Genomic DNA, 71,702 nt, shown 5'->3' with positions numbered 1-71,702 from the left:
CACTGGGTGTGGTGGTGCACGCTTGTAATCGCAGCATTGAGGAGGCAGAGAACAGAGGATCGCAGTTCACAGACAGCCTCAGTTACTTAGCGAGACCCTTTGCAACTCAGTGAGACCCTGTTTCAAAAATTTTAAATTTTTTTTTTTGGGCGGTACTGGGGGTGGAACCCAGAGGCTTTCTACCTCCAGGCTATACTCCAGACCTATGTTATATTTTTATTTGGAAACAGGGTCTCACTAAGTTGCTGAGAGCCTCACTAAGTAGCTGAGGCTGCCTTCGAACCTGCGCGATCCTCCTGTCTCAGCCTCCCAAGCGCGGGGATTGCAAGTGTGCGCCACCACGCCCAGCAAAAATTTTAAATATTTCTAAAAAATAGGGCTGGGGGTGTAGCCCAAAGGTACAACGCCCCTGGGTTCCATCCCCAGTACTGCAAAAAAAAAAAAAATAAATAAATAAATAAAATAATTAAAATGATTGTGAGCAAACATTTGTAGATTGCTATGAGAAACTTGAGCACGAATTTTTCAAATTAAAGTTATATTTTTCTCATCCTTCCTCTGATCTCCTTGTCTCCTTTCTACCTATTATTTTTATTTCTTCCATCCTACCCAGTGTCTCCTTTTTTTTTCTTCTTAACGGCTTCCTCAAGGTATACTTTCATACCATAAGACTCACACACTTAAACTGTGTCCTTTACCGGCTCCCACTGTCTTCAGAGCAGCACGCCCACCTCCGCTATTTTTTTTTTTTTTTTTGCGCTCCCAGTCTTGAGCTAGGAAAATGTTGTTCGTGGTATACCGCTGAGGTTTTGTGGCTGTTATCCAGCATTATTGAGGCAGTAAATAACAATCATCTCATTTGTTTGGGTTTTCTTTTTTTAGCACGGTAGAATAGAAAAGAAATCTAAAATTTAGAGCTAAAATGAAAGGATGGGGAAAAATGAGCATATATTAAATATCTACTGTGAGCCAAATCCTAAGCTTGGAATTTTTCTTTTTTCTTTTGAGGTACCGGGGATGGAACCCAGGAGCATTCTACCTTCAAGCTCCACCCCAGCCCTATTTTGTATTCTTTTATTTTGAAACGGGGTCTCACTGAGTTGCAAAGGACCTCACTAAGTAGCTGAAGCTGGCCATGAACCGTAAACCTCCTGTCTCAGCCTCCCAAATGCTGGAATTACAAACCCCTGGGTTCCATTCCCAACTCTGTAAATAGATAAATAAACAAACAAACAAATAAAATGGAAATCCTCAGTACTGCAAAAACAAACAAACAAAACCCCATAAGCACACATAGGTTGCACAATGACAGTTTTACAAAATGGAGCCTAAGGCAAGCTGTTCCTTTGCCAGCAAAGGTCTAATCATCTTCTCACAACAGCAGGATGATAGGAGCAGGACTTCTTGGCCTATCAGGGAGAAACATTCTTTCCAGAAGTCCTGCAATAGCCTTCCCTTTGTATCTCATTGGCTAAAACGGAGTCACATGTCCACCTCTGAGCCACCAATAGCAGAGAGAATGGCATGACCACGCTTGAAGCCACAGGAGGGCCCTCCTTTCCTGAGCACGCTCCGCCCACCTAAAGTCGAAGAGGAAAGGATGATCGGCTTGTGGATAGAAGGGACCTCCGTAGGTATTGTTATTCCCACCTTACAGAGAAGGAAACTGAGACTGGGAAATTTTCAAATAAATTGCCTAAGGTCACCCGTAGAGTGGGTAGAGCTCGGGTGTAGACTCAGCCCTGGTTGCTGAGCCCTTTCCATGCCGCTGGTAGGGCCTTTGGCCAAATTTACAAAGCCAAGAGCCAGAGCAGGGCTCCAGCTGGGGCCCCAGTGGGGCCTTGGTCCTCACCCCTGCCACCAGGGCCCTCCCTTTACACAGTGCTGTGGCCCAGCTCCTGTCCTCCCTGCTCCCTGTGGACATTTCCGGTGCCTTTGAAGTGACCCTGCGGTGCATCTGTGGAGGCGTCCCCACCCCAGGTGCATTCCCCCTGAGAAGCCTCTGGTCAGGGCTTTGGGGTCCACAAAATGATGAGTCCTGCCTCTGCCTCACCCCAAACCCCTGTACATCACATTTTCCAGAATAAGGAGGTAGGTCCCTGGTAAATTGAGCTCCAAAGAGACAGAGCTTGGGGAGGAAATGGGAATGGGGTTGGGAGCTGGGGTGAGACTAGCAAGCAGAGGCCTGCGCCTGTGGCCAGTACCTTGGACAGAGCCCAGCAGACAGCGCTGGGGCCTGGACGAAAGGCCCTCTGCTCCAGAGGGGAGGCCCAGTCTTGGGTGCTCCCACATGGGGCCTTGGGAAGATATTTCTAGGGTAATCCTTTACCACCTTGGTCAGCTTCTGTCAGCCATTTGACACGCTGAATAAAATACCAATCCCTCACTAAAAGCAGCTTCCAGGGAAAGTCGATTGAAGCGGATCCAGGGCTAAACAGGGGCTTTAATTCCTGTGACACTGTTGGCCTCAGCAAAGACCCTGATTTCTTTACAGAGACCAATTAGGGAACTTACATTCCCTTTCTGGATGGAGCAGGACTGAAGGGCTGAGGGGCTGGAAGCTGAGGAAGAGGAGGAGCCCCTGCCTTCTCACGACCCACCCTCTCCCCGTCCTAATGAGATCTGGAGTCAACAGCATGCATGGAAGGAAAGAACAGGCAGGGATGCCCTCCCAGGACTAAATGTGGGCACACGAGGTGTATGCACACAGTGGGGTGTTATTCACTGCAAAAATGAATGATATTCTGCCACATGGACCAATGTGGGTGAGACATTATGTTAAGGGAAATAACCCAGACACCAGGTACAAACACCATCATGTGACTCCACTTACACAAGGTCCTGGGAACAGGCACATTCATAGACAGAAAGTAGACCCGAGGTTACCCAGAGGCTGAGGGGTGAAGGGGATCAGGAGATTTTAATCAAAGGGTACAGTTTCTGTTGGAATAAGGAAAACACTTTAGAAATAGACAGTGGTGATGATAGTAAAATATCACGAATGTAAATGATGCCATTAAAGAAAAAATGGTTAAAATGGTAAGCTTTATGTTATGTATACACGCACGCACACACACACACACACACACACACACACACACACACACATATATTTGGGGGTACTAAGGATTGAAATCAGGGGCATTCTATCTCTGAGATACACCCTCAGCCCTTTTAAATTTTGAAACAAGCTGGGCGTGGTTGTGCACGCTTGCAATCCCAGCATTCAGGAGGCTGAGACAGGAGGATCGAGGTTCTTGAACGGCCTCAGCTACTTAGTGAGACCCTCTGCAACTCAGTGAGACCCTGTTTCAAAATAAAGAATAAAAAATAGAGCATGAGGTGCAGCTTGGAGGTAGAATGCCCTGGGTTCTGTCCCTAGTACTGCAAAAAAAAAATAAAAATAAAAATAAATGAAACAAGGTCTCACTAAGTTGCTGGGGATCTAAGTTACTGGAGCTGGCTGTCTCGGCCTCCCAAGGACTGGGATTACAGGTTTACGCCACCATGCCCAGCTGTAAGAATCCTTTTTTTCTGGCAGAAGATAAAGGCAGGGCCCCAGAGGAGCAGGTGCTTCTCCCTGGGGCCCTAGAGATGTCAAGAGCTGAGGCTCAGCCTGGCAGGGGACAGGGCGGTGACAGAGCTGAGGAGTGGGGTTGGAGCTTGACCCCAGGGGACACCAGGTAACTGGGTTACTGAGGGAAATGACCATCCAAAAGGAGAATGGAGTGGCCATGAATCCTGGGGAGCATGTGGGCACACCCAGCTTATCACCAGCCCAACCTTTCCCCTAAAAACCCACCCAAGATTACTAGGGAGTGAATGCAGGGTACCCAGGTCTCCTGAATGGCTTTATTGAGCGCCTAGCAGGGTGATCAGGGCTCCTCCATTCCTTTCCTAGAGATCAAACCCAGAGGTGCTCTAGCCCTGAGCTGTACCTCCAGACCTTTTCATTTTTTATTTTGAAACAGAGTCTCACCAAGTTGTCCAAGCTGGCCTCCTCCTGCCTCGGCTTCCCTGGTAGCTGTGATTACAGCCAGGTGCTACCACACCAGGCAGGGCCCTTTTCTATAGTCTAGAAAAGCAAGTCCCTCCAGTTTTATGGGCTTTAGTTTCCTCCCCTATAAAATGAGGAGCAGAGCTGGGAGGTCACCAAGGTCACTTCTGTCTCTGACCTCCTAGGACTCTGAGGAGATACTGTGGATTATGAGGGGGAGGAGGGGAGGCCCAAGTAAGAGGAGAGAGGGACAGAATTAACTGGAACCCAGGTCAACAGGTGGTGCTGTGGCAGGGGATTGGGAAAAATCTCTTTCATGAGACTAGTCCTCAGACTCAGAGTCCAACCGCAAACATGGTGTGGGGCCTGGTATACTATTAAGCTCTTGGTCTTTTTTTTTTTTTTTTTTTTTTGGTGGTACTGGGGTTCCTGGAAGCACTTCTACCTCTGGGCTACACTCCCAGACCTATTTTTTATTATTATATTTATTTGGAAACAGGGTCTCTTAAGCCAGCACGGCTGGCTTCGAACCAGCGCGATCCTCCAGTCTCCGCCTCCCAAGCGCGGGGATTACAAGGGTGCGCCACCATGCCCAGCTCTCGGTCATTTTTAACAATGATTATTATTGTGATTGGCAGCCCTGATCTTGCAAACACCCCGCTTACGTCCTCGCCAGTGGCCACAAATCCTCAAGTTGCTGCTGCATCAGATCCAGAGCTGCTGAGTCACTGAGCCTGAAGGCTACCTAGCCAGCCATCCGGAGGGAGTCCCTCCAAGCCGGCCCTGCTGCGCGCCTCTGCCTGCTGTCCTTGACGCTTTCTGGGCCCTTCTAGGACTTTCAAAAGCCAAATCCCACTTTTGTTACCAGGTGGGAGACTTTTTAAATTATTGTGCCCAACCTCTTGCTTATCTGCTTGGCAAGCATTCAAACCAAAATCACAAGTGGGGCACTCGGGAGGCGGAGACACGGGAAGTTTATCTGGAGAAATGCAGGCGCCCTGTGAGGGAGACTGAAGGGGGAGGGGTACATCCCAGAGGAAAGAAAGCGGCTCCAGAGATGGGTCTGAAGCAGTCTCTTTTCAGGAATGGAAAGCGGTGCGGGGTTTCCCACGTGCCGAGTTTTATAGTCCCTCTGGACGGCTTCTTCATATATTACATTTTGGGGTGCCCGCTGCCCTTGCATGTGGCAACATAGTGACCCTGTGTTGTTTCTCTGCCCCCCACACACAGGAGAAAGGGTCTAGATGGTGACACTCTGCAGATGAACGTCCCGCCTGTCCCAGCGGCCCCGTCCGCTGACGTCTGGCTGGCTGTGAACACTGAGGTCCAACCATAGGCGCCCGTGCGGACTGACTTCATTTGACTCTCAACAGGTCATTGAATGGCGACTAGCTTATCAACCTATCAACTGATAGGAAGCTAAGGTTCGCCTGAGTCGGTCAGCATGGATTCACATTCTGGTGTTTGAATCTCAGCCCACGTCACCCCCTCCTGCGTGGCCTTCGCTTCCTGACGGAGCAGAGCTAGCCTGTTCTGGCTCCACGTTACCCAGCTTTTCTTTCTTCTTGTATTGTAGTATCTCTGGGCACCTGTCTGTTCCCCCAGTTCCCTAGACAACCGCACGGACAGCCAAGGACTGTGTCTGAGCTTCCTCTGACTCCCCTGCCAGCACCGGACCAGGCTCGCTGTGGATGCCAAACACGGGGGCTTGAATGGGGCCGTCCAAAGAGGGCTCTTGACTTCTTGGTGGGGGGCGTGGCTTCCACAGGGACAGACCTTGTGAGAGACACTGCAGATAGAGATTCCAGTTTCCATCTCCCTTCGGGCACCCAGCCTAGCCTGCTCTGAAGCCTAGAGTGGCCACGCCCCTCTTGCACCCCTGCCATCCTCTTCCTACCCCCAGCAAGGTCTACACTGAGGGTTTCTGTTCTGGGTCTTGAACCCACTGGAGAATCAGGTTAAGTCTCAGGTTCCTCTTGACAAAACACAAATTCTAAGCCCAGGCATATAATTTTTATTTTTTATTTTTTTGGTACTGGGGGTTGTACCTAGGAGCTTTCTACCTCTGAGCTATACAAGCTAGTCCCTTTTTATTTTTTATTTTGAAACAGAATCTTGCTAAATTTCTGAGCCTGAGGCTGGCCTCAAACCTGCAATCCTCCTGTTTCAGCCTTCTAAGCACTGGGATTATAAGCATGTACCGCCATATCCAGCATCATTTGTTTACACGCTTAAAATTTTACATAAGAGTATCAATGGATTTTGAAATTTGTTAATGAAGCCCCAAAAGACATTGGACTTAAAATTAGAGGAGGACCCAGGAAATTTAGAAAGCCACTAGGGTAACCGGTAGCGATATCTACAATAGGTGCTGGATTCCTGGCACCTACACAGATCACGGTGAACGCTGGAGGGGAGCCAGACACCCCCTTCTGAACCTCCTTAGCCCTTCCTCCCGTCTCCCCGCCACTCCCGTCTTTTCTCTGGCTGAACAAGCCTCTGCTCTCCCTCAGATCTGCTCCTCAGGCCGGCCGTGGTGGCGCACGCCTGTCATCCCCGCGCTTGGGAGGCTGAGACAGGAGGATCGCATGGGTTCGAAGCCAGCCTCAGCTACTTAGTGAGACCCTGTTTCCAAATACAATATAAAATGGGTCTGGGAGTGTAGCCCGGAAGTAGAAATGTAAGATTGTAGAATGCGGTGTGCCCCATTAGCATAGAAACACGCCGAGATCCATAATAAGTTATGAGAGGCTTTATTCATGGGGGATCGGCCTCCAGCCCCCGCGTGGCCGCAGGGGCCGGTGGCGGGCGGGAGAATGCCTCCCTCCCTCTCTGGGTCCTCTCTGAACTCTGCTCCTCTTCTTCCGGGGCAGGAGGCCTGGTCCCTGGAATCGCAGGGCTCCACCTCCTAGCTCCCGGCCCTGCCCCAACCTTACATTCCGACCTCTTTGACTCAGGGGTGCAGAAGGGCTTTGACTAAGGGGTGCAGAAGGACGGAGTTTTTGCTCATCTAGCAGCTTCATGCTGAGACTGGGCGACGTCAGTCAAGGGCCCCAGTCAAAGGCCCCAGGTCGGGAGAAGTCGGAATTTGAGCCGCCGGAAGGGAGCAGGTGGCTGTGGTCGCAGCGAGAGTTGGAGGTTACCCTGGAGAGCTCGGTGGCCGGTTTGCTTTGAGGAGACTAACAGGCAAGGTGCTATTAAAGAAAAAGAAAATTGTGAGAGCGGAACCCAGGCTGGGCAGAAGCCCTTTTAGACGCAAGGCAGTCACTAGATCTACTAACTTAAATAGCAACATTTTCCTGAGGAGAGCGTCTATCGCCCCTTTAGCAGTTTTTCATTAGACCAGAGTTATTAATAGCAGCAACTCCCGAAGCAGACCCCACACCACTCTTTTTAGCATTGAGTGAGTATGGATTTGTCTGGTTAAACACCTGTCACTGCCTTGGGAGCATCAGTTACCCATTTTAGAAGTTTAATACTTAGGCAATTTGGCATCCGAGGAGGGAGAGCACCATAGTATGTAAACAAGTGGACCTGCTAAAATATAAACATCAAAGAGAGTTATGTCGAAAGAAACAAAGTTTAGTGGATCCCAACACCGTGTAAGAGGATTTGTCCCTGGAGCTGTTGTAACAGAGCCCTTTTAGATATGGCCTAAGCTGTGGGCAGAGGCTGGAGGGCTTGTAACCCAGCTGGGTTAGACCCCGGCCCCCACGTTTCATTGCAAGATGGCGACTGTGGGTCCGCAGAATTGTAAGCCTGTGACCCAGAATGGCCACCAGGTGGCGCCTGTGAGTTGCCACGTGGTGTCCAAGATGGCGGCTGTGGCTGGCGGGATACTCCAGCCAGCATGCCCTGGGCAGCAGTAGAGCTGGTAGAGGGAGAAAACAGAAAATGCAGCCGCCAGAAGGGCTGTAAATACTCGAGGTCACACCATTTTGCTGAACGCGTGCAATATTCACTGAGAGCCATCAGCGTCCTAGAGTCTAGCGTGCCCATGGCAGGCCATCGATTATCATTGGCTAAATCATATGTCGGCCAGACCTTAGTGCAAAGAGATATGAGGTTTTGAGGAGACAGTTCTCCAGAGAATCCCAGAGCCTGCAGATTAGATAATACACGGCCCAGCGGGGATTGAGAATCAATCTCAATCTTAGATGGCTGACTCCCTCCCATGAGTTGTAAGTGGGCGAGAACAAAGGCAGGAAACTCCAGCGTCCCAGGGCCCTGCCTAGTTCGGTATAGAGTAGGTGTGACCGAGAAAAGACGTCTCTTTGTCTCTTTTACACATCTCGCAATCGTCCTGGATGATCGGAGAACTGGAGGATACCGGTATACCGGGTTTAACAGCAATCAGTCAGTCAGAACCCTCCGAGTTAGGCGGAACCCACTTAATTTTTTAAGAGGAAGCTTACCGCTGAGAGATGGTACTGTGGAGATCTGGCCTGGAGATGGCTGCGAAAAGTTTTTTTAAAATGGCCGCCGACTCCTAGGATTAGTTAGGAATGGAAAGTGGGAGGGATTAAAGTTGGCGGGGCCTCCAGTGAGGCCATGAGGTGGGAGGGGTTAAAGAAACATGACGAACCTCCAGCGAGGCCATGAGGTGGGAGGGGTTAAAGAAACATGGCGGCTCCCCAGTGATTACACGTGGGCCAAAGATGGCAGGCCAAAGCTTGCGGCCTTACCCCCCACAGTGATCCCATGTGGGTGCTTACCGAAATGGCCGGGTCTGGGCAGCGGGGGTGGGCGGGCATAGGGTGAAGGAATCGGCAGGAGCACGGGATATCAGCAGAGAGCGGGCGCAGGGGCCTGCGCCATCTGGCGCCAGGCGCATAGAAAGCATGTGCAGCACAGGCTGGAGTTGGCGGGTCGGGGGAGAGAGGTCCGCGGGGCCGCGGGCCTGCCCCGGTGATGAGAGCGGCGCGCGCCGGCAGCTCAGGCCCATCCTGGGTCCACAGTCACGGCGGCGCGGTCCTCGGGCGCGCGCACGGCAGTGCAGGCGCCCAGAGTGGCGTGGGCGCGGCGCCATACAAGCGGCGGGCTGGCGGCTGGCGGCTCGGGGCCGCGGGCATGCTCGCGGCGCGGCTTGGACCGGGGCGCAGCCGGGGCGCGGCTCGGGCCGCAGGCGCGGGGCGGGCGGGCGGAGCGGGCGCCCATTACAGCAGAAGGGGCTCAAGCCGCGGGCGGGCGGGCGCCGCAGCCCATCCCAGCAGAGGCGGCGCCGCGTACCTTTTTTCAGCAGTTTGCAGAAGTCCGCAGGCGGGCGGGCGGGCGCGCAGAGGCCGCGCATGTAGTTAAATAAGCTGAGAGTCCAGTAAGCGCAGATCCAAGCCAGGTCCCATAAGTCCGGTACGAGTTTCGACACCAAAATGTAAGATTGTAGAATGCGGTGTGCCCCATTAGCATAGAAACATGCCGAGATCCATAATAAGTTATGAGAGGCTTTATTCGTGGGGGATCGGCCTCCAGCCCCCGCGTGGCCGCGGGGGCCGGTGGCAGGCGGGAGAATGCCTCCCTCCCTCTCTGGGTCCTCTCTGAACTCTGCTCCTCTTCTTCCGGGGCAGGAGGCCTGGTCCCTGGAATCGCAGGGCTCCACCTCCTAGCTCCCGGCCCTGCCCCAACCTTACAAGAAAGCCTCTGGGTTCCACCCCAGTACCACACACACACACACAAAAGGGGACTTCAATCTGCTCCCCTGTTGCCGTTTATCTAGTGCAAGCTGTTTTGCATCCGCGTCATTAGGCAGCCTTTAAAATGTGTTTTCAGCTCTGTGTTCAGTACAGTGTGTCTCCACGTGAAATTTTCAGGCAAGTCACTGATAAGTTGGGGCCTGCACTCATGTGACTTTGTGTCACATGACCTCTGCAGGGCAAGGGAGGGGCTGAAACCCCCGTGAGAATTGGGCGTTCCCGCGAGTAAACCCCCATCTCGCGAGATGCATACCTTGAAAAGGAGAGCCCACATCCTCAAGCTTCAGACAGGCGCACAGGCCCCACGGTGCCTCGCCCTGATCCCCGGGAGAGCCGTGCCATTAAAACTTTACATGCCATATGTACCGGACCTCTCTCGTGTTTTTCACACTCCGCCGTACTCACATTATTTTTACTTTACTCGCATTAATTTTTTATTTTACTTATCATTTGGTGCCGAACCGGGAGAACTCTTGGGTTCCTCCCCCCTTTTTTTTTCTTTTTTTTTTTTCTCTTTTTATTTTTACTCTCTTTTTGAGCCCCAGACTCTCCGACCTGCCAGCAGCTCGACTGTGAGGTCCCACACCAGCGCTCCGCTTGCAGGCGTTGCTCCCACCACTGCCGCCGCTACTGCCCCATGCCTGCCCGGACCGTAAGCCTTCTTCCCCAGCCCCGCGCTCTCCGGGAGAGCCGGTGGCCTTCTTCCCACCCCAGGCTCTGCTGAGAGTCCGCGGCCATCTTTCCGGCCCTGAGCTCTGCTGAGAGCTCACGGCCATCTTTTCGGCCCCGCGCTCTGCTGAGAGCCGGCGGCCTTCTTCCCACCCCGGGATCTGCTGAGAGTCCGCAGCCATCTTTCCAGCCCCGAGCTCTGCTGAGAGCTCGCGGCCATCTTTTCGGCCCTGCGCTCTGCTGAGAGCCGGTGGCCATCTTTCTGGCCCTGCGCTCTGCTGAAAGCCGGTGGCCATCTTTTCCTGCCCACGTGCTCTCTTCTGGAGTGCTGATGGCCATCTTCCACTGCCACCGCGGCCGCGGCCACCACCGCCGGGGCGTGCAGGCTCCGCCGGCTGCCAGGCTGCCAGTTCCACCCACCCGGAGCCAGGCTCCTTGGGTGATGCTGGCACCTGCTCTGCCTGCCGACCTCCTGCACGAGCCAGGACCTCTGCCTGCTGCTTGGACCTCCTAAAACCACTGTTCCAGCTCGGCGCTCCGGTCACCGCTGGGACCTCTGGCCGGTTTGCCCCTCCCGCCCCGAGCCAGGCTCATTGGGCGGCGCACAGCCAGCTTCGGTGTCCGCCACAGTCACCCGCGCCAGGCGTAGCTCTACTCGCTGCTGCTGCTCCATTTCGCCCGCCCAAGCCAGGCTCACTGGCGGTGCTTCTCGGGGCCCAGCCTCAGCGACTGCCGCATGCCTGGAAGCCATTTTGTCTCCACGCCGCAAACCCGGCAAGCCATGCTGCCTGCGTGCCACTGTTTGATCCCGCCTGCGCCAGCCATCAGTGCCGTCCACACCAGCCACCGGCATCCGCGCGCCCCAGCTCCACCACACCCCCAGCAGCTTCTCAGCGCTTCTGTCGCAGCCAGCGCTGGCTGGCAACACTTCACTCCGGTAAACTGCCTCCTTCCCTTGGTTAGCGGGTTCCGGACTTGGGTCTTCCGGTCCACTGGGACCCCAAAATCCAAGCGCTTGGTGACCCATTGTCCCCTGGTCCACTGGGACCACCCTCCGGATGACCAGGTCATCCTCCGGTTTTGAGAAGGAATGAAGACGTTCTTCCCTATCTCTTAACCTCTGTTTCTGAACAATTGAGCAGGGAAATCGGGGACGCCCATTTCCTGTTCTTCGTTTCCGCCCGCGAACCAATTATGGGAAGTCAAATCTTTATACTAGCAGATGCCCTGAGAGCCTGTCTGCCTTGATATGAGTTGGGAAATGGGTTGTGGTGGCCCAGGAATAGTTAGGAACTTTTATAAGCAGTCTGGTATCCCTCCAAATGCTCTCCCCTATCAGCTGCCATTTATTTTCCCGCCAGCTGCCATTTTGTGATGGCGCATAGTCCCTGCCTGGTGATGTCACAGTCGCCATCTTGGCCCGCGCCAGACTGCAATTTTGCTGGGCGGCCCGCGTGGGTGCGCCCTAGGTGCTGTGGGAAACGCCGGGGCTGGGGCGACACCCTCTGCCCATGGGGAGTCTGTGTTGCCATTCTTGCCGGACACCAGCCCCGGGACGCGCTCTTTGTGAGTATAGGTCCGTCGCAGCTGACAGAACCTTAACATGGCATCTAAGTTTTAATTCCAGAGAGAAACAGGCGGAAATGGAGCGTACACTCTGACTTTGCCAAAAAGCAGATCCCTGGTAGCTGCCCTTCAGCTGGCGGTGGCGGCTCAGCCCTCTGGAGCGCCACCTAGGTGTGGAGGACTGCAACAACAACTACCTCCAGGAGCCTGCCTGAAGTGGGGTAAAGCCACGCCTACCAATCAGACTGCTCGGCGTGTGGCCAGGAGGGCCACTGGAACAGTGCCCTTGGAAAAGGCCCTTGCCTGTTCAAGCCTCCTCAAGCGCACATCACTAAGCTGTCCAGGGTAACCTCCAATTCGCACTGCAGCTATGCACCCACCTGCACCCCCTTCTGGGGGACTGGACTCCCGACTCCTCCCGGCCTGGGGCCCCTGACGACGCCCCTTGACAGCAGGAAGAAGCTAGAGGGTCCAATCGTCATCCGTTATCCCTACCATCAAAAGGCCGGGATGATAAGTTGGGTCCTGCACTCATGTGACTTTGTGTCACATGACCTCTGCAGGGCAAGGGAGGGGCTGAAACCCCCGTGAGAATTGGGCGTTCCCGCGAGTAAACCCACATCTCACAAGATGCATACCTTGAAAAGGAGAGCCCGCGTCCTCAAGCTTCGGACAGGCGCGCGGGCCCCACGGTGCCTCGCCCTGATCCCCGGGAGAGCCGTGCCATTAAAACTTTACATGCCATGTGTACCGGACCTCTCTCGTGTTTTTCACACTCCGCCGTACTCACATTATTTTTACTTTACTCGCATTAATTTTTTATTTTACTTATCAGTCACCTTAAGGGGGTTGGCTGTTTTGATTCTCCCCTCTTTCCCCAGCTCAGAACACACCACGAGAGGACTTTATCAACCATAAAGTAAATAGGGGGCTTCCGAGGGCCGAGACCTGCCTGGTTATCTCCACCACACCCACTGGGTTGGGCCCCTGACCGGCCCCTGCCTGGCTCAGGGGACAGAGATGTCCATCGCCCTTCCCCAGCCCCAGGCTGCAGTGACCTTGACCACTGGAATAAAAACAGCCCTTCCAGGCCTGATTTTCTCAGTTTTGCAGATGAGGATAAAGAGCTCAGAGTGAGGGAGAGTCCTGCAAGGTCACCGGGCAGGTCCGCAGCAGGCCAGGTCATCTGAGCAGAGGAGCAGGGCCCAGACACCACCGCAGGTCTGTTACTGTCTGCTGGCTAAAATATCTCTTCTTTCTTTTTTTCTTTCTTTCTTTTTCTCTCTCTCTCTTCTCTCTCTCTCTCTCTCTCTCTCTCTCTCTCTCTCTTTCTCTCTTTCTTTCTTCCTTTCTTCCTTTCTTTCTTCCTAGAATTAAACCCCAAGGGCATTCTACCTCTGAGCTACAGCCGCAGTCCCTGTTATTTTTTGTTTGGAGGCAGGATCTTGCTAGGTTGCTAAGGGTCTTGCTAAGTGGCTAAGGCCGGCCTTAAGCCTGCAGTCCTCCTGTCTCAGCCTCCCAAGTCCTGGGATTACAGGCATGTGCCACCACACCTGGCCTGGCTAAAAATTCAAAGAGAAAGGAAAACACTTGGAGGTTGTATACAGGACCCGGGATTGATCTGAAAATTTCCGGACAGTGTATCAGCTTAAAAAGCCCAGACAGTGCCCAGACAACTGCAGGGACAGGGCTGGCGGCTGGGCTCCAGACCAAGTGTCCCTGTGCAGAGCTGCCATCTGCGTGGTGACATCTGACTCGGATCTCACGAGATGGGTGTTGTGTCTGACAGAGGAAGACAGGAAACAGCTGAAGCCTCTCTTCCAGGCAGGCTGCTTAGGTCTACAGAGTTCTGAGAGGACTCTCCCTTCCAGAAGGGATGCCTCCTGTGCACGTAGGTGCCTGACGTCTGCAGTGGACGCTGGTGCCCTCAGATCATGCGTGGCCCTGCTCTCCCCCTGGCCTCTGTGCCCACCCCCTCCTCCCTGCCAACCCCCTCCTCCCCTGCCCACCCCTCCTTCCCTGCCTCGAGACTACTTGTGTGGACCGGAAGCTCCCCAAGTCAAGACCAGATGCCCAACGCCAGTGCCCACCTCGGTCCTGCATCAGAGAAAGGTAAGGAAGGGGCCCTGCCCAGTGCCCCGCACATGGTGGGCATTCAGCAGTTTTGGCTGAGTGAAAGATTTGGAGGGAGGAGTAAAAAGCTCAGAAGATAATTTAAAAGCTGGAAGAGCAAGTCTTTTGGAAGATGCTGCAGAGTCTAGAGGCCCCCAAGGAGTTACGGGCCCGTCCTGGCCAGAGGAGGGTTTAGAGGAGAGCCGGCACGTATATCCTCGAGGTCTTCTGCTTGGCAAGAGCCCCTGCCTAGGCCCTGTACGTAATTTTGTGTCCATAATTTTGTATTATTCTTCTTACAGAAAGCGCTCAAAATATCATAAAGCTTAGGCTTTACAAGAACTAGATCTATCCCTGTTCCCGACACTCCACCTTTGCAAACTTTGAGCCCCTGTATTTGAGGGAAGAATTCTACCCAGCTGTAGGTAGGATCTCCAGAGATTATCTGGGCCAGGTGAGGTGCCATACACCTGTAACGGCAGGACTTGGGTGGTGCGACTTAGTAAGATCCCGCTTCAAAAGAAAAAAATACAATAGGGCTGGGGCTGTAGCTCAGAGGTAGAATGCCCCTGGGCTCAATTCCAAGTAACACACACACACACACACACACACACACACACACACACACACACACGATTATCTGGTGAATCCTTCATGTAAGCAGTTTCGTAAAATCTCAGAAACACTGCTTAGTGACCTGCCAGGATAGACGGCTCCTCTTCTCAGTTGCCCATTCAAATGTATGAATCCCTAAAGTTCAGCCTCCCCTTAGTCTGCGTGCTGTCTCTCCTCCTTCACCTGGATATCATTTCCTCTTGTTTAGGCCTCAGGGACTCAGAGGTCATATCTGAGATGTTAGCATGTCTCTCCAAAAAACTGTCAGAGGCCATGTAACCTGTGGGCCACGCTGTACCCTCCTCCAGAGCACATGGGATGACCACATCCCCACCCTCCCCTGGAGGTTATTTAAGACCACGTGACAGAGTTCTAACCAATGGGGTGTGGTGAAAGTGATACAAACTATTTCTAATCTTGGCTCTTGAAAGCATCTTGCATGATCTTTCAGCTCTCTGGCCTCTTCTGCAGAGCCCTGGTAAGCCATTTGTTCCAGGAAGCCCACATCTGTAGACAGATAAAGCCTGTGTCCCTGGCTCATGCCCTGGAGGGAGCTGCTGTGCAGCTACAGGGTGATAAAATAAGGAAGGAATTAACCTTTGCTGTGCTGAGCCACAGAGATATGGTGTGTATTTGTTACTGCAGCATAGCCTAACCCACCCTGATTAATGTAACCTTAGTCTCTCTACCCACCCCTGCTCTACCCTCAAGTTCACCATCTTCTGTGGTAGTTTAGAAGTCCACGCTAGCACAAAATAGGACAGTGGAGGATGTACCAGAACAGAGACAACTTTAAGATTCTAAACTCAAATGAACAATTCCTGAGCCTCCTTCTCCCAGTTAAATAACAACTTCCAACTCCCTGAGTCAAAGGGCCATCCCTTTGACCATCTAGATCTCTTTCCTGGGATTTCTTTCAGTTTTCCACAGCTTTTTTTTTTTAAGAATCAGTGACCCAGAGGGACTTCCGGGAAGATGGCGACCGAGAAAAGCCGGGCTTAAGAGCCCCGCTAACAACAAACCTCCATTACCACAAAATCAGCGCCTTTCATAGCCAGAAAACACCATCACCAGTGAAACAAAAAATCACCAGGCTCCAGAGAGAAAGCGGTCTGAGAACAGAGCCACAGAGGAGATAACCGGCCTATCGCCCGAGGACGCGGCAGACGCGGCGGCAGCAGCGCCATACTGCCGGCGAATTCACGGGACGGCTACAGCAAGCCGAGGTGAGCCACTGCGGAACAGCCAGGCGGGATTTCTCCGCGCAGAGAGCATCTAAAGTTCCCAGTGGCCGAGCTCAGCACACGCTGCAGGGATTCAGAGTGGAAACCAAAACCAAGAAGAAAAACACCAGCCCCACAGCCGAGGGCGTAGCAGCGGCGCCATATTGCCACCGGCGGCAGCAGCAGAGAATTCAACAAGTTCAGTACAGCTACATCTGCGTACTCAAGAACAGTGAGTCAAATTGCGGGCCACAGAGGAGAAATCCCAGTACTGTACTCCCTGGGACTTGACCCAGTGGGGGAGGGGCGGTGGCAGAGATATCACACCATAGGAGAACGTGCAACCTGGCACCCCCCACAGTCTAAAGCAGCCTCTATCGACTCTCTGGGTCGGAGACTCTGTGATACAACCCAGTAAAGGTGTAGTGGGGTCTGAGATACTACTGACTCGAGATCCAGAGCACCTTAAGTGAAGTCATAGTGACCCAAGGGAAGAACCCAGAGAAGGCACAAACATCCAAAATCATGGGAAAGAGGAATAATACTGGAGCAATAAATGCCCACAACCCCACAACATCAGAACCCGATAAAACTGAAAATCAGAGATTTCTAGAAGATCAAATCAGGAAAATAACTGTAGAAATAATAGAGGTGCTTCGAAAAGAACTCAGAGAGAGCCAAAAAGAGATAAAGGATGCAATTAATGAAGTAAAGGCCTCAATTCAAAGCACAAACAACCGATTAGAACACATGGAGAACAGAATCTTGCTCTTAGAAGATGATCATTCCAAAAATGAACGCATAGTTTCTAATCTAGAAAAAAATATCCGACAGCAGGAATCTGATATTGAAGAAATATGGGCCCATTTTAAGAGAGCTAACCTAAGAATAATTGGAATAGAGGAGGGAAAAGAAAGTGAAACCAAAGGGATCAACAATCTCTTCAAGGAAGTAATAGCAGAAAATTTTCCAGACATAGAGCAAGAGGTCGATACACAGGTCCAGGAAACTTATAGAACTCCCTTTAGACAGGATCGGAAAAGAGGATCCCCACGCCACATAATTGTCAAAATGACCAATGTGGAAGCCAAGCAGAGAATCTTAAAGGCAACAAAAGCAAAGGGCCAAGTGACATTCAGAGGCAAACCAATTAGAATCACTCCAGACTTCCCAAACCAAGTTATGAGAGCCAGAAGGGCTTGGAGTAACATATTCCAAACTCTGAAAGAAAACAACTTCCAGCCAAAAATTTCCTACCCAGCAAAACTTTCTATCAAATTAGATGGAGAAATAAGAAGCTTCCATGACAAACAGAAACTGAAGGAATTTATGTCTTCAAAACCAGCACTAGAGAAAATACTCAAAGAGATTAACTACAAAGAAGAAATAGGTAACACACTCCAGAACTAGAGAAACAAGATTTTCCATCCAACAAACAACTAAGAATGGTTATCTGTGGAGATTCATTATTTATGTTAGTCTTTTACCTATCTCTAAAGGGTATTGTTTGCCTTTATTGTTGTTAATTTTTAGGATTCCTAGTTGGAATATTAATACACCTTCAGATATAGCATTTGGAAATATTTTATCCCATTCTATTAGTAACTGTTAACTCTGTGTACATTGTCTTTGGATATATAATTTTTTTTTAGGGAGTTTGTATACTCCTCTGTTGCCTGTGCCTTTGAAATCATAACCAAGAAATCACTGCCAATTTCAATGTTGTGAGGTTTTATGACCCAGATTTTCTCCTAAAAGTTTATAGTCTTAAGATTTATATTTAGGTCTATTATCTATTTTGAGTTAATATTTGTATATGGGATTAGGTAAGGGTCCAATTTTATTCTTTTCCATGTAATTATTATTTTTTAACAATATTTAGTTAAAAGATTAATATTTCCACCACCAAATGTTCATGGAAACCTTGTCAAAAATAACTTGACAATATAGGGAAGAATTTAGCTCTAGGCTTTTATTTAACTTCCATGGTTTATATATCTGCCTTTAGAATAGTACTACACTGTTTCAATTATTGTAGCTTTATATGGTTTGAAATCAGAAAATATATATCTCCTAGCTTTGTTCTTTTTCAAGATCATTTTGGGTACCTAGAGTCCATATTCCATATTAGGATAGATTTTTTTCTGAAAAATAAATATATAAATATATGATAGTTTCACCTAAAAAATAGAAAAAAATATTCTCTGGTAAGAAAGAAAGCAAAAAGAAATATTGAAATGTTATCTTTAAGTCATCAAAAGCTTGGTATCAGACAAATGAAACTGTTATGTGAGATTATCATTTTTAATTTTAGATAAATTGCCATAATGCTAGATGTCAACTACTAAGCCAAGCATGGGAGGGAGGGATAGGGAGAGAATGGGGTGGGGATTGGGTGGGGGCTGACTGGGAAAAGTGTGCATGTATGTCTACAAAAGTATGTATCCTACTATGATGTATGAATACAGTGCACCAATAAAAATAAATAAATTTAAAAAAATTAAAAAAATTAAAAAAAATTAAAAAAATAAAATAAAATAAAATAAAAAAGAATCAGTGACCCAGACTAGATGACTCTGGTCACAACGACATCCATAATATATCTAGCATACAATATAAGTAGGCCTCCTCTAGTGTCTCCTTATGTCTATATTGACAAACACACAATGTATCTTTAGTAGTCTTTAATCTTTCAAAACCACAATGAGATAATCACCTCATTCCAAGTAAGAATGGCTATTATAAAAAAAAGACAAAGGAGTCAGGTACGGTGGTATAACCTATATTTCCAGTATTTGGGAGGCTGAGACAGGAGAATCAAAAGTTTGAGGCCAGCCTCAGCAACTTATCAAGACCCTCAGCAACTTAGCAAGATTCTGTTTCAAAAATAAAATAGTAGCCAGGCATGGTGGCGCACGCTTATAATCCCAGCACTTGGGAGGCTGAGACAGGAGGATCGCACTGGTTCGAAGCCAGCCTCAGCTACTTAGTGAGGCTCTCAGCAACTTAGTGAAACCCTGTTTCCAAATAAAATATAAAAAAAATGCTTTGGGAGTATAGCCCGGAGATAGAATGCCCCTGGGTTCAATCCCCAGTACACAAGGAAGGAAAAAAAGGAAGAAAAGGAGAGAAGGAGAGAAGAAGGGAGGAGGAAGGAAAGTAACAAATGTTTCAGGGACCGTGGAGGAAAAAGAATCCTTGTACATGGTTGCTGGGAATGCAAATTAGTACAGCCATTATGGAAAACAGTATGGAGGGTCCTCAAAAAACATAAAAATAGAACTGCCATATGATGCACCAATCCCACTACCGGGTGGATAGCCAAAGGAAAGAAAATGGGTCCCCTGCAGAGACAGCCGCATTCCCCTGTCGATTGCAGCATTAGCCACAATAGCAAGAAATGCAAACAACCGAGTCGATCAGCCGGTGAGTGGATAAGGAGAACGAGGTTCAGACACACCACGGACTGACTGTTCGTCCCCAAGGAAAGAATGGAATCCCGCCACACGGATGGAACTGGAGATCATTATGTTACGTGAAGCCAGAAACAGAATCCAAGTACCATGTGCTCTCAGAATCTAAAAAGTTGATCTCATGGAAGTCGGGAGTAAAATGGAGGCCCCTAGAAACTGTACTGCATACTTCTAAAACCTAGAAGGGAAAATGTGAGTGAATGTTTTTACCATAAAGGAATGATAAATGGCTGGGTATGGTGGAGAAAACCTGTAATCTCAGTATTTGAGGGAGGCTGAGACAGCGGAGGATCACAGATCTGAGGCCAACTTCAGCAACTTAGTGAGACTTAGTGAGTGTATCTTGGAGGTAAAATGTCCCCGGTTCAATCCCCAGAGGTAAATGTTTGAGGAGATAGGTTTAAACATCACACAATACACACATATCAAAACATCACAAGGGGCCCCATAAATGTGCGTGATTTTATGCTTAGACGCATATTTTAAGAAGTTTTATTTAAATTTTTAAAAATTAAGTCTTGCATCCCATATCTCAAAGGTGGCAAACAGAGCCCATGGATGTATTGTTTCTTTGTGAACCCACTAAAATGCCAGTTAAAGAATAAAAGCGGGGTAAGCCAACAAGAACAAAAAGATGGAGAGGGAAATAAGCTGAGCAGAAGATAAAACTGTCGACAGATTTTTGGAAGCCGGCAGCAGGGGAGGCGGCTGGCGAGGCGTCTGAGGGCCTCGTGCCGGCGCAGGGGGTGCCGGTGAGAGCCCGGCCAAGTCAAGCCGACGAATTTTGGCAACGATGGGGCCGTCGGCGCTGCGACCGCCAGGGAGAAGGACTGTAGACCGGAAACTGGGCAGTTGGTTCAGAGTTGGTAAGAGAAGCAGCGGGGGCACCCCGAGTCCCCGCTCCCGCCCGCCACCCCGTACGGCCAGGGGACCACCTTTCCTCATCCCACCAGAAAGTTCATTTTCAGGAGAAAGTGGGAATCCACATGGAGGGACGATCAGAAAGGAGAGGCGTCCTACTGGAAACAAGAGGATTAAATGGCCGCCTGTCTCCTGAATGTCACAGCCTCTGCCGCTGCAGGGGCACAGGCCCCTCACCATGTCAGCACCTGAGCCGCACCATCCCGCCCTCCCACACCCCTCACACAAGTGGAGAAAATGAAAGCAGACTGGTAGGCCTTATACAAAATACTTCTATTTATTTATTGGTACTTTGGATGGAACCCAGGGGCATTCTACCTCTGAGCTACACCCTCCGCCCTATTGTTTATTCTTTATTTTGAAACAGGGTCTCACTGAGTTGCAGAGGGCCTCACTAAGTAGCTGAGGCTGTCCGGGAACTGCTATCCTCCTGTCTCAGCCTCCCGAATGCTGGGATGACAAGTGTGCGCCACCACGTCTGGCTTAAATTTTTATTTATTTGTATCGGGGCTTGAACCCAGAAGCATTCTACCTCTGAGCTACCTCCCCAACCCTTTTTAAATTTTATTTTATTTTGAAACAGAGTCTCTCTTGCTAAATTGCTGAGGCTGGCCTCAAATCCACAATCCCTCTGTCTCAGCCTCCTAAGTATTAGAATTACAGGCATGAGTAGCCGGGCGTGGTGGCGCACCCTTGTAATCCCCGCGCTTGGGAGACGGAGACAGGAGGATCGCGCTGGTTCGGAGCCAGCTGTGCTGGCTTAAGAGACCCTGTTTCCAAATAAAAAGTATAAAATGGGTCTGGGAGTGTAGCCCGGAGGTAGAAGGGCTTCCAGGAACCCCAGTACCACCAAAAAAAAAAAAAAAAAATGAATTACAGGCATGAGTCACCACACCTGGCTTAAATTTTTTAGTTGATACACAATAATTGTACCTATTTATGGGCTACAATGTAGTATTTTGATAGAAAATGTGTAGAATGTTTAATAGTTAAATCAGGTCAGTTAGCATAGCCAGCACCTCTAAAGTTTATCATTTCTTTGAGTTGGAAACAATCAAAAAATCCTTTCTTCTAGCTAGTTTCAAACACACCATATATTACTGCTAAATAATATCATAATTTATTTTTCTTAACTTTTTTTTTTCAGTACTGGGGATTGAACCCAGGGGAATTCTACCTCCAAGCTATACCCTCAGCCCTATTTTTTATTCTTTATTTTGAAACAGAGTCTCACTGAGTTGCAAAGGGCCTCACTAGGTAGCTGAGGCTGTCTGCAAACTATGATCCTCCTGTCTCAGCCTCCCAAATGCTGGGATTACAAGGTTGCACCACCACACCCAACTTTATACTTTATTTTGAAACAGGGTCTCAGTAAGTGGCAGAGGGCCTCACTAACTAGCTGAGACTGGCGACCCTCCTGTCTCAGCCTCCCAAGTACCAGGATTACATGCATGTGCCTCCACTCCTGGCTCTTACCTAACTGTATTTTGTGCCTCATGGCATCTGGCGGCACCTAAGAAAAAACTTGCTGCAGCCTGCATGTGGGGGCGCACACCTGTAATCCTAGTATTGGGGAGGCTGAGATAGGAGGATCTTGGGTTCGAGGACGGCCTCAGCAAGTAGTGAGATTCTCATCAACCTCGTGAGACCCTGTTTCAAAATAAAAAATAAAATAGGACTGGAAGTGTAGTTCAGAGGTAGAACACCCCTGGGTTCAATCCCCAGTAACACACACACACACACACACACACACACACACACACACAAATTAAAAAGAAAAGACTCACTGCTACTGACATTTAGAAATTCCTAAAGAAACAGCCAGGACTTCTGAGGCCGGGAGTGGGGCTCATCAACTGACAAGCGGCCGCACCCACACAGAGTCCAGCTGGCCCTTCAACGCGTTGCTCTTAAATACTAATGGACTGCAAAGAATAAGCAAGAATTTGAGGAATGTGCCCAACCGGAAAGAAACTAAAAACAGCAGACTAACAAGCACAGAGAGGAACTTGGAAGAAGACAAAATGTCAAAGAATTGGTCATTAATAGCCACAGGAGAGCAGAACGCAAAAAGATGGCTCCCGGTGAAGCCAGAACAAAGACGATACACAGAAAAGGGGATAACAGATTGGATCGTGGTGAGGGTTAAATGGCTCTACAGATTTACTAAAAATCTCTGAATTTTACATTTAAAATGGGTGAATTTTATGGCATTAATGGCATGAAAAAAAATTTTTTTTTGGTGGTACTGGGGTTCCTGGAAGCCCTTCTACTTCCGGGCTACACTCCCAGACCTATTTTATATTTTTTTATTTGGAAACAGGGTCTCTTAAGCCAGCGCGGCTGGCTTCGAACCTGCGCGATCCTCCTGTCTCCGCCTCCCAAGCGCGGGGATTACAAGCGTGCGCCACCACGCCCGGCTATGGTATGAAAATTTTAACAAACTCTCTTTGAAAAAAGAATAATTATGACAGGCGCAGTGGTGCACGCCTATAATCCCAGTACTTGGGAGGCTGAGACAGGAGGATCGCAGGTTCAAGACCCAATTCAGCAACTTAGCATGACCCTCAACAACGTAGTGAGTTCATATTTCAAAATATTTATTTATTTATTTATTTATATTTATTTACTTTTGTGTGGTACTAGGGGTGGAACCCAGAGGCTTTCTACCTCCGGACTATACTCCCAGACCTATTTTATATTTTATTTGGAAACAGGGTCTCACTAAGTAGCCGAGGCTGGCTTCGAACCTGTGCAATCCTCCTGTCTCAGCCTCCCAAGCGCGGGGATTAGAAGCGTGCTGGAGGTGTAGCTCAGAGGTAGAATGCCTCTGGGTCAATTCTCAGTACCAAAAAAGGAAAAGAAAAAAGAATAATCAGAAAAAAAGGGAACAAGCCCTTGGATATTGACAACAAACATTAGAGCAGAAAATTTGAAAAAATCAATAGAAATGTTTGGAAAATATGATCAAGGGATTCTTTCAAAGTGGAGAAGTTATGTAAAAGTATGAAGGATAAAAAAGAAAAATATAGCACCGGGCGTGGTGGCGCACACCTACAACCCCAGAACTTGGGAAGCCGACACAGGAGGATCACGGAGTCAGGCCAACCCAGGCAACTTAGTGATACACTCAGCAACTTAGCAAAACCCTGCTTCAAAATAGAGAAATAAACCCAAGTGTGGTGGCACATGCTGATCACCCCAGTGTTGGGGAGGCTAAGACGAAGGGCTGCAGGCTTGAAACCAGCCTTAACAATTTAGGGAGACGTCTGCAACTCAGCGAGACTCTGTTTCCAAATGAAAAATAAAAAAGGCCAGTGTGTAGCTTATAGGTTGAATGCCCCTGGGTTCAATCCCCAATACCAAAAAATAATGAGGAAAAGCAGAAAAGCTACTAAGAAGACCCAGCAAAATAAACAGAGAAAAACGGAAGGGAGCCCATTGTTGACAAAATAATATGAAAAATATTACCCACAACTAAACGGCCTTAATTTTCAGAGTTAAAAAGCCCATTGAGCTGGGCCATAGCTCCACGAGAGAGCTTGTATTTAGGGTTTGCAAGGCTCTGGTTCCACACCCAGGATAAAAAAAAAAAAAAAAAAAAAAAAAAAAAAAAAAAAAGCCCAGGATCTCAACACAGTGAATGAAGAAAGGCCCACAGTAAGTTCATGCTGATGTATTAAAGATAAAAGAAGATCCTGAAAGTTTCCAGAGAGGAAAAAAAAAAACCAACAACAAAGGCCTCAAACTTCACACAGGCAACTTCTCATTCTAGATGTCAGAAAACAACAGAGAAATGTGTTCAAAATTGTTCTCTTGCCTGGGTAAAAACAACAAAATACAAACAAGCAAAAGCAAGCATGGAGTTTTTAAAAGCAAGTCTTTGATATCATCAGAGAGAGTGTGAGTGTGTGTGTGTGTGTGTGTGTGTGTGTGTGTGTGAGAGAGAGAGAGAGAGAGAGAGAGAGAGAGAGAGAGAGAGAGAGAGAGAGAGAGAGAGAGAGAGAGAGAGAGAGAGAGAGGAGGTGGCAGAAGAGATGAACGTAGGAACTTGCGCTCTCTCGGTCTCGGTCTCTGTCTTTCTCATCATTGTCTCTCCTTCCGTCCCGCTCCTCTCCTGTCTCTTCGCTGACCGGCCATCACATAGAGCCGAAGGGATCTTTTTCTAAATCTACACTTGTTAAGTCGTTTCATGTTCTCTCTTCTCTAGTTTCAAATCAAACAAGTGGAAGGCTCTATGACTGCATTACAAAGTTGAAATTAAGCTGCTTCCCCTGCCCTGCGGCCTCGGAGGTGTGCCCGGGGTTTCTCCCTGGAAAGCCCTGTCTCACTTCCCCCTCCAGTGGGGGCAGTCTAAGGTTTGTGGGTCACTTCAAATGGGAAGAAGAGACTCTGCTAATTTTTTGTTTTATTTTGTTTTGTTTCTGTGGTGCTGGGGAATCGAACCCAGGGGCATTCTGCCTCTGAGCTCCACCCCCAGCCCTATTTTATTTTGTATTTGGAAACAGAGTCTTTCTAAGTTGCAGAGGGCTTTGCTAAGTTGCTGAGGCCGGCTTAGAACCTGAGATCCTCCTGTCTCGGCCTCCCAAGTACTAGAATTACAGGTGTACGCCACTACACCCGCTGCCCTGCTAGTTCTGAACTCAAAATCATCATGTATATTTAGAGATAGTTTCCAAACTGTCTCTCCTACTCATTAGGGGATAAAAAAATAAAAGAGCCTAGCTCTTTGACCCCCAATAAAAGAAAGGCCTTCTTATTCTAGATCCTTCTCTCCAGCGGGCCTTCTAAACTCTGACCCCTCCGAGCACGCCTGTGACTCTGGGCCAGGCTTGGACGTGGCCTGCACTCTGCTCGGTGTGGAGATTCGTGCAGAGGTGGTCCATGACTGAAATGACTGTTGCTACTTGGCACACATTTACTTGTTGAAAGCCAACAATGTGCTGGACCCTACAGCTGAGACTGGCTGTTCATCTCAAGAATTCACAGTCTACAGTGGGGGGAACAGACACCCGTGACCTTCCTGTGTGACAACGGTGGTGGTTACAACGTGTAGAAGGTGCCAGAGTCTTGGAGGAGGCAGGGCCTCCCTCTGTCTTGGAGCACGGCAGAAGGCTTCCTGGAGGAGGCAGCTGGGAACTGGTCTTAAAGCACATGGGAGGTATGAGGGAGGAGAAGGTGGATGACAATAGGATTGTAGGTTCAAGGCCAGCAGCAGCAACTTAAGGAAACCATTAACAACTTAGTGAGATCCTGTTTCAAAATGAAAAATAAAAAGGGTAGAGGGCATAGCTCCTAGGTTGAATGCCCCTAGGCTCAGTCACCAGCAGAGAAATGCCATATGCCATGTGCAGGGACACTGAGGTGTGTAAGAACTTTTCTGCGGCCGGGCACCCTTGTAATCCCCGCGCTTGGGAGGCGGAGACTGGAGGATCACGCTGGTTCGAAGCCAGCCATGCTGGCTTAAGAGACCCTGTTTCCAAATAAAAATATAAAAAATAGTTCTGGGAGTGTAGCCCGGAGGTAGAAGGGCTTCCAGAAACCCCAGTACCACAAAAAAAAAAAAAAAAAAAAAAACCTTTTCTGCGTGACTCTGGGGAGGTGGCATGATTGAGGACAGCGCTTCCCTCGCCCCCATGGCATCTGTTGCCTGTGGCGTCTGGTCCTGCATGACCCAGGGGTGCTCTGTGAGCTCTGACTGTCATTAGCAAGACGGGGCTAACTGGATGAGGAGATCTGGATGTGACAACTCCACTGTTGTTATGGTCTGAATATAGAATATCCCCCAGAAAAGCTCATGTGTTGTCAATGCAAAAATAAATGTTTGGAGGTGAAATGACTGCCTGAGGGCTCTAATCTCACCAGTGAATAAATCCCATGGTGGATTCATCATCTGAATGGGCTCATGGATGACACCTGCAGGCAGGTGGGGTGGGGCTGGTGGAGGTAGACCCCTGGGGGTGTGCCTTGGGGGCTCTCTCTGTCCTTTCCTCTGGTTCTCTGATTTCCAGCTACCAAGAGATGAGCAGCCATCCTCTGCCGCAGCCCACGGCCTTGATGTTTCTGCCTTGGAGCCGGCCAACCGTGGACTGAACCTCTAAAACATTAGCCAAACAAGCCTTCCCTCCCTGAAGTTGTTCTTTCAGGCATTTTTGGTCAAAGCAATGGGAAAGCTGGAGACGACTGTCAATGATCATTCACTCCCAGCCAGGCCCTCCCCTCTGCTGCCCATCTGGTCTCCTCTCAGGAAGGAGGATCCTCTCCTCCGGACCCCAGCTCTCTCTAAGGAGGCCATGACAGCCCTGTCTTTGGTGGGGGCTGGGCTGGCTCAGCCTTCAGGGCCTGGATTGCTCCAGACTGGCTGCACGGTGGTGGGGGCGAAGATGACAGCAACATGGACTAACTGCCCTGTGGCCAGCCGTGGGCCCCCAGGGTCCTGTGTGGGGCTCACTGGGTAGTTCCTCTCTGTGTCCCAACACCCTCCTCCTCCCAGTGCCTGGCATGTGGCAGGCACTTCATACAGGTCCGTTGAATGAATAATGTGGTAAGAGAGGGAAGAAGAAAATAAGAGAGACAGATAGGGAAACAGATTGATTTTTAAAAGGGAAATGGGCTGGAGCCGGGCGTGGTGGCGCAGGCTTGTAATCCCAGCATTTGGGAGGCTGAGACAGGAGGATCGTGGTTCGAGGACAGCTTCAGCTGCTTAGTGAGGCTCTTTGCAACTCAGTGAGACCCTGTTTTAAAATAAAGAGAATAGCCGGGTGTGGTGGCGCACGTTTGTAATCCCTGCACTTGGGAGGCGGAGACAGAAGGATCACGCAGGTTCGAAGCCAGACTCACTGGCTTAAGAGACCCTGTTTCCAAATGAAAAAAAGTATAAAGTAGGTCTGGGAGTGTAGCCCAGAGGTAGAAGGGTTTCCAGGAACCCCAGTACCACCAAAATAAATTAATAAATAATAAAATAAAGAGAACAAAAAATAGGGCTGGGGGTGTAGCTCGTAGGTAGAATGCTTCTGGGTTCCATCCTCAGTACCAATAAATAAATAAATACATAAAAAGACAAATAAATAAACAAACAAATAAATAAAGGAAATGGGCTGGGATGTGGCTTGATGGTGGTTTGATCCCCAGCACTGCTGAAAATAAACAAATAGTAAAAATAAAACATAATTAAAAGGAGAGGAAGAGATGAGATGCTGGGGCATGTAGGGTACCAAACACACAGAGATGACCCCAAGACCCAGACCCTGCACACAGTTGTCCACATAGATGACAGTAGCCCAGGAAACACCTGTAGTGTGCTCGCTAAATGCTAGGCCCTGTTGCAAGCTCCGTAGAAGCGTTCCCACGATGAGCCCTCACTGCCCTATGGTGCGGTCAGCAGCCTGAGGCACGGGGGACGGAGTCGTTTGCCCAAGCCACAAGACTAATGCGTGTGGGAGCTGACTGCGAACCCGGGCAGTCTAGCCTCAGAACTTGTGTTTCTAACCTTGCTGTGTGACGGGCACTGCCATCATGGTAGGAAGCAGTCTCCCTGGGTAGAGGAGAAAGTGCCTCGGTGCGCAGGATCCCTGACCACCAGGCTCCCTCGTGACCTGCTCAGGGCAGGTTCTGGCTGTCGGGCCTCAGCATCAGCATCAGCTTCCTAGAGACTGCATCCCACACTTACTGGTCTTCTAATTTGCAGGCTGGAAACTTGCTGACAGAGACGGCAGTGGTCTCCACTACCAGCTGTGGGTCAAAGAGGCACGGCCCTCAAAGCTTCTGGAGCCATCCATTTTTGTTAAAGAAACAGCTGGCCATATCGCTCACTGCCTAGTGAGTTAACAGAGTAAGGTTAGGTTCCTGCAGACGCTTTTGAGGACCCCCAAGAAACCCCCTTCCCGGAATCCATCATCTCTTCCCTCACACAGACGGCTCACTAGCCTCTCTCTATCTCTTTCCTGGTCCTCAGGTGGTCCTCAAGTGCAGGTGAGGATCACCTGTGCCGGCCCTGCATGTACAGGCCTCCTCCCAGGAAACCTTCACCTCTCAGGAAACCCCAGGAGGCAGGTGTCATTCTCCCTAGGCAGGGAGGAGGGCTTCAGGCATTCCTTAAGAAGCCCCTGCTCACACAGATGCTGGCTGGCAGGGATCGGATTCCAAAGCCTACATTTTTTTCCTGGGCTGTAAGGTGGTAAAGGTCATCAAGGTCAGGGGCCTTGGGGACTTCCCTCGCTTAGCATTGGCTTAGACTTTTCTCAGGTCGCCTATCTTTATTATAGTTGAGAAACCAAGTCAGAGCTAGGGTGTTTCCAAGAGCAGACCCAATGGCCTCCTCCCAGGTGGACAGGAGCCAGGAGACTCATCCACATGCTAAGATGCTTTCCAGGGACGAAGAGGGCTGCAAACACGAGGCCTGCAGCAGCAGTTCCCACAGGCCGAATCGGGCAGCTAACTCTGGGACCCAACCCGTTCATACATGGGTATGGCCAGGCCAGAAAGGCCTGGGCAAGGGAGGACCCTCTGTTCCATCTACTGAAGGCAGAAAAGGAGAAATAGAGGGTCGCTGGTACCAAAAGTGACAGTTGGGGACATTTTTTTGGGGGGGGTTCACACACCCAGGATGTACATGGGTAGAGGAAATCCAGGCTGGACCTACCTGTATTACCAAAACCCTTGGATCTGGTTGCAGCTGTCCCCATTTACCACTGGCAGTGTTCTCTGCGCCACAGCGCCATCTGCAGGCCAGACCCACATCCATCAGGGGCTCCTGGGGCGGGTCCTAAGGGTGATTAATCCTCAGCTCTAAGTGTTAACTGTGGTCAACACCCAGCACTCCTGCAGCCCTTCCCAGCTGAAATGCGGTCATCTAGGCACCACCTGTTTCCAACAGCCTCCCGCAATGATTCAGGCAGCATCACCATGACCATTTTATAGATGGAGAAACAGGACTTCAGTCAGCTAGAATCACCCAGCTAGCTGGGGGCAGAGCCAAGCAGGCCTCTAGCCCAGCTCCTTTGCCAAAAATCTCTGCACTCTCCAGGTTCTTTCCTGGGGCAGAGAAGGGGCGAGGAGGAGGCGGAAGATGAAACACAAATCTGCGGGTCGGAGGGGTCCGAGAAGCAGAATTTGTGGCTTGGCTCTATCCCACTGCCTCCTCCTGCCAAACCCCACCGACTCCAGCCAAGAAATGCAAACATCCCCAGACAGAAGCGCCTCCCGGCCTGTCAGCCCATTAAAACACAGAAAATTGAGCTACTTAGAGAGGATTGTCGAGGAGGGCGGGTGGATTTTTTAAACGTCTCTATCTCTGGCAAGATAATTGAGAACATTATTTTTTATTCCCTTCCTTCCGTGCCTGTCTCTGTAGCAAGCCCTTGTCAGCCAGAACTCGAAGGCCAAGCCCGTCTCCCCTGACGGCAAGGAGATACTCGAGTGGTCTAAATTTGCCAATTTTTCTGAAATTTGAAACCTGTAATTTCCCGAGCTGTGTTCTGTTCCTTGGCCGTCCAAATTCCGGAGCTCAAATTTGTCATTGGTACAAACTGCAGCGACCCAACCAGGTTGACAGTGGTGGTTAACGTTCAATTAACCACACGCGAGGTATCCGCTTGGCGGGGCCCGCAGAAAATGGATTCCGGGAACAACTTCTACCCAAATTACATGTCCCAGGGGTCTGTTCCAAGAATAGAAGCTAACTGCTAGAATACCTGATCCAATTGCAATATTATTCTGATTGAAGCCTAATTGGAAGGCTTTATGCCCTCACCATAATTCCTCTTGGGTTCAGAAAGCCCGCAGAGGTGGGTCCTACTGTCCTAGACAACTCGGTTATTTGATTACCTGTGCTGAAGCTTTTTCTTGCTTTCCTTTCCATATTCATGTTCCCTAATTAGCCAACAGTATTTAGTAATTGCCTGCTGCACGCACACACATCTCTAAGATGTTTTGTATGCATAGCCCTAAGATACTTGCTTTGGGTTGAAAAAAAAAATACAGGCTCCTCTGAGGTGTGTGTGGGGGTGACCTCTCTAGGAGTCTTCAGTGAATGAACAAATATTGGACAGACTTTGTGCACAAAACACATGCCTGGAAATGTACACATCTGAGAACAGATGCCTCGTGGAGAGCTTCTAGGGTCGGTTGAAAAAGAAAAAGAAACACCAATTATATTGTTCTGGGACTTCTCTCTACATCACTCAGCCAGGAGGGGTGTAGGGAGAGCACTTCAATTTTGAAGGAACGCAGGGAATTTTACCCTGAAATGCGACACTCGCTATGCTGATTATTTTAAATTAAAGGCCCTTGGAGACCGGCAGCACTGAAAAGCCTTTACGCTGAGACTCCTTTATCTGCCTAAAAACCTGCCAGAGAGAGAAGATCGCTCTGGGTCCTCTCTCTCTCTCGGTGATTTCCTTACCAAAATCCATGTCACAGGACGGGACGCTGAGGGATGTCACTGCACCTGGATGGACTTTATCATAGGCTATTGTTCATCTCCGGATCCATTCATTCTTCCAAAGAGAATCATTTACGAACTACTGTCCATCCTCTTGGCCCCTTCGTTCCTCCTACAAATCATTTATTACCCCTCAGAATTACCCGAGTTCCCTCACCTCCCTCTGCCCTATGAAGAAGGTACACAAACACCTAAATGCCACTAGACAACTTGGTCCTAGACAACTTATTTGATGATCTATGATGCTACAGCTTTTTCTTACTGACTCACCACCTTTCTATATTCATGCTTCCTAATCAGTCAACAGTGTTTGGTAATTGCCTACTACAGGCACACACATCCCTAAGATGTCACTGGGTCACGGTGCCATCACTCCGCTCTGATTTCCCCTGTGCACATTAAGTAAATTTGTATACCTTCCCCCTGACTAATCCATTGTCATTTCCTTTCAGCGACCCTTCAGAACCTTCAGAGGGAGCAGGTTCCCTTTGCCCTTACAATTTCATCAATTAACTCAGCAAATATTTGTCAAATGCCTCCCCTGTGTTTGGCCCTAGGAGAGGAATTTGCAAAATCACAGTCTCTTCTATCAGAGAATTGACAGCATGGTAGGGAGGCTATATTCATTTTTTTAAAAACGCAAATCACAGAATGAAACAGAAGCAAGATCCAGGAGTGATGAGGAAATTTGGCTCTTGGGAAACTGTCAGAAAGGCTCATTTTGCTAAAAATGGAGCATCTTGTGAAGTCTTACCTACCCGTTGGCAGTCCTCAGCGGTGGAGGGTCAGAGGGCCGCTCCTCTGGACCCAGTTCTGACCCTTCCTGGTGAGAATAGGAGTGGGGGGGCGTGGCTTCTTCTGTCCACTTTCCTGCCTGCCTGGTCTTTCCAGAGTTGAGCTTTTCAACTCCTTGCCCCTGCACCTAGTGCTTGCCCATGTTGCCACCCTGTACCACCTTCCATGGCTACAGCTTCCTCTCCTCCTCTCCGCATGGAGCCATCAGTCACCAGTAATGAAGACCCTGTGTCCTGTAGCCAGCCCCAGGGAGCCCGCTCCTGCGCTCTTTGGAAGGCTGGACTCTCCGTCACCTGGTTTGTCCTGACCTCAGAGGTTGGAACCATCACCAAGGAGAAAGTAAAGAGGACCAGCTATTTCATTTATTGGTGCTGGGAATGGAACCCAGGGGCTCTCCATTCCTGTTTTCTTGTTTTTTCGTTTGTTTGTTTTTGGCAGTACTGGAGTTCCTGGAAACCCTTCTACCTCCAGCTACATTCCCAGACCTATTTTTATACTTTTTTAAAAATTTGGTAACAGGGTCTCTTAAGCCAGCGCGGCTGGCTTCAAACCTGCGCGATCCTCCTCCCAAGCGTGGAGATTATAAGTGTGTGCCACCACACACTTGGGAAGTCTCCACCTCCCAAGCGTGGAGATTATAAGTGTGTGCCAACACACCCGGCTTATTTTTCATTTTGAAACACGGTCTCACTAAGTTGCTGAGGGCCTTGCTAAGCTGTAGAGGTTGACCTTGAACCGGCAATCTAATCATTCTGTCTCAGCCTCCAAAGTACTGGAATTACAAGCGTGTACCACCACGCCTGGCTTGCAGCTTTTGTTTTTATTTTATTTTTATTTATTTATTTTTTTGGTGGTACTGGAGATGGAACCCAGAGGCTTTCTACCTCCAGGCTATACTCCCAGCCCTTTTCTTTTTTTCTTCTTATTTGAAAACAGGGTCTTGCTAAGTTGCTGAGAGCCTCACTAAGTTGCTTGAGGTTGAATTCAAACCTGCAATTCTCCTGTCTCAGCCTCCCAAGTACTGGGATTACAGAAGTACGACACCGTGCCTGGCTGGAGCAGCTTTTAAAAAATCTAAGTAGCCAGGAGTGGTGGTTAACACTTGTAAGCCTAGTATTTGGGGGGCTAAGACAGGAGGATCACAGGTTTAAGTCCAGCCTCAACAACTTAGCGAAACCCTCAGCAATTTGTTTAAGACCCTCTTTTCTTTCTTTTTTTCTTCCTTCCTTTCTCCTTCCTTCCTTCCTTCCTTCCTTTCTTGCTTTCTTGCTTTCTTGTAATCCTGGGGATTAAACCCAGAGGGCATTCTACCTTTGAGCTACATCTCCAGCACAATTTTTTTTTTCTTATTTGGAAACAGAGTCTCACTAGGTTGATGAGAGGCCATCCTTGAAACCTGCAACCCTCCTGTCTCAGCCTCCCAAGTACTGGGATTACAGGCATGTGCTGCCATACCTGGCTCTAGAGGCCCTCTTTCAAAATGAAAAATAAGATAGGGCTGTAGCTCAGTGGTAGAATGCTCCTGGGTCGAATCCCTGGCATCACAAAAAAAAAAGAAAGAAAGAAAGAAAGAGAGAAAGACAGACAGAAAGAAAGAAAGAGAGGAAGGAAGGAAGGAAGGAAGGAAAGGAAGAAAAAAGGAATACAAGAGACTGCTACAGTGCGAGCTCAGCTAAGCTCAGATTTTAAGAGGGCATGAATGAGAAAAACTAAAGGACAAATTATAAGGACAGTTTCAGAAGTGTTTACTAATGAGATGATATATGTGTAAGGAATTTAGTGCAGTGCCTAAAACGAGGCAACCCATAATAAATGTTAGGTGGTATTCACACTATTATTGTTGAAACCCGGCATGATGGAGGCTTATAATAAAATGCAAATGTAACAAAAGCAGCCTTTAAAAGCTGGTTTTTTTTTCAGAGCAAGAATAACAGGGAAGCAATCGGCCTTTTGTTCAAGATAGATGACACGACGAAAATAAAAGAATGAAAAAACCCTTAAGTCTCTTTTCTACTAATACTCTTCCATTCTCTTTATTAAAGAGAATAATCAGCAACCTGGAAAGGGTAACAAACATGATTATGGGAAAACTGGGATCTAAGATGCTGATGGGCCCTCAGGAAGGCCTTCTGCAGGGCGTGGCGTGGCACGCCTGGAATCCCAGTGCTTGTGAGGCTGAGACAGGACGATGGCAGGTTTGAGGGCAGCCTCAGCAATTTAGCTAGACTGTTTCAAATTAAAAAGAGCTGGGGTGTAGCTCAGAGGTAGAATGCCCCTGGGTTCCATCCCCAATACCACCTAAAAGAAAAAGGAGAGGGGGGACCTGCTTTGTCAGAGTATAACTCTTTTGATTCCAACCATGTATAACCAAAAAGCCGGGCGTGGTCGCACACACTTGTCATCCCAGCATTCGGGAGGCTGAGAAAGGAGGATCACGGTTCAGTTCATGGCCAGCCTCAGCTACTTAGTGAGGCCCTTTGCAACTCAGTGAGACCTTGTTTCAAAACAAAGAATAAATAGGGTTGGGGGTGTAGCTCAGAGGTAGAATGTTCCTGGGTTCCATCCCCAGTACTGAAAATATATATAGATATTCTTGAAACACACACACGCGTGCGCGTGCGCACACACACACACACACACACACACACACACACACACACATTCTCCAAAAACTTTACAGTGTTATTGCAGAATGCTTACTGGTAAATACTGAGAAATCAAGAAGCTGAGAGGAGTGGGGGAAAATTGGAGCAGGCAGGCAAATATTGTCCAGTTCTGAGAAAGATGGGGATGGGAGGGATTCTAAAAATTACGGGTTGGTACATCTGATACTGCTTTGTAGCCAGGTTTTATACAAGAGGCCAGGTGTTACCACTGGCCAGGGTGGCTCACTAAGAGAAATTGGCCAAAGGAACCTCATTTCCATCACTGATAGAGAGATACAGGAGCTGTTGCTGTGCACATTGTATCTTTAATTTTAGCAAAGCACCTGACAGACTGTTTTAGGATTCCTGGTGGGTGGGCGAGATGAAGAAATAAGGGTCAGGTTTAAAGCATGGTTGGCCGGACTGTGGCTGGCCGCGCATCTACACACAAACAACTGGAACGGTGTTCCCCATAGAGCGCATCACAGGGGCTCGGCAGATATTTGTTTCACCGAGGAGTCAAGCCGGAGGGAGGTTTCTGACGGCATGCTCCAGTCTCATTCAATATTCCTCACCGGCTCGGATGATAAATTATGGGTCACAGTGTCAAATTTGCAGAAAACAAAACTTGGAGGAGAACCGATCTATTCAAAAAGAAAACCCAAAATTCCAAATGAAGCCAGAAGGGTAGGACAAGGGGCCAAAGCCAAAATGGAATGAAAACAAACACATGCATGTCGCCACGAGGCTCCTGAAAGTGGCTGCGCATGCAGGGAGGAGGGAGGCCAGGCCTCACTGCACGTCACAAAGGAGACCAGTGCAGGCTGGAAATGACCACAAGTGAGCTACCCGGGAGGCTGAGGCAGGAAGGCCACAAGCCAGAGGTCAGCCTGGGCAATGCAGCCAGACCCTGATGCAAAATAAAGATTAAAAAGGGCTGGGGAAGCCGAGCATGGTGGTGCACGCTTGTAATCCCAGCATTTGGGAGGCTGAGACAGGAGGATCACGGTTCACGGACAGTCTCAGCTACTTAGTGAAGCCCTTTGCAACTCAGTGAGGCCCTGTTCCAAGTTAAAGAATAAAAAATAGGGCTGGGGTGTCGCTCAGAAGTAGAATGCCCCTGGGTTCCATCCCTGGTTCCGCAAAAAAAGGGGGACTGGGGAGCCAGGTGTGGAGGCACAGAACTGTTACCCCAATACTCGGGAAGTTGAGACAGGAAGGTCACAGGTTAAAGGCCAGCCTCAGCAATGTAGTGAGACTTGCAGCAACCCAGTGAGACCCTCCTTCAACAAAAAATAAAAAGGGCTGGGTTCAATTCCTAGTAACACACACACACACACACACACACACACACACACACACACACATACAGGGGATATAGCTCAGTGATAGAGCATCCCTGGTTACAGAGAGGGGGAGAGAGAGAGGGCGGAGAGAGAGAGGAGGGACTAAATGGGTAAGCAAATAACTTCCTGGGCATCCCCGTCAGGCACAGCGGCAGGAGCGTGTGCCCCAGTGGCCTCAGCACCTCCACCAGGAATCCAAGTCCAAGGTCCAAGGGAGAAAGGCCCCGTGGGCTGAGACACCAGAGCCCTTCTCCCGTGGCTCTCGCAGAGCTGCTGGGCTGCTGGGCAGGTGGACAGCCTGCCGCAGAGCCTGCGAGCCCTGCCTTGCCTTCACCAAGCCAGGCTGAGCCCAGCTCAAGCGCTAGGCAGGAAGCGAGGGTCCGCACGTCATCAAGTAAACCGGACAAACTCATCAGGGCTCAAAAGGGTGATTTTCTTTTTCTTCCTTCCTTCCTTCCTTCCTTCCTTCCTTCCTTCCTTCCTTTCTTTCTTCCTTGTCTTTTCTTTCTTTCTGTCATGCTGAGGATTGAACCCCGGGCATTCTACCTCTGAGCTACACCTCCAGACCCTTTTTATTTTTTAATTTCGAAATAGGTCTCATTAAATTTCTGAGGCTGGCCAAGTGTGGTGGCGCACGCTTGTAATTCCAGCATCTGGGAGGCTGAGACAGGAGGATCACAGTCTAAGAACAGCCTCAGCTACGTAGGCCCTTTGCAACTCAGTGAGACCCTGTTTCAAAATAAAGAATAAAAAATAGAGCTGGGGGTGTAGCTTGGAGGTAAAATGCCCCTGGGTTCTATCCCTAGTACCACAAAAAAAAAAAAAAAATCTGAGGCTGGCCTCAAACCTGCTTTCCTCCTATCTATCTATCTATCTATCTATCTCAGCCTCCCAAAGATTGAGATGACAGGTGTGCACCACCACTTTTGGCAGGAATAGGTAATTCCAATCATGGTCACACCCACACCCCTGAGCTGTGGTGGAGCAAGGATTTGAACCCAGAGTCTCGACTCTAGGATCTGAATTTAACCACAAGCACTGGGCTGCAGCCTGTAGACTATGGGGCCCGCTCGCCACTGGCCCCTGCATTTTAAAAATGCTGACAGATCAAACAAGTGGAGAAAGGCAATCTCAAAATCTTGTCTTATGAAAAACACTGGCGATCTGTTTGTCTTGAATCAAAGTGATTCGGGAGAAGGCAGTGCCTGCCCTCACCCTCTCAAAGCCATGTTATAGGGCAGAGCAAAGAGGCTGATGTTATACCGGGGACGGGAGCAAGTGGCCAATTTCAACACCCTAAGCACGAGCGTCATCCCAACGGCGGCTGTTTGCTTTGTGCGACCCTGAGTATCCATCCTGAGTATCCAGGCAGAGGCCGGGCAGGCATTCCAGCCCGAGGCGCTCTCTCCCTCTCTTCTCAAAGCGCCTGCGGCACCACTGAGATCGACTCAGCCTGGTCACGGGTGCTTTCATGATTATAAATTTTGCACAGCGTTATTGAGGTATAACTTCTGCGCCAGACCATTGGGCCGTTAGATGTGAACCATTGGATGCTTCTCGGAGAATTTATAGTTGTGCAACCATTAACACAATCCATGTGCTGGAACACTGGCAGTTACGGCTTTTGCTTCTACTTCCTCTCCTCCCTCTCCTCTCCTACTCTCCCCTTCGGAGGTGGACCTGGTGTTCCAGGCCTGCTTTTTTTTTTTTTTTTTTTTTTTTAATTTGTGGTACTAGGGATGGGGCCCAAGGGCTACACCCCCAGTCCTAATTTTTATTTATTTATTTTTTTGTGGTACTAGAGGTGGAACCCAGAGGCTTTCTACCTCCGAGTTATACTCCCAGACCTATTTTATATTTTATTTGGAAACAGGGTCTAAGTTGCTGAGAGCCTCACTGAGTAGCTGAGGCTGGCTTCGAACCTATGCAATACTCCTGTCTCAGCCTCCCAAGCGCGGGGATTACAAGTGTGTGCCACCACGCCCGGCTCTAATTTTTATTCTTTATTTTGTTTTTTGTTTTTTTTTGTTTTTTTTAATTTAATTTAATTTTATTTTATTATTTTTTTTATTGGTGCATTATATTCATACAACTTATTGGGGTAAAAAACTTGTGTGTACAAACATGTACTCATCGCTGATTTAACCCCTACCCAAATACCACCCCATTCCCTCCCCGTCCCTCCCTTCCTTGCTTGGCTTAGTGATTGACTTCGATATGTTTAAGTACATTGTGTGCTTTAGAGATTTTTCTCTTCCCCCTCCTTTCTCTTCCTTTAGGTTATCTTGTTTGCTCCTCTTTTCTCCCTAACTCTCACATATTAGGGAAAGCATCTGATTTCTTATTTTTTGTGACTGACTAATCTCACTTAGCATAATGTCCTCCAGTTCCATCCATTTCCCTGGAAATGACGTAATTGAGTTTTTTTTTTTGATGGCTGAGTAAAATTCCATTGTGTACATATCCCACAGTTTTGTAATCCATTCATCTGTTGATGGACATCTTGGCTGGTTCCATAGTTTGGCTATGGTGAATTGTGCAGCTATGAACATAGATACACATGCATTAGTTTGGTAGTTTGGTTTCTTTTCTTTTGGGTAGATACCCAACAGTGGTATTGCTGGATCAAATGGTAGGTGTGTTCCCATTCTTCTGAGGATTCTCCATACTGTTTTCCAAAGTGGTTGCACTAATTTGCAATCCCACCAACAATGTCTTAGAGTTCCCACTTCTCCACATCCTCGCCAGCATCTGTTGTTGTTTGTGTTTTGAATGATTGCCATTCTAGTTGGAGTTAGGTGAAATCTCAGGGTAGTTTTGATTTGCATCTCTCTGATTGCCAGTGATGTTGAGCATTTTTTCATGCATTTATTGGCCATTTGAATTTCTTCTTTTGTGAAGTGTCTATTTAGTTCATTTGCCCATTTTGTTATTGGATGCTTTGTTTTCTTAGTGTTGAGTTTCTTGAGTTCTCTGTATATTCTAGATATTAGTCCTCTATCGGAGGGGTAGGTGGCAAAAATCTTCTCCCATTCTGTTGGCTCTCGATTGAGGTTCTTGATAGTTTCCTTTGCTGAACAGAAGCTCTTCAGTTTCATGCAATCCCATGTATTGATTTTCCTTTTAATTTGTTGTGCCTTTGGGGTCTTATTGAGGAAATGTTTGTCTGTGCCTATGTGTTGTAGTGTTGGACCTATGCCCTCTTCAAGGAGCTTCAAAGTCTCTGGTTTAATTTCCAAGTCTTTGATCCATCGTGAGTTGACTTTTGTACAGGGTGAAAAAGTGGGATTAACATCCAATTTTCTGCATATGGTTAACCAGTTTTGCCAACACCATTTGTTGAAGAGGCTATCTTTTTTCCAGTGTATGTTTTTGGCCCCTTTGTCAAAAATCAATTAGCTGAAAGTGTGTGGGCTTGTTTCTGGGTCTTCTATTCTGCTCCATTGGTCTATATATCTGTTCTTTTGCCAGTACCATGCTGTTTTTATTACAATGGCTTTGTAGTATAGTTTAAAGTCAGGTATTGTGATTCCTCCTGCGTGGTTTTTGTTACTGAGAACTACCTTGGCTGTTCTGGGCTTTTTGTTATTCCAGATAAATTTAAGGACTGATTTTTCTATGTCTGTGAGGAATGATCTTGGTAGTTTAATGGGTATTGCATTAAATCTGTAGATCACTTTTGGGAGGATGGCCATTTTAATGATATTTATTCTGCCAATCCATGAACATGGAAGATCTTTCCATCTTCTAAGATCTTCTTCGATTTCTTTTTTCAGTGTTTTATAATTTTCTTTGTAGAGATCTTTTACCTCCTTGGTCAAATTTATTCCTAGGTATTTTATTTTTTTGTGGGAGATCCTGAGTGGAAGTGTTTTCTGAATTTCTTTTTCAGTGGATTTATGGTTGGTGTACAGGAAAGCCTCTGATTTTTTAAGATTGATTTTGTATCCAGATACTTTGCTGAATTTGTTGATCAGTTCTATAAGCCTTTTGGTTGAGTTTGTTGGGTTTTCTAAATATAGTATCATGTCATCAGCAAATAGTGAAAGCTTAAGTTCTTCTTTTCCTATTTGTACTCCTTTGATTTCCTTTTCTTGCCTTATTGCGCTGGCTAGAGTCTCTAGTACTATATTGAAGAGAAGTGGTGATAGTGGACATCCTTGTCTCGTTCCAGTTTTTAGGGGGAATTCTTGAAGTTTTTCCCCATTTAATATGATGCTGGCAGTGGGCTTGTTGTAGATTGCCTTAATAATGTTGAGATATGTTCCTTCTATTCCAATTCTCTGCAGTGTTTTTATCATAAATGGATGTTGAATTTTATCAAATGCTTTTTCAGCATCTATTGAGATGATCATGTGGTTTTTGTCTTTAATTCTGTTTATATGATGAATTACATGGATTGATTTTCGTATATTGAACCAGCCTTGCATCCCTGGGATGAACCCTACCTGGTCGTGATGAATGATTTTCTTGATGTGGTTTTGAATACGTGTTGCTAGTATTTTGTTTAATAGTTTTGCATCCAAGTTCATCAGAGATATAGGCCTGTAGTTTTCCTTCCTTGAACTGTCTTTATTCGGTTTTGGTATTAGTGTGATGTTGGCTTCATAGAATGTATTTGGGAGAGTCCCAGTTTTTTCTATTTCCCGAAATAGTTTGAGTAGTATTGGGATTAGCTCTTCTGTAAAGGTTTTATAGAATTCACTTGAAAAACCATCTGGTCCTGGGCTTTTCTTTGATGGTAAGCTCTTTATTGCTGTTTCAATCTCTTTGATTGTTATTGGTTGGTTTAAGTGTTCTATATCTTCTTGACTCAGTTTAGGAAGGTTGTATTTATCTAGGAAGTTGTCGATTTCCTCCAGATTTTCCATTTTGTTGGAGTATAGTTTTTCAAAGTAGTTTCTGATAATCCTCTGGATTTCTACACTGTCAGTAGTAATGTCTCCTTTTTCATCCCTTATCCTCATAATTTGGGTTGATTCTCTCTTTTTTTTAGTTAGGTTGGCCAGTGGTTTATCAATCTTGTTAATCTTTTCAAGAAACCAGCTTTTGGTTTTGTTGATTTTCTGTATTGTTTTTTTATTCTCTATTTCATTAATTTCTGCTCTAATTTTAATAATTTCCCGTCTTCTGCTGGCTTTGGGGTTCAATTGTTCCTGCTTTTCAAGGGCTTTGAGGTGTGTCGTAAGGCTATTTATTTGAAGATTTTCTGTTTTTCTTATGTGAGCACTCAGTGCTATAAATTTTCCTCTTAATACTGTCTTCAAAGTGTCCCAGAGGTTTTGATATGTTGTTTCTTTATTTTCATTTGTTTCTAGAAATTTCTTGATTTCACCTCTTACATCTTCTATGACCCATTCTTCATTCAGAAGTGTGGTGTTCTATTCTTTATTTTGAAACAGGGTCTCACTGAGTTGCAAAGGGCCTCACTAAGTAGCGGAGGCTGTCCACAAACCATGATCCTTCTGTCTTAGCCTCCTGAATACTGGGATTACAAGTGTGCCTGGCTTAAAATCACTCCGCTCCTAAAAATAATTTTTCTTTTTCTTTTAATTTTTTTTTTTTTTGCAGTACCGGGGATGGAACCCAGGGGCATTCTACCTCTGGGCTACACTCCCAGTTCTATTTTTTATTCTTTATTTTTGAAACAGGGTCTCGTTGAATTGCAAAGGGCCTCACTAAGTAGCTGAGGCTGTCCATGAACCGCGATCCTCCTTTCTCAGCCTCCCAAATGCTGAGATTATAAGCTTGCGCCATCATGCCTGGTGCCAGGCCCATGTTTGAATGGTGCCCATGTGGCCTGCGGAAAGTGACTTATCCTCTTGCACCTGTTTTCCCCTTGGCAATGCAGGTACAATATACATGTCCTGCTGGGGAGAGAATGGACAGAGAGCATGTTGCATGCTATGTACTATGTTCAAAGAACAGCAGCATGGTTGCTGCTGCTACTGCCACCACCTTTATCATCTTCGTTACTGTCATTCAAATGTCCTCTGTTAGCCGGGTGTGGTGGCACACGCTTGTAATCCCAGCATCTGGGAGGCTAAAACGGGAGGATTGTGGTTCAAGGACAGCTTCAGCTACTTAGGCCCTTTTCAATGAGACCCTGTTTCAAAAACAAAGAATAAAAAATAGGGCTGGGATGCCGGGCATGGTGGCGCATGCTTGTAATCCCCGCGCTTGGGAGGCGGAGACAGGAGGATCGCGCAGGTTCGAAGCCAGCCGCGGGCGCTGGCTTAGGAGACCCTGTTTCCAAAATGAAAATGTAAAAATAGGTCTGGGAGTGTAGCCCGTAGGTAGAAGGGCTTCCAGGAACCCCAGTACCACCAAAAAAAAAAAAAAAAAAATAGGGCCGGGGGTGTAGCTTGGAGGTAGAATGCCCCTGAGCTCCATCCCCAGTACTGTAAAAAAGAAAAAAAAATGTCCTCTGTTCTAGATGCCTGTTTGGGTTTCCTCTTCCAGGCATATTCCTGGTTGTATCCCTGTTTTCTGGGTCATTCCCGGTGTCCAGCCTGTACCTCCAGCAAGGAGATGGAGCCCCCCCCCCCCCCACACACACACACAAACACACTTGGGAAAGCCTACCCCAGCCAGGGCTGCAGGTGGGGAGGCCTGGTGGAGCAGCAGCACCACCTAGTGGCCAAGAGCAGCAGCGAGCTCCACACCAGCCAAACAAGAGTAGTTGGTCTACTAACAGTAGGATAGCCCGGGTGGGCAGGCTTGTAATCCCAGTACTTGAGAGGCTGAGGCAGGAGGATGACAGGTTCACAGCCAGCCTCAGCTACTTAGTGAGGCCCTTTGCAACTCAGTGAGACCCTGTTTCAAAATAAAGAATAAAAAATAGGGCTGGGGGTGTAGCTCGGAGGTAGAATGCCCCTGGGTTCCACCCCCAGTACTGCAAAAAAAAAAAAAAAAAAAAAAAAAAGTTAGACACTTTTGTAAGTCACCTAGTTCAACCGTCCACCAATGCGTGTGTGACCACAGCGTCGCCCTAGAGAGGACTTCCCAAGACACACATCTGAGTTAAAGAAAAGGCTGGGAGGAATGTAAACAAGAAGTTATCAGCACGGTGCTCCTCAGGGACCACGGGGTGGTACGTGAACAATTTAAGAAGCATCCCCAGCCGGGCGTGGTGGCGCACGCTTGTCATCCCCGCGCTTGGGAGGCGGAGACAGGAGGATCGCGCAGGTTCGAAGCCAGCCGCGCACGCTGGCTTAGGAGACCCTGTTTCCAAATAAAAATTTTAAGATAGGTCTGGGAGTGTAGCCCGGAGATAGAAGGGCTTCCAGGAACCCCAGTACCACCAAATAAATAAATAAATAAATAAATAAATAAATAAATAAATAAATAAATATAAAAATAAAAAATAAAAACTACTGAACTGGCCGGCCATGGTGGCACACGCTGGTAATCCCGGCATTCAGGAGGCTGAGACAGGAGGATCGCAGTTCACGGATAGCTTCAGTTACTTAGGCCCTTTGCAACTCAGTGAGACTGTTTCAAAATAAAGAATAAAAAATAGGGCTGGGGGTGTTGCTCAGAGGTAGAATGCCCCTGGGTTCCATTTTTGGAAACAGGGTCTCATAAGTTGCTCAGAGCCTAAGTAGTTGAGGCTGGCTTCGAATCTGTGCAATCCTCCTGTCTCGGCCTCTCAAGCGCTGGGATTACAAGTGTGTGCCACCATTTTCAGCAGCAAGTTACATTTTAATAGCGCTGTTACCAATTTTTTGGGTGCAGTACTGGGGATTGAATCCTGGGCCTTGTGCATACTAGGTAAACACTACCACTGAGATACAACCCCAGCCATTTTTTAAATAGGGTTTCACAAAATTGCCTAGGTTTGCCTTGAACTTACCATCTTCCTCCCTCAGCCTCTGTCACTTGGATTATATAGGTATGTGCCACCATGCCCAACCAAAAATTTTAAATATAAAAAATTCCAAAAGGAAAAGCTGGGTATGGTGGCGCACGCTTGTAATCCCTGCACTTCGGAGGCTGAGACAAGAGGATCGCACAGGTTCAAAGCCAGCCTCAGCTACTTAGTGAGGCTCTCAGTAACTTCATGAGACCTTGTTTCCAAATAAAATATTTAAAAAATAGGTCTGGGAGTATAGCCCAGAAGTAGAAAGCCTCTGGGTTCCACCCCCAGTACCACCAAAAAAAAAAAAAAAAAAAAAATCCAAAAGGAACGAAAAAACTCTACGTATGGCACATCATCAGATCTTCCATGCACTGTTGGACGGCTTCTGCCTGGTGGCTGGGGAAGGACCTCAGATCACTTTAAGGTGTCACATGAGAAATCTACTTCAAAATGTAGGCAGCATGTCTTTGTCCTTCTGAGAACACACGTTCTGGCGTTCAAATTACATGCTCTGCAACATACAGAGCTGATCCAGAGCCCCACTGTCCAGAACATCCAATACTGGGTCTTTACGGAGAGCCGTGGCCCAGGTGAGCCTGGGGGACTTGTTTCCAAGTGAGGAAGTCGAGGGCGACCTAATGGTCCAGCTGAGTCAGCTGGTGAGGGGGTGGAGCTCAGTGGGCCCCGTCCCAGCTCCTGGCTCTTCTATCCCAAGGTAACCACACAGCCCTCTTTACACCTGCTGTCATGGTAACTAGAAACAGCCCCACTGTGCCCTCTCAAGGTGTGAAGTCCATGTGAACTCTGGGGCAGTCTTTCCCTGGGGCTCCCGTCACTCTGCGGCCTCAGGACGGATGCTGTGGTCAGGCCCAGAGCACCTCGGCACTTCTGAAGCACCCGCCAGCTCCCCAGGCCCGTCACCTCCGTGGAGCAGGGAGGTCATAAACACGGAAAGCAGCTGAGGGTTGCCCGTTTAGTGCTGGGCACTAAAGAGAAGGCGATGCAAATGGATACGGAGCTTCTCTGGGTGGTGATGGGATGGAAATTGTCTGCAATTGGTGGTGATGGCTGTGCATTCAGTGAATATACTAAAGCCCACAGAACTGTACAAAAAGGAAAAAAACTAAAGAAACGGTGCTTTCACAAGAGCATCTCAGCGTGCCTAGATAGGACAGAACTTTCAGCAGCATCAGGTGAACAGACAGAGCAGGAAAGAGAGGAATTGAGCCTCCTGCCCCTCTGTGAACGGTGCAGGTCCGCCCACAGTCAGCGCTGCTGTTTACACCAAGATATTCTTAGGGAAACAGAGCAAGGCACTCAAAGGATGCAAAATTTAATCCACACAACCCTATGAGGTAGATATTAGCATCCCCATGAACAGTTAAGCAAACCGAGGCCCACAGCAGTTGGTCGGTAACTCAGCGGGGTGAGCATGGCCTTTAGAGACCCAGGTCTTTGCTCAAAACCACAGTGAAATGCCCCACTTACCTTTACCCTGACTCCCCAGCTCCCACAGGAGTGAAAGTGCCCGGGAAGTGAGGCCAGGGCATCTGCCGCATGCGAACCTGCCCCGGGTTCTCAAGAGAAAGTCTAAGTAGCCAAGACACCCACAAGTACACGCGCGGCCACCTCTCCCTTCTTTCAAAGCAAGTTCTTTATTGTTCAACCACTCAACACGTGTTCACTGAGGCCTAGCACCACCATACCAGGCACACTGCACTGAGCATAAATACAAGAGAGTAAGACAGTCACTGCCGGTTGGAGGCGTACAATCTAAGTATTTCTCAGGAATTACCCCAGAGTTAAAAATCAGGTCTGGACTTTGTTGCCAGTATTGCGATGCGTATTCTTTAAAGTTAGTGTTTTAAAGAAAAGTATTATATCCCACATTGATCATGGCATGAAGTTTTATTCTTAGCATAATTTCACTGTTATCAATAAACAGTTTAATTTTATTAAAAATTCACCTTACCTTCCCCCCTCCATAATTTGAATCAAGATTTTTTGAAAAAGGAATTTAAAGACGTTAAGCGGCGGAAGTGCCCAGGGACACGTGGCCAACGGCTGTCTGGGCAAAAGAGCGCTGGATGGAGGAGCCCAGCTCCGCTCCAGGCTGTCCTGCGACTTGGAGACGCCGCCGTGCGTTCGCAGTTCCTCAGACGTCCCTGCAGTCGGTGCGATGGGCTGATCTAGACGAGATGTTCTCAGAGCAAAACTGAGCACCAACTAGCGGGTACGGGAGTGGCCGGAAGGTCACCCCCAAGAGGAGCCTAACCTGACTTTCTCACAACCCTCACACTCACAGGTGTGAGGTTCTGGGAACAGAAACGGTGGACTCAGACGCTGGCTGTACGCGGTGACAACTCTATCCGGGAGCGGGCCTCCCGCCTCACACGCAGCACACTCGGCACAGAGCAGGGAAGTGGGAGCAGCCGCCCGAGCCGACACCAGCACACAAAAGGCCCTCCCCTCGCTCCCTACACCCAACCTCGGCCTCGCTCCTCTGCTGTGGGCTGCGGCAGCTGGGGAAGAGCCCTGGCCTCTCGTGGGGCCCCAAAGGGTCTCCAGGTGGCAAGAAGTAAAGGATTCGCCTAAGGGAAGGACTACATAGTTTTCTAGTGCTACAGAGTCTTGGTACTCTAATGGAAAAGATCACTGACTTCTTAAAGTACGTTGAGCCCGCAAGTCTGGGCTAACGTAGAACGTAAGGAAACATTTCAGTCTGAACCTCCTCACACCTGCAGAGAGCAAGTACCGTTTGTTCTTGAGGATCACTTGTTTTAAAGCACTGAAGAGTGAGCCACTGGCTTTGGCAGTGATGGGAAAAAATACCGATTCATCCCTTCCTTCTTACCAAAGGACACAGAGGTGCCAGACCCAGGACTGGACAACTGGGCCTGTCCACGCTCCGACGCCCCTTCGGTCCTCCCGGAAGCGCACTCGGCTAATGCGCACCTTGGGCCCTCTGGACTCCTCCCTCGACTGCAGAAATGATCATCGAAGCTAGTGAAATGGAAGGTAGCACCTACAACGTAACACTGGTTTTCTTAAAATGTAACACTGGTTTTCTTATAGCACGTTTTAAGGCACGGTGTGAGAAAGCTGCCCTGCTCCCAGCCACACTGGCTCCTCACACGCACACACGCACACAGGAGAGGCAGTTTTGCCACAGTGCACAGGGACGGGCTGCTCCCGATCACTTCTGGTTTTTGAGCTGGTTGGAGAGCCAGTCCAGGCCTTCGTAAAGCCCATCTCCACTGGTAGCGCAAGTCGCCTGAATGTACCAATTTCTCTGGCGAAGGGAATGTAAGCCGAGCTTGTCCGTTATCTCTGCTGCGTTCATAGCATTGGGAAGGTCCTTGAAAGAGAACATGCCAAAGTCAGTTCATCATGTGTATCTATATGATAAAATATGCCCTTCTTCCTGAAATGTGCCTTTACCATAGTCTTCTCAACCTTGCTCAGGCCCAAAACCTTGAACTCATCCTCAATTCTTTTTCTCTCAAGTATGCAGCCGATTTGTCAAAGGCTCCACTATCAAAATACCTACAGAACCGGACCACCTCTCACCACCTCCATGGCTGCCATCCCGATCCAGCCCCACTATGGCTTCCCAGCAGTTACAGAAGTAACTTCCCAACTGGTCTCGCTGTTCTGGCCCCAAAGCCTACTCAGGAACCAGTAAAAGTCAGGTCAAGTCCTCCTACCAGGGTTCCCTCTCTCTCAAGGTAAGAGACACAGTCCTTATGACGGGCTCCAAGGCCAGCATGACCTCAGGCCCTGTGACCTCTCCTAACTGGCTCACTCCGTGTGTGTGTGTGTGTGTGTGTGTGTGTGTGTGTGTGTGTGTGTACATACATACACACACGTACCGGGGATTACTGAATCCACAGGCATTCTACCTCCCAGCTCTATTTTAATTTTTTGAAGCTGAGGCTGGCCATGAACTTGCAATCCTCCTGTCTCAGTCTCCCAAATACTGGGATTATAAGTGTACACCACCACGCCCAGACGTGCTCTTTTCAATACAGCATTTACATATGTGACCAGATTATAAAAGGGACTAATTTAGTATATTTATTATGTATCGTCTGTCTCTTCAAACTGGAATGTGAGCTTCACAAGGACAGGGATCTCTTATCTTGTTCTCTGATGTATTCCGAGTGCCTAGAACATGCCTGCACACAGTGAGCGCAAACTAAACTTGAATGCATTAGCGTTGAGGAACATTTAAGATTGACATGCAGGACCTCAAAGGTATGCTAAAGGGAAAAAAAAAAAAAAAAAAGCAAGCAGGTTGCAAACAGAATGCAGAGTATGATCTCCAGAATTCAAATATAAATGCATTTTCAAATGTATACCCTGAACATGTTGCTTTCATAATTAAAGCCAACAAATTAATTTCTTTTTTAGAGTCCATCATGTTCGCTCGTGAGACCTGCACTGACATCCAACCTGAACAGCAGGGTAATGGCCGGGTACATCATGGAAAGTCATGTCTACAAAGGGTGGATGACAAGAGAAAACGAGCTCTGCGGGGACAAAACAGGCCACGGCACTGTCAAAACAAATCTCAGTTATATAACCAAGGCTCGCTCTGGCAGGGAGGGCGTGGAGGGCACAGATCAGCAGGCGCCATGTCCCCCGGCCACCTTCTCTTCCTGCTCGGTTCAGCTTAGCCCCCCCCCCCGGCTGCACAGTCCTGCGCTGCCCTCCTCCCTCGCCTCTTTCACTGCGCTCTATTTATGTACAAACCCTCTTCCTCCTCACCCACAAGCCCTCTGGGTCCCAGCCTCATCTCATCTCTAGCTCCTTAGATCACAGGGCTCCCTTCCTCCTGACCAGCCACCCCAGCCCTCCCCCACAGCCCACTTCCTCCCAACACCCCCACCCAACAACCCACATCACCACTGGCTGCCCCTCCCACCAGCACGGAGCCCCACAAGCACAGGGGCGTCTGTCTGTCTCGTCCATGGCTATATACACGACGCCTAAAAGAAAGCCTGCAACCTGGTCCATGCTCAGTATGTACCGAGTGGGAGAAGGAACGCAAGATGTTCTAAACAGAAGATGGTCGGAGAGGCTAAGGTCAGGGCTGGAGCGAGGTGAGATATCTACATATTCAAGGGAGCTCTCTAGCAGTACATTTCAGCCCCAGTGTCCAGAAAGCTGGTCACACGATACCTGCTTATTTACAAACACCAATAACACCGCATCTCTGAGTTCATCCTCTGCTAACATTCTGGTCAGCTCTTCTCGGGCCTCGTTGACCCGCTCTCTGTCGTTACTGTCAACCACAAAAATCAGACCTGGAAAGCAAGCGCAAGCGCATTAGTAATGTGAAGCCGGGAAGAGCACTGTTTGTGTGTCCTCACTGCTTCTCCCCGCGAATACACGGGCTCCCGCGGAAAGCAACTGGTATGAAGGGGTATAGAATCTCTGGTTAGGAAGCTTTCTGTACTCGCGACCTGCAGATCTTTTCCAGGACGATCACAGCCCCTTTACTAGGCTAACAATAGTAAGGATATAGAGAGAAAAGGTGGGGAGGAGACACACCACCTGACCACCGTGTCACCGATACCTGATGTTGCGGGACATTCTAAAGCGCTGTACAAAGAAGCCTCTCTCAACTGTCCAAGCAGGGGACAAAAACATTTATCCTCCTGCACCCACCCCCATTGGTCAAAAGGAACTCACAGGCATTAGGCCACCCCGACTCCACGTCCAGAGATTTCCATGGATCTGGGCGTGGTGCCACACACCTGTAATCCTAGCACTGAGGAGGCTGAGCCATGAGGACCACAGGTTTGAGGACAGCCTCAAAAACTTAGGCTTTTAGCAACTTAGCGAGACCCTGTTTCCAAATAAAAAATAAAATACGACTGGAGGGATAGCCCAGAGGGATGTAGCATACCCCTGGGGGCTCCATCCCTAGTAACAACCTTTGAGATGCAGTGCGAAGTGACGGACCAGGACCGCCAAAGGAGCCAACCTGATCCTAGGCTGACTCACCCCAGGCAGGAGCTCAGTTCCCAGATACCCGAGATAGCAAGTGGACTCTCCTGCTCACCCTCCAGGCCAGACCATCCTAGGAATGTCACATGGTCAGACGGACCCCATACTCTAAGACTGGGAGGATTCAAAGAACGGCCAGGATGGCAAAGGCATCAGACACCACTCCACATAAAGAAAAAACTGATATAGCTGTGGAGATTTTACCTAGACAAAGAGGCTCAGTGAGGGACGAAGAGCTGTCTTTAAATACCTGAGGGACTATGGCATAAAGAAGTTTAACTCAGCCGGGCGTGGTGGCGCACGCTTGTAATCCCAGCATTCAGGAGGCTGAGACAGGAGGATCACGGTTCGCGGACAGCCTCAGCTACTTAGTGAGGCCCTTTGCAACTCAGTGAGACCCGGTTTCAAAATAAAGAATAGGGCTGGGCATATAGCACAGAGGTAGAATGCCCCTGGGTTCTATCCCCAATAGCCCCCTCCAAAAAAAAAGAAGTTAGTGAGACCTTGTTTACAAAAAATAAAAATAAAAAAGAAAGGTTTGGGGGTGAGCCAGGCATGGTGGTACACTCTTGTAATCCCAGAACTTGGGAGGCTGAGACAGGAGAATCGCACGTTTGAGGACGGCCTTAGAAAGTAGTGAGATTCTCATCAACCTAGCAAGGCACTGTTTGTTTTTATTTGTTTGTTTGTTGTGGTACCAGGGGTTGAACCTAGAGGCATTCTACCTCCGAGCTACATCCCCAGCCCTATTTATTTTTTTATTTTTTATTTGAAACAGGGTCTCACTAAGTAGCTGAGGCTGGACTTGAACCTGTGATCCTCCTGTCTCAGCCTCCCAAGTACTGGGATTACAAGTGTGAACCACGCCCAGCTACTATGTGTTTTTTAAAAGTGTGTGTGTGTGTGTGTGTGTTCATGTGTGTGTGTACAGTGCATATATATATGTATGTATATATATATATATGTATATACATATGTATGTATAGATAGAGAATAAGAAAAGTGGCTTTTCTCTGAATATGCTTCTTACTTTTGAATTTTTGTGTGTGTGGTGGTGCTGGGGATTATACCCCAGAGTATTCTACCTCCCAGCCATATCCCCATAAATAAATAGATTTAAAAATTTTAAAAATGGGGGGAGTGGTAAGTTGGCCTGGGCCACCCTCCCCCCTCATGCCATTTTGGCATAGGGCTTTAACTATTTTCTGTATTTCTATTTTCTGTGTTTCTATCTTTTTAATAAACTTCTTTAAATCTTCAAAAAAAATAAAATAAAAATTTTAAAAATGTAAATTTTATAAGTATATTGCCACTCAACAAACTAAAATAATTAAAACTATAATCAAGGAGAAAAGTCTTTCCGCAGGTAAATTAACGAACCATTTATGCTTTCTATACAACATATCAATTAAGAAATTACATCAACAGTTCAAATGCCGATCTATAACGGGTGAAACCTCCAGTTAAATGTCTTAATAGAGCGCTGAAAGCATTCATTAAGTTCTGTCATGTTCAACAAACTGATAAAAGAAATTCAAATGAAAAGGCCGCCTGACCTTTGGGAAGCTGGCGGGGGGAACAGGGACAGCGTCCAGGCCTGCTCATGGCTGGGACGGTGGTCCAGCCAGACACAGCAGACCCAGTCTTCAAACAGTTCCCGTTTGCTGTTTCATGAAGAGCCCAAATTACCACCCCAAGGTCTCAGAAAATAGCCAGCTCGCTGCCATCAAAGCCATACTCACTGCAATTCTGTAAAATTGGGCTTGTTATGAATAGAAGACTGAAGAGAAAAAGGCGCTTCAACCTGGTGTCTGAATGTGTACACCGTGAGCAGGATGAAAAGGAATCCTGCCCGAGAACGACAAAGAGAAGCCTTAAACGATTTGGGCTCCTGAGTGCTCGCTATCTCCCAGCCACAGAATGAAGCATTTTACAAAATTAATCTCATTTCAGCCCAGCGATGCAGGCAGAGGGTATTATCTCCATCCTAAAATGAAGAAATGGAGCCGGGCATGGCGGTGCATGCTTGTAATCCCAGCCTCTGAGGCTGAGACAGGAGGATCGAGGTTCGTGGACAGCCTCAGCTACTTAGTGAGGCCCTTTGCAACTCAGTGAGGGTTTATTCTGTTTAAAAATAAAGAATAAAAAATAAAAAATAGGGCTGGGGGTGTAACTTGAAAGTAGAATGTCCCTGGGTTCCATCCCCAGTACTAAAAAAAAAAAAAGAGAGAGGAAATGGAAACAGAAGAGATTACCTAACTTTCCCAAGGATTCACAGTGGGGTTGGGGGTCAAACCCATAGATTCTAGATTTATTACAGATGAGGAACTGCAAGGCTTTGGCTAGCTTGGCAAGTGCTGTTCCAAGATAAAAGAGGATTCTGAACATTAAAAAAAAAATGTATCTTCAGTGGGCTAAACTATAAAATATAAAAATCGAAGTCTCATAGAAATTGCTAGGGTTATCAAGCGGTTTCTTTGAAAGTCAATAAAGAATGTCTTCCTTCGTACAAACTATATTTCAGGGAAACCAAATCTTTGATGGGAGAATTCTTTGTTTAGAAAGATTGCCACTAATAAATGCAAGAATAACAAGATTTAGCAAAATCACCGTTGTGTAACTGCTCACAGAACAACAGATCCGGGCAACACTCTTCAATGCAAGCTGAAGCAGGAGGCGGAGGCTGCGGGAGGTGACGCCACCTGAGCCATCTGGCCCACTCAAAGTGCGAAGACCTGCTGCCTGCCCGAGGCTTGGGAGGCGCGAGGTTACTGTTTAATGAGTACAGAATTTCACTTTGTCAAGGTGGAAGGAACTGTGAAGGTGGTCATGACCACACAACACTGTGAATGTATTTACTACCTCTGAATTGCATGTTTAAAAGTGGTTAAGATGAAGCCCAGTGCAGTGTGCACACCTGTCATCTCAGAACTTGGGCAGCTGAGATGGGAGGATCACAGATTCAAGGCCAGCCTCAGACACTTGGTGACAATCTGTTTCAAAAATAAAAAAGAGCCAGGCGTGGTGGCGTACGCTTGTAATCCCCGCGCTTGGGAGGCGGAGACAGGAGGATCGGGCAGGTTCGAAGCCAGCCATGCTGGCTTGAGACCCTGTTTCCAAATAAAAAATATAAAAATAGGTCTGGGAGTGTAGCCTGGAGGCAGACAGGTTCCATCCCCAGTACCACCAAAAAAAAAAAAAAAAAAAAAAAAAGATTTAAAAAAAAAATAGGGCTAGGGGTGGCTCAGGAGCAGAATGCCCCTGGACTCAATCTCCAGTTACTTACTTTTACACACACACACACACACACACACACACACACACACACACACACAGAAAGAGACCGAGCGTGAGCAAGTGAGCTAGGGGTGTTACTCATAAGTATAATATCCTGGGTTCAATCCCCAATATAAAAAAATAAATAAAAATAAAGCACGGAAAGAGGGCTAGGTGTTAGAGCTCAGTGGTAGAATGCCCCAGGTTCCATCCTCAGTATCAAGAACAAAACTATGAGGGAACAATGACAGTAAGTGAACTCTGATCCCAGTGCAAACAGGATACAAAGACTACATTAGATACAAATGGGGAAACCGGAATAAGGACTGGATATTAGATACGCATACGTTACTAATCTGGGAAGTTAAAATTGCATACCAATTATGTTAAAAAACAAACAAACAAACAATGACAGGCTTCCCCAGTTAGAAATGAATGCTGAAGGACACAAGGAAAAAGCGCTGGGTCTGGGGAGGGCGAAGTGTGGGCAGCCAGCCAGGTGGTGGGTATTCATTCTGTATCTTCTCTCTCTTGAATTTGTTTTAAAACTTTTTGTTTTTGGCAGTACTGGGAATTGAACCCAGGGCCATTCTACCTCTGAGCTACACCCTCAGCCCTAGTCTTTATTCTTTATTTTGAAATAGCGTCTCACTGAGTTGCAGAGTCTCGTCAAGTAGCCGAGGCTGTCTGAGAACCTGAAATACTCTTGTCTCAGCCTCCTAAGTATTACGATTACAAACACGTTACACCACGCCCGGCTAAAATAAAACCTTTTAAAAATGTAATAGATTTTTTTCATGAACCCAGGGCATACTACCTCTTGGCTCTATTTTATTTCTTACCTGGAAACGGGGTCTTGCTAAGTTGCAGAGGGCCTCACTAAATTGCTGGCTGCAGCCTGCGATCCTCCTGTCTCAGCTTCTCAAGTACTGGGCTTACAGGTGTGTGCTACCACGCCTGGCTAATACAGTATTTTGAGGAAAGATATTTTAAAATCTACAGGTTGAGGAGAAACTGCAGATAAAGTACCAAAGGTAACGGCTAACACGATGACGTAAGCTATAAGGCGACAGAGGACTTGGCTCTGTGGTCTAAAAAGGTTGACAAATTCAAGTCTTTGCCATTAAATGAATGCAATGAAAACCCATCAGCAATAGGATCTTCAAAAATAAAACGCTCCAAGGAAATTCTAAAATAAGTAATCTGTAGATGCCATATGGTGAATATTCCACATGCAAATCAGGGTGTAAAAATGATGTGAACAGTCATGACTATCTTAACAGATAATATTCAGTATGGTGTCATTTATCCCAAACACAGCCAATGAACAGACTCAGATTGCTGCATGAGTACGTTAAAATCCCTACTACCCCCCCCCCCCCGTGGTACTGGGGATGGACCCAGGGGCATTCTACCTCCGAGCTACACCCATAGCCCTATTTTTTATTCTTTGTTTCGAAACAGGGACGCACTGAATTGCAAAGGGCAATTCAGTAGCTGAGGCTGTCCTCTAACCACGATCCTCCTGTCTCAGCCTCCCAAGTGCTGGGATTACTGGCGTGCGCCGCCACACCCAGCTGTTAAATCTCTATTTTTACGAAACCAACAAGATGGAAATGTAGTGGCCATCGGGAGATTGGGAATACTCATGTCTGTTCACATGTGTGCAGACCAGCAGGGAAGAAGTTTGGCCACACGAGATGCCAGGATTTGGGATTCTGAGTTCCAGCTCTCCTTGTTCATCTCTTTCTCTCTTAGAGATATGATTCTGTAGATATTTTCAACAAGAGTTAATTAAATTCAAACTCTTCAAAAACAGGTCCTTTAGCCGGGCATGGTGGTGCACACTTGTAATCCTAGCATTTGGGAAGCAGAGACCACAGTTCATGGACAACCTCAGCTACTTAGCGAGGCCCTTTGCAACTCAGTGAGACCCTCTTTCAAAAATAAAAAAAAGAGACTAAAAAATAGGGCTGGGGGTGTAGCTCAGAGGTAGAATGCCCCTGGGTTCCATCCCCAGCACTGCAAAAACAAATAAACAAACAAAAACAAAAACACAGCCGGGCGTGGTACCACATGCTTGTAATCCCCGTGCTTGGGAGGCTGAGACAGGAGGATCGCGCAGGTTCGAAGCCAGCCTCAGCTACTTAGTGAGGCTCTCAGCAACTTAGTGAGACCCTGTTTCCAAATAAAATATAAAATGGGTCTGGGAGTATAGCCCGGAGGTAGAAAGCCTCTGGGTTCCACCTCCAGTACCACCAAAAAATAAATAAATAAATAAATAATAAGGGATTAAAAACATTAAAAAAAAAAAAACACAGGTACTTCAACTAAGGAACATATAACTCTCAATTAACTGAAGGATGAAATTCCTCAGGTCAACCATGTCCTAACCATTGTGAATCAGTGGAGTTAAATTCAAGTCCTTTTTCTAGGACACAGGAACCTCGTCTCCACAAGACGCCTCCCCAGCAGTGTAAGGAGCCAGTGGAACAGAGACTGAGCGGCGGTCCAAACGAGCAGACCACCAGCAGGCAGCTCTTGAGGCATCCAGCTTGAGAAGCATCCGACATGCTCAGTGCTGATCTTTACCTTGGGTGTTCTGGAAGTAATGCCGCCACAATGGTCTGATTTTGTCCTGGCCACCAACATCCCAGACTGTGAAGCTGATATTTTTATATTCTACTGTCTCCACATTGAAACCTAAATTAGGAAGATGGAGAAAACTTTTAATTATGATTTTTGCTGGTGGAACAATTCCAAATAATTTTAACTTTTCTTTTTGTACTGGAGATTGAACCTGGAGGCATTCTACTTCCAAGCTACAACCCAGCCCTTTTTTTTTTATTTTGAAACAAGGTCTCACTAAGTTCCTGAGGGTCTCATCAAGTTGCTGAGGCCTAAACACTGGGATTAGAGGTGTGTGCTACTGCCTCTGCCTTCAACTAACATTTGCATAGCACTTTTAATTTACAAAGCAGCTTGCCAGTCGAAGAGCTGCAGCTTACAGAAAGAAAGTGCTGGCCTATTCATCCAGCCTCGCGTGTCCAACCTTCTCTACTCTCCAGTCTCCAACCGCGTACCTCTCCTTTTGCTCAACAGAAGAGACCTTATACTGTAAGGTCCGGTGTACCTCAGAGGGGATTGACTTCCGCTTCCTACCACGCAATGTCAAAACCAACCTACATCTTCAGCCACACTTTTCTCCCTGCATCTTGGAAGAATGGAAGGGAGCAACTGTCTAACGGCAATTCCCTCCACCTGTGTGCGGGAGCCAGTCCGCCCAGACTGTCTGGAACCCTCTCGCCACTGCTCTTCACTTCCCCACCTGAGTATTCCCAGTCTGTCCTTAGCATACCTAAATCTTTTACATCTTTAAAAAAATATCTATTTGGCAGGATGTGGTGGCCCACACTTGTAATCCCAGTACTTGGGAGGCGGAGACAGGAGGATGGTAGGTTCATGGCCAGCGTCTGCAACTTTGTGAGACCCTATTTCAAAATAAAAAATGAAACAGGGCTGGGGGTGTAGTTCAGAGGTTCAATGCTTCTCGGTTCAATCCCCAGTACCAAAAAAGAAAGAAAGAAAGAAAGAAAGAAAGAAAGAAAGAAAGAAAGAAAGAAAGACAGACAGACAAAAAGATCTATTTGATGCTACATCCTCGTCTGCTACCACCCTCTCTTTGCTCTCTTAAAGTCAAACATCTCTCTGAAGGTGGCTGCATCCTGAGGTTCAGCTACATTCACCAAGCCTACCTGGTCACTTCCTCAACCAACAGCAGCTGCTCCTCCACGCCGGTGGCTGGTCTCACTAGGATGAGTGGGACCACGTCGACCAATCCAGCGCCAAGGCTAGTCAGTGCTCATGTAACCTGACTTGGTATCTGACACCACTGCTCTCTCCCTCCTTGAAACTCTTCCCTGGATTCCCATTTTCTTTCTTTCCTTCTCTCTAGCTATACTTTCTCAGTCTCTTTTATGAGCATAATGACATTCAAATGATCCTCGGGAGGGTTCCCAGCACTCAGTCCTGCCCCATCCACTCTCCCCTTGCCATGCCCGTCCCTAGGCGAGCTCACGCACTCCCAGGCTTCATGACCATCGCTGTGCTAACAGTTCTCAGATGTAAATCCTCCAACCCAGGCCTCTGCCCTGAGATTCGGGCTCATGAGCCAACATCTTTAGATAGAGGTCCCCAAGGTCCTGAAATAAGACAACGTCTCCAAAGCAGAATTTAAGATCCCCACCCCTTCAACCTGCACTGGCTTACTGTCTGCCCCTGAAAAGTCTAATGCACATCCACTAGTCGAATATAGATAATTAGGGCCGGGCGTGGTGGTTCTCGCTTGTAATCCCAGCATTCGGGAGGCAGAGGCGGAGACCGGAGGATAAAGGTCCTTTAGCGAGGCCCTTCACAACTCAGTGAGACCCTTTAAAAAAAAAAAAAAAGGCTGGGGCCATAGCTCTGAGGTAGAATGCCCCTGGGTGCTGCAAAAAAAAAATATATATATATATACATATATATATATAAAATTCAAAGTTAAATACAACCAAAAGTCGAGTTCCTCAGTTGTGTGGACCACACCTCAAGCACTCCACAGCCACTGAGGCTCCTGACTGCCACCCTGGAACACTTAGAACATTTCCATCATCACAGGAAGTGCTACTGGATAGCACTGGACTGCCCATTGGAAAATATAATCAAATCCCTACCTTACTTACTCAGAACAGCAAAATAAACTCTAAATGATTTATTGATTTATTTAAGGATTTTTTTTTTGTGTGTGTGTGTGGTACTGGGGTTCCTGGAAGCTCTTCTACCTCCAGGCTACACTCCCAGACCTATTTTTATATTTTTATTTGGAAACAGGGTCTCTTAAGCCAGCATGGCTGTCTTCGAACCTGCGCGATCCTCCTGTCTCCGCCTCCCAAGCGCGGGGATTACAAGCGTGCGCCACCATGCCCGGCTTATTTAAGGATTTAATAAAATGAAATCTTAAGATACCATCATTTAAATTAGGAAAAAACTGGTGAATGCTTTTATGAAACATTGAAGTGGGGAAGAAGACCTTTCTAAAATATTATCAAAACTTAAAAAAAATAAAAAACTAGTAAATATGGTTACCTAATAATTTAAAACTTCCCTATAAGCTGGGCGTGGTGGTGCATGCGTGTAACCCCAGTACTTGGAAGGCTGAGACAGGAGGATCGCACAGGTTGGAAGCCAGCCTCAGCTAGTGAGTGAGGTCCTCCCCAATTTGGTGAGACCCTGTTTCCAAATAAGAATAAAATAGGGCTTGAGGGTGTAACTCGGAGGTAGAAAACCCCTGGTACAATCCCCAGTACTGGAAAAGTAAAATTAAAATAAAATAAAACTTCCCTATAGCAAACCAGAAAAAAAAAATCAAGGTTGAAAAACAAATCAACTCAAAATCAAACACATGACAAGAGCTGTTCCTGCTCCAGTGACCTTTTTCAAACTGTTAAAGAGACAAACATCCCAACAGAAAAATAACTGAATATAAAAAATAAGTCACAGAAGAATATCAAAGGCAACGGATACTCTAATCACATGTGATTAAGGACAGCCTATTAGAAGCCTGTTTTTTCCTACCAGATTGGCAAGTTTTCAGGAGAAATGAGCAGTAAAATGGTGTCACAAGCTTTTTACAGAAGAGTTTGGCAATCTGTACATATTTTTTTTTTTTTTTAGTGGCACTAGGGATTAAACCCAGGGGCATACTACCTTCAAGCCACATCCCCAGGCCTTTTCCTTTAATAGGGTTTCACTATGTTTCTGAGGGCCTTGCTAAGTTGCTAAGGCTGGCCTCAAATGTGTGGTCCCCCTGTCTCAGCCTCCCAAGTACTGGGATCACAGACATGTACCACCACATCTGGCTTTGTACATACATTTTTATTTTTTCTTGTGGTACTAGGGATGGAACCCAGGGGCATTCTACCTCCAAGCCATACCCCAGCCCTATTTTTTGTTCTTTATTTTTGAAACAGAGTCTCACTAAGTTGCAGAGGGCCTAAGTAACTGAGGCTGGCTGTGAACCTGCGATCCTCCTGTCTCAGCCTCCCAAGTACTGGGATTACAAGCGTGCGCCACCACGCCCAGCTCATACATACATTTTAAATACACATTTGTTTTAACACAGTAAACCCTTCTCCAGGAATTATTACAAAGAAATAAAATACATGTTTTTCTGTGTGTGTATGTGTGTGTGGCACTGAGGATTGAACCCAGGAGCATTCTATCTCTAAACTACAGCCCTATTTTTTTTTTTTTTTAAACAGGATCACTAAGTTGCAGAGGGTCTAGTTGCTGAGACTGGCCTTAAACCTGTAATCCTCCTGTCTTAGCCTCCCAAGTACTGGGAATACAATTGTGAGCTGCCATGCCCAGCTAAGTTCATGTTTTTCAAAACCATGAAAGACGTTTTCTTTGGCATTATTGATAAAAACAAACAACTGCAAATAATCTTACCATCTATCAATGGAAATTAGTTAAATACAGTCACATAATGGAGTACTATATTAAAATTTGATGTTGAGCCAGGTGTGGTAGCACACATCTGTAATTCCAATACTTGGAAAGACTGAGACAGGAGGATCACGGGTTTAAATACAGCTTCAGCAAGTAGTGAGGCTCTCATCAACCTAGAGAGACCTTACTTCAAAATAAAATAGGGCTAGGGATGTGGCTTGAAGGTAGAATGTCCCTGGGCTCAATCCTCCCCAGTAAAAACACACACACAAACATACATACACACACACACACACACACACACACACACACACTCTCTCTCTCTCTCTCTCTCTCTCTCTCTCTATCTCTCTCTCTAGGGCTGGGAGTATAGATCAGAGGCAGAATGTCCCTGGTTTCAATTCCCAGTACCACCAAAAATAAATAAATAAATTGATGTTGATCTGTATGGACATCTTTCTTGGTCCCCCTCCCCATTTATCTCATTTTTTTTTTTTGGCTGGAGTTAAGCATTACTTTTCAGAAACACCCCTTCTGTGGGTTGCCTGGGCTTCTTCCTAAGCTGTATTCAGCTAGGAAGCCAGTTGGGGCTCGGCCTCTCTCTTTCCAAGTGGCCTTTTATCCTCAAAGAACACTGAGAGTCCTCAACTACTAAGCCCTAGGACATAAACACTTGTGAAATATCTGCTTGAATTACATTTGATGATGTCTCACTAGTTAAAGCTAATCAGTGCGGCCGAGCCCAGCCTCACTGTGGAAGGGGGCTGTCAAGGGTATGGCTACCGAGAGGGACGAGCCGTTGCGCCATTAGCTCAACAGTCTGGCACAACATCAGTATTCAATTCATTCACCAAATATTTGCTGGATATCTAATATGTACTAGGCACAAAAATAGGGCTGGCGCTGTAGCTCGGAGGCAGAATGCCCCTGGGGCTTCCATCCCCAGTTCTACAAATTAAAAAAAAAAAAGAGAGTTTATATTTTTATATTTTTCTGTATGCATGAAATCAGAGAAGCATGTACTAGTTTTATAATTGGAGAAAGCAAAGTAATCATGCTACTTTCATTTGGGACTAAGACACTTTTCAAATTATGTGTATGAACACTGACGTCGTTTCTGCCTTCTTTAAATGTAATCCCTGAAGTTCCTGCTGGGGGTGAAAGATGATCACTTGAGTCCTGTACCCAAACCAGCACTCACAAAGGTACTGGGAGTCACGTGTCACCCCACATGTCACCCTGTACAACGATACTGAGAGTCACGCGTCACCCTGTGGAGTGTCGTTCTCTAGGCAGGTCACAGGGCAAAGATTAAGTTCTGTCAAAACTCCCTTTGTAAATCCTTAAAGAGCCCATCAGACACAGTGCCGGCTCACAGTAAGAGCCTCGCAGCCAGCTGGTCGCGTTTCTTCAGCTGCGCACCCTCTCGAGGAGTTGGCTTGAGCCAGAGTGAAGAGAAGAAATCACACTCCATCTTTAAACATTAGGAGTGCACTTGGTGGGGAGAGAGTTCCACTGCGGGAGGCCAGCTGGAACAGAGGCTGGCTGAGGAGGTGGCCGCAGACATTCCGCTCCCACCGCAGGCCCATGCCGAGACACACCCGCACGGGGAGGAGCAGCGGGCAGAGCTCTTCTCACCGTTTTAAATGGTTACTATCTTCCTCTTCTTTGCCAGGCAGATGGGGCTAAATTTCCTTAGGCTAAATGTGTTCTTATGGCTCCCTGGTAAACCTAGGGCCAGGTTCCAGGTGTTCATGAATAAGTGGGAAAGTATATAGAACCTGGGTCTTAGCCTCGAAAAGTTTGTACTCTTGGAGCAGACAAGATTTTCAGAGAGAAATATTCAACGGTATTAAAAGCATAATATACCACACTGCAGGCTGGAATCGCCACAGGCTGGTAACGTACCTATTGTGGGGATGGTAGTCACGATCTCGCCCAGCTTCAGCTTATACAAGATGGTGGTCTTTCCAGCTGCATCCAACCCCACCATAAGAATCCGCATCTCTTTTTTCCCAAAGAGACTTTTAAACAGCTTTTCAAAAACATTCCCCATTGTAACTGAATTCTGTAACCTGAATGAAAAGAAAAGCAAATCATATAGTTATTCTTTGCTGAGATATAAAAGTAACATATAAAATCCAAGTTACAGCCGGGTGTGGTGGCGCACGCTTGTAATCCCCGCACTTGGGAGGCGGAGACAGGAGGATCGCGCAGGTTCAAAGCCAGCTGCACTGGCTTAAGAGACCCTGTTTCCAAATTAAAAAAAAATATATATATATATATATATATATATATATATATATATATATATATATATATATATAAAAGGTCTGGGAGTGTAACGTGGAGGTAGAAGGGCTTCCAGGAACCCCAGTTTCACCAAAAAAAAAATTAGAGGTGGCTCTTAGTAAAAGTTAAAGAATGTTAAGTGCGGTTTGGCCACTAAGGAACAGTGTCTTGTTTTCAGAGGGGAGCTCAACTACACCTTTTGATGCCCTGCCAGAAAATTCTGTTCTCCACGGCAGCATCCCAGTGAGACGTGCAGAAGCACAGCTTTGATGCTGCGCAATGGTGGCAGCTTTTACGCACCTTAGAGACAGAAGCAATGCCACAATACGTATGTCTCTATCTTGCTCTAAATCTCCTTGAGATGAGAATTTACAACGTTCATAAAGTTTGTCTTACACAATAAGCAGCAAAGGCCTACAAGAGGCTTGGTGGTGCATGCCTGTAATCCCAGCACTTAGGAGGCTGAGACAGGAGGAGTGCAGGCTTATCACTAGCCTCAGCCATTAGCAAGACCCTGTTTCAAAGTAAAAACTAAGCCAGGCATGATGCCGCACACTTGTAACCCCAGCATTTAGGAGGCAGAGACATGAGGATTGCGGTTCGTAGACATCCTCAGCTACATAGTGAGTCCCTTTGCAACTAAGTGAGACCCAGTCTCAAAATAAAGAATAAAAAATAGGCTGGGGGTGTAGCTCGGAGGTAGAATGCCCTGGGTTCAATCCCCAGTACCACAAAAAAAAAGAAAAAGAAAGAAATAAAGAAAGAAAGTAAGTAAGTCTATAAGGCAGGTTAAATAACAGTATCTCGCTGGGCATGGTGGCCCACGATTGTAATCTTAGCATTTGGGAGGCTGAGAGAGGAGGATCGCGGTTCATGGACAACCTCAGCTACCTACTGAGGCCCTCCGCAACTTAGTGAGACCCTGTTTCAAAATAAAGAATAAAAAATAGAGCAGGGAGTGTAGCTCGGAGATCGAATGCTCCTGGGTTCCACCCCCAAACCCGCAATAAATAAATAAATAAATAAATAAATATCTCTTGGTAATTGTAGTTGTTGGCTAGAAGACAACACCAATACACAGAAAAGAACCTAAGAAATTTCAGAGTTAAGAAAATACAAGATTGAGATTTAACTGTACTGCCAAGAGAGAAATTAACTAGGCAAAGAGTTGAGATACCACAGCCTCCAATGTTTCAATGAGATGACTATCACCTCCATCAGTTTCTCTTTTCTTTTTCTATTTATTTATTTTTGCAAAACTAGGGATTAAACCAGGGGCATTCTACCTCCGAGCCACACCCCAGCTCTATTTTTTATTCTTTATTATTAAAACAGAGTCTCACTAAGTTGCAGAGGGCCTCACTAAATAGCTGAGACTGTCCGCAAACCTGCCATCCTCTTGTCTCAGCCTCCTAGCCTGACTAGGTTCAATGAATTTTCATAAATCAAATACACCTATGTAACCATGTCAAGAAATGATTTTCAATGCCGGGCGTGGTGGTGCACGCTTGTAATCCCAGTGCTTGGGAGGCTGAAACAGGAGGATCGTGAGGCTCTCGGCAACTTAGTGAGACCCTGTTTCCAAATAAAGTATAAAATAAGTCTGAGGGTATAACCCAGAGGTAGAAAAGCCCCTGGGTTCCGCCCCTAGTACCACAAAGAAAAAAAAAAAAAAAAAAAAGAAATGATTATCAGACCAGATTCTCCTTGTGGCCCTCCCAGTCATCACTCCCTAAAAGATAATTACAATGCTGATGTACGTGTGCACATGCGTCATGTGCACTAGTTACTGGAGATTGAGCCCAGGAGCGTTCGACCTCCAAACTCCAGCCCCAGCCCTACTTTATTTTTTAACAATAAATCGGCTGGCTAAGTTGCTGAAGCTGATCTTGAACCTATGATCCTCCTGTCTTGGCCTCCCAAGTACTGGGATTACAGGCCTGCTCCACTGTGTTCTGCTCAACATTGACTTCTATCAGCATAAATGTTTAATATTTTATTTTTCATTGTAGTGCCTGGTAGTTTATAAAAAGAAAAGCAGTAGTAAAGCCAGAGTAGCTATGCAGAAATGTATAGTCTTTTAACAGATCAGTCTATTTTTAATTTTTATTTTTCTATACTGGGAATGAAACTCAGGGCCATTCTACCTCTGGGCTACCTAACCCAATTTTTTTTTTTTTTTTTTTTTTTTTTTTTAGTACTGGGAATGGAACCCAGGGGTGCTGTACCTCTGAGATATATTCCCAGCTCTATTTTTTAGTCTTTTTATTTTTTTGGTTTTTTGCGGTATTGGGGATGGAACCCAAGGGCATTCTACCTCCAAGCTACACCCCCCAGCCCTATTTTTATTCTTTTTATTTTTTGGAACAGGGTCTCACAGAGTTGCGAAGGGCCTGGCTAAGTGGCTGAGGCTGTCTGCTAACCGCGATCCTACTGTCTAAGCCTTCCAAATGCTGGGGTTACAAGCGTGCACCACCACGCCCAGCTAGATCTGTCTATTTGAATTGTGAACTTGACATTCCAATAAAAAACGTAAATGATGTCTACACCTCTAGCCAAACTCCTGGAACTCTATAAAGACTGTTCAGAAAGAACACATAGATCCTTGTGCCACAGACTATGGTTTTCCTTAACTGCTAACTAAAGAAAGCTTTATTCAAGGCAGGAGGAAAGTTGGAACAAGGACAGTCCCTCTCCATTCGTCCAGACCCCATGATCTCGGCGGGGAGGTCACCACACTCGCCAGGCCCCACCTCTGACATTCAACAGCTTCCTACAATAGCTTACAACACCAGAGATATGTCCAAGTCCACGCCATTCCATACATCGAGAGGCAGCACGCACGGCATTTCTCCTGAACACAAATGAGGACTAGGTGATCACAGATGACAAATGCTTTAATCATTCATAGGTCTACTACTGCGGATAGTCCTGTCTGTAGAAGCTTTCAAAATCTTTGTTTGGGCCACGAAACTAGATTCCTTTCCTTTGTTTCCGGGGAAAAAAAAAAAAAAAACATGACAGGACAGGTCCCATGGAGGAGGAAATCTGCAAGGAACATCCTGAGGGCGGAGGGTCCACCCCGCTTAGAGAATCCCCGAGGCAGTCCTCCCTCGCGCTTCCCTTTCCTCCTCGTCCTACTTCCAAGCTCTGCTGGAGACCCTCTAGAGTAGGACGCTGCCAACCGCGGGGCGCCTCTGGCATACTTACCCTCCCCTAGTGCGAGCACCAATGTCCGCGGGGAGAACCGACCGCGAGCCCCAAGGGCAGGAGTGCGCGCCCAGGCCAAGGTGAGAGTGCGCAGCCGCTGGGCCCGCGGGCGGCCGCCGAGTGCCCTTTCTACCCCGGCCACCAGGCCGCTCCTTCTCTAGCTGTGGGCCCTCGGGAGAGCGGAGGCCACAGGACGAAGCCCGACCAGCATCTCTCGGTTCCTGGCTGCCTGGCCCTAGGGAGGGCGGGGAAGGGACAGCAGAGCCCAACCCCTTTCCGAAAGCCACCGCCGCTCTCCAATTTCCCGCCAGCCGACGGATCGGAGATGTATTCCGGCCTTGTGTGCCGCTGTCCCTTCCCTCCGGCCCACGACTCACCTGTCACCGCGGGTGGACACCGCTGCAGAGACCCCCTACGCTCTCCGCCGCCTTTACGATTCCGGCACCCCTAGACAAAATGGCGACCGGCCGGGGGCGGAGACAACGACCAACCAATCACCTACCGCTTCTTGAATCCTTTTCACCAATGAACTTGAAGTTCCGTGAGTGACGACACTTCTGACCAATGCAAAGAACAATAAGGGCCTAGACAGGAAGAGGCCCGCCCCCCGCGACCTAGGCGACCGCACCAAGCTCAGGAAATGCCGGGTTCATCTTCCAATGACAGCTCACCTTGTCCCTCGAGACACGCCCAGGTGCCCCACCCGAAGCCCCGGGCAACCAATCAGAGAGGCAAAAGGATTTCCTATTTGCCCCTCCAATCAACTCGAAAAACTCTCCACGATCGAACTAACCCCGCGAGCGTTCAGACCAACCCGGTGTAGGTATGTGGGCGGGGCCGGGTTCGTGGTGATATTTAAGGAAATTTGCCGGCTGGAGCTAAAAGTAGAAACTTAGTTTAGCTGAGTGTTTCCAGTCGGAAGTAACCAGGCATCGGCACCGAAATTAAACATAAGAAAGATTTCCTATTCAGTCAGAAGCTAGACTGCCGCCCTGCCTGCAAACAGACTGCCAAAAGTTGGGGAAACAGCCACCTGCACCTTCCAGACGTCCCAGATTCACAGTCTTCACATCCTGAGAAATGTTTTCAATAACTCAATCTCCTAAATGCCAACTTGTTTAGCTCAAAAGGTTACAAACGTCTGTAAATGGTACACATCTGAAATAATAAAAACAGCATCTAGTCAGGCGTGGTGGCACACGCTTGTAATCCCAGCATTCGGGAGGTTGAGACCTGAGGATCGCGGTTCGCGGACAGCCTCAGCTTCTTAGTGAGGCCCTCCGCAACTTAGTGAGACCCGGTTTCAAAATAAAGAATTAAAAAAAAAAAAAAAAAAAAAGGGCAGAGGGTGTAGCTCGGCGGTTGAATGCCCCTGGGTTCCATACCCAGACCCACAAAAAAAAGGGTTGGAGTGTAACTCGGAGGTAGAATGCCCCTGGGTTCCATCCCCAGTACCAAAGGTGGGTGGAGGGGGTCAGTATCTATAAGACCTATAATACATGACAAGAATTATGTCAAGGACTTTATCTGTGTGACCATAATATCCTTTGAATAAGAAACTATCGCTTCCATAATGTCTGGTGGCTCACACCTGTATTTAGGAAGGTGACAGGAGTCACAGGTTTAAGATCAGTGTGGTAATATAGTGAGACTCTGTTCCATAATAAAATTTAAAAAAAGGTGGGTGTAGCTCACAGGTAGTGTAGCTCATAGGTAACATGTCCTGGGTTTAATCTCATATTCCCATAAACGCAAACTATCACTTCTATATTTATTTATTTAATTATTTATTTATTTTTGCAGTAGTGGGGGGTTGAACCTAGGGATAGTTTACCTCTGAGCTACACCCCTAAATGCTGCTGCCCTCTTCTTCCTCCTCCTTCCTTCTTCCTCCTCCCAGGGTCATTCTGTGTTGGAGCTACACTCCAGCCCTATTTTACTTCTTATTTATTTATTTTGCGGTAGTAGGAATGGAGCCCTGGGGGCATTCTACCTCCAACCTACATCCCCAGCCCTATTTTTTATTCTTGATTTTGAAACAGGGTCTCACTGATGTGGGAGCCAGCCGGCAAAAGTACGGTTCCGAAGAGAGGAGTGAGGATTAAAGACTTCAAGCATGGGAGGGTCGCCAGTCTCTACTGGGCTGACCCGGGTTTATTCTCCTGTGGTTATTTATACAGTTTCTAGCTTCAGGTTACACTGGAATACAAGAAAGACAGGTCCAAAGTACATACATCACGGGCAGGTCAAACAATACCCTGGTACAACACAAACAACACAAACCTAATCTTACCTCAGACAGAACAATAGCATCATTAGTTCTGAGTCTTAATTACTTTGAAACCTCCATGACCCCAAACTTTGCTGACTCCAGGGAAGGACAGTCAGAAGTACTCTTTTAGTAAAGATAAGGGGAAGACCTTAATGGCTCCCCCCACACTGAGATACAAAGGGCCTCACTAAGTAGCTGAGGTTGTCTGGGACAAACCTCCCATCTCAGCTCCCCAAATGCTAGGATTACAAGCGTGTGCCACCACACCTGGCTACTTTTTATTTTGAAATAGGGTATCAGTAGTAGTTGGGCATGGTGGCCAGGCTCAGCTACTTAGTGAGACTGTTTTAAAAATAAAGAATAAAAATAGGGCTGGGGTTGGCCCTCCACAACTTACTGAGACCCTATTGAAAAAAAAATAGAGAGAGAGCTGGGCCTGGTGGCGCACACTTGTAATCCCAGTGCTTAGGGGGCTGAGACAGGAGGACTGCACAGGTTCGAAGCCAGCCTCAGCTACTTAGTGAGGCTCTCAGGAACTTAGTGAGACCCTGTTTCCAAATAAAGTATAAAATACATCTGGGAGTATAGCCTGGAGGTAGAAAAGCCCCTGGGTTTCACTCCAGTACCACACACACACAAAAAAAGCTTTAATACCTGGGCATGGTGGGTACTTGAGAGATTGAGGCAGGAGAATTGCAGGTACGAGGCCACCCTCAACAATTAATGAGATCCTTAGCAACTTAGCAAGACCCTGCTTAAAAATAAAAAGAGCTGGGAGGATTAGCTCAGAGGTAAATGCCCCTGGGTTCAATACCAAAACAACAACAAAAAGCAACCAAACAAGAGCTTTAAGAAAAAAGTTGAAAGCCAGGCACATGACTGTAATTCCAAACTATTCAGGGAAATTTAGCTGAGTGGCTGGGAGGAAAATATATATATATATATATATATGATGGAAGAGACTAGAGTCCCACAATCCCCTTCGAGGTCATGCCCCCAATGAACTAAGACCTCCCACTAGGCCCCACCTCTTAAAGATTCCACCACCTCCTAATAGCACCCCGGCTTTGGAGCAAACCTCTAACACATGGGTCTTTGGAGGACATTCTAGACCCAAACTACAACAGTATTGTAGTTTTATTATGATATAAATAAGAGATGTATGGTGGGGAAACACTAGAAGAAAATAGGCCAAGTTACTGGTGATTATATTCAGGAGGAAGAGTTGTGATTTTGTTTGTTTTTGCTGGAAAAAGCTCAGTTTTTTTCAATTGTTCCAAGGCTCGTGAGGGGCTCCACGGTGGTTAAAAAGCTGCCTAGGGACTAGTGGGAGAGGCTCAGGTCAAAGATGACAACAGGAAATGAAAGGAGCCCCTCCAAAGGCCACTGGGAAAGGAGCCCCTCCAAAGACCCCCTTGTCATGCTTGAGGCTGAGCCTTGGGAAGTGCGTACCCAGCCCAGCCTGGGGATGGTCACCCATCTTCTTGAGGACCTTCACCTTCTCATCTAGGAAGTGGTTCTCCAGTAAGTCACAGTGATAGGGGGGCTGTGTGGGCAGAGCCCTGGTGTCCAGAGTCTGATCCCACTTATCTTTGCACATCCTCGAAAAGGACACATCTGCCGCGTTGGGTTTGCATCTTCAGGAGATGCTGGGCCACCTTGTACTTCTCCTCAGCCAACTAATAGAACAAGGGTCCATGCCCTCCAGGGCCACGGTCAAAATAGTAGCTTAGAGAGAGGTGGGTGGAGGAGGTCTGCAGATGGAAGTCGACCAGGTAGTTGATGGGCCTCTAACTCAGTGGGATAATTCTGATGAATCTGGGATGCAAATCTAAGGAATCTTAGTCCTCAAGTAAAAGCTTCCCACAAGGAACAGAGTTGGCTGGTCCTGGAAGCAGGAGACAGTCAAGAACGTGGTCCCAGAGGTTCAAATGGAGAGAAGAGTGGAAGGTAGTTGGAGGCTGGAAGAGAGAGGGTTGCTGGGTCTGTTTTGTTCAAACACTGTTGAAGTAAGACAGATCTATAGGACCTCTATGGAGGCTGCTCAGGATTATTATTTTTAAAAAGTAACTGAAAGCCTGGCGTCGTGGCACATGCTTGTAATCCCCAAGCTTGGGAGGCAGAGACAGGAGGATTGCACAGGTTCGAAGCCAGCCGCGCTGGCTTAAGAGACCCTGTTTCCAAAAAGTATATAAAAAACAGGTCTGGGAGTGTAGCCCAGAGGTAGAAGGCTTTCCAGGAACCCCAGTACCACACACAAAAAAAGTATCCAAGAGGCCAGGCATGGTACCATATACTTGTAATCTCAGCATTTGAGAGGCTGAGACAGGAAGATAACCTGTCTCAGCTATTTAGTGAGACAGCTATTTAGTAAGACTCTCTGCAACTTAATGAGACCCTGTTGCAAAATAAAGAATAAAAAACAGCCAGGCGTAGTGGTTCATGCTTGTAATCCCAGTACTTCGGAGGCTAAGAGGAGGATTGCAGTTCAAGGACAGCCTCAGCTATTTAGTGAGGCCCTTTGCAACTCAGTGAGACCCTGTTTCAAACTAAAGAATAAAAATAGGGCTGAAGGTATAGCTTGGAGGTAGAATGCACCTAGCTTCCATCACTAGTACTGCAAAAAAAAAAAAAAAAAAGGACTGGGGGGTTGTAGCTCATTGGTAGAATGCCCCTGGATTCAATCCCAAGTACCAAAAAAAAAAAAAAAAAAAAAAAGGGCTAGGGATGGAGCTCAGTGGTAGGTACCTGCCTGGCATGTGTGAGGCTCTCCACAACAACTGATAGCTGGGAAAAATGTCAAGGGGCTGGAGAAGTGGCTGAGTTGTAGAACACTTGCCTATCATGTATGAGGCCCTACGTTTGATCCAAAAAAAGAAGGAGGAAAAAGAGAAGAAAACATTTTGCCAGGTGCAGTGGTGCGTGTCTGTAATCTCAGACACTCAGGACTCCAGGGTAAGAGGATGGCAAATTCGAGGCCAGCCTGGGCAACTTAGTGAGACCCTATCTGAAAATAAAGTTAAAAAGGGCTGTAGGTTTGATCAGTAGCACCAAAACTAACACAACACCACACAACGCAAAACAAAACAAAACAAAATAAACAACAACAAATTCCAGAAGTTTAACTGAAATCCTGATGGCTGTTTAGGGGAATTTTATCAATCTCAAACCATAGTCTTCAATAAGCATGAACTGCTTATGGTGAAATTGGTTTAGTGGAATTATCTTCCTTAATAGAAAACAATTTGTCAATATGTTATCTGCAAAGCCACGAAAGGATGAAGTGCTCTTGGGAAAAGCAGGGAGAGAACTTCATGCTGAGAAATCTCTTATCTGGAGAAAGCTCCCTGCTCAGGGGTCAGATCCCCCCCCCCCCCCGGTACTGGTGATGGAACCCAGGGGCATTCTACCTCTGAGCTACACCTCTAGTCCTATTTTTTATTCTTTATTTTGAAACAAGATTTCACTAAGTAGCTGAGGCTGGCCTCTAACCTGTGATCCTCCTGTCTCAGCTTCCCAAATGTGGGGATTACAAGTGTGTGCCATCATCACTGGGTCATACTTTTAATAGTGGTGTTGGGATTAGTTGTAGTAATAGTATGGAAGTTAGTGTTTACTGTGTGATTGTTTGATCAGCTGCGATTATTACCTACTGACATAAAATACTGAAGTTTATAGAGTTTAAAACTCAGCTAGAACCAGGTGTGTTAGTTAATCCCAGTATTTGGGAGGCTGAGGCAGAAGGATTGCAAGTTCAGGTACAGCCTCAATGAATAGTAAGACTCTTATCAACCTAGTAAGACCCTGTTTCAAAATAAAAATAAAATTGGGCTGGGGTATAGCTCAGAGGTAGAATTCCCCTGGGTTCAATCCCCAGTACAAAAAAAAATTTTTTAAGTGCTAGGAGGAGCCAAATGTGGTGGCACACACCTGTAATCCCAGTATTTGGGAGGCTGAGATAGGAGGATTGGAGGTTCAAAGCCAGTCTCGGCAATTTAGGGAGGCTCTCACAACTTAGCAAGACCCTGTTTCCAAATTACAAAAAATTAAATAGGGCTGGGGGTATAGTTCAGAAGTAAAATGTCCTTAGGGTTAAACCCCAGTGCCTCTCCCCCTACAGTTAGCTAGAAGTATAGCTCAATGATAATACATGAGCCTAGCATGCATGAGGTCCTGAGTTTAATCTTTAGCACAGCAAGAAAAAAAAAGCTAGGTGGTATACCCAGACCCCCTCCCCCAGTATCAGTAAGCGTAGTCCTCTATTCTGGCCTCACTTGGGCTCCAGGACTATCCGCTTTCTCTCTTGGGAAGCCCTTCCGTACATGTATTTTGCCCTAGAAACAGCCGTCCAAGAAACTCACCTTGAGGAGAAGCCTTAAGACAGCTTCAGCAGCCCTGGCAGCCATGTCGTCACCCAGTCAGCAGTGCCAGGTGGGCCTCTAGGTTCTAGGCAACTCAGCCCCTCTCTGGAGACTCTGACTTCCTTTTCTCAGGATGCATAAAAGCTCATCAGACCCATATCTAAAAATTTCCTTTTCAAAAACATGCCAGCAGCTTTCTGGTCCCAGGATGTGAACATGCAGGGTTAGGCAACCTGGCAAGTGGGTTAGGGCTGGCATAAAAGGCTCATCTGGTCTCCATAGCAACGTTCCTTCCCTTCCACAGAGGATCCTATCATCTCTCCTTCCCACTCAGACTTTCCAGAATGAATTGATTGTCGTGACTCTAGGTGTATGTCTTTGATTCTGCAAGCAGAAAAAAACCTGTGAATTTAAAGCAAGCAAAAGTAAATAA

General features: G+C 47.3%; 1 protein-coding gene across 2 annotated transcripts; it reads right to left on the bottom strand.

Annotated features, from left to right (window-relative positions):
* Positions 1–46,550: 46,550 nt before the first annotated feature.
* Positions 46,551–61,190, bottom strand: LOC308274960 (ADP-ribosylation factor 2; the record flags this gene model as incomplete). Of its 2 annotated transcripts, XM_080712954.1 has the most annotated exons (4): positions 46,551–46,712; positions 48,539–48,663; positions 55,238–55,348; positions 61,043–61,190. In XM_080712954.1, 4 exons carry the CDS (start codon positions 61,188–61,190, stop codon positions 46,551–46,553), a joined length of 546 nt encoding a protein of 181 aa, XP_080569080.1. The 2 variants fall into 2 exon arrangements, with proteins under 2 accessions (XP_080569080.1, XP_080569081.1); XM_080712955.1 differs by lacking the exon at positions 55,238–55,348.
* Between the last annotated feature and the right edge of the window lie 10,512 nt (positions 61,191–71,702).

The sequence above is a fragment of the Muscardinus avellanarius genome (assembly GCF_963383645.1).
Source record: "Muscardinus avellanarius genome assembly, chromosome: 16".
Taxonomy (NCBI): Eukaryota; Metazoa; Chordata; class Mammalia; order Rodentia; family Gliridae; genus Muscardinus; species Muscardinus avellanarius.
Note: the sequence above shows the minus strand (reverse complement) of the source record. Positions and strands in the feature narration are given on the sequence as shown.